At 34.1% G+C, this 72,089-nt stretch overlaps 4 protein-coding genes across 5 annotated transcripts; 3 read left to right on the plus strand and 1 right to left on the minus strand.

Annotated features, from left to right (window-relative positions):
- Positions 1-7,218: 7,218 nt before the first annotated feature.
- LOC107961538 (uncharacterized) lies at positions 7,219-9,510 on the minus strand. The gene is made up of 2 exons (XM_016897650.2): positions 9,084-9,510; positions 7,219-8,995 (listed from the first exon to the last, which is right to left on the minus strand). Exon 2 carries the CDS (start codon positions 8,985-8,987, stop codon positions 7,476-7,478), a length of 1,512 nt encoding a protein of 503 aa, XP_016753139.1. The 5' UTR covers positions 8,988-8,995; positions 9,084-9,510; the 3' UTR covers positions 7,219-7,475.
- Positions 9,511-16,719: 7,209 nt separating this feature from the next.
- Positions 16,720-22,300, plus strand: LOC107960323 (triose phosphate/phosphate translocator, chloroplastic). The gene is made up of 12 exons (XM_016896645.2): positions 16,720-17,479; positions 17,564-17,635; positions 17,986-18,051; positions 18,321-18,399; positions 18,493-18,613; positions 19,241-19,336; positions 19,421-19,533; positions 19,676-19,753; positions 19,859-19,975; positions 20,307-20,406; positions 21,807-21,907; positions 22,052-22,300. The coding sequence occupies exons 1-12, from the start codon at positions 17,151-17,153 to the stop codon at positions 22,076-22,078; spliced, it is 1,299 nt and encodes a 432-aa protein (XP_016752134.2). The 5' UTR covers positions 16,720-17,150; the 3' UTR covers positions 22,079-22,300.
- A 127-nt stretch (positions 22,301-22,427) lies between these two features.
- On the plus strand, positions 22,428-24,276 carry LOC107960325 (NAD(P)H-quinone oxidoreductase subunit T, chloroplastic). Its single transcript, XM_016896646.2, has 2 exons — positions 22,428-22,952; positions 23,697-24,276. The coding sequence occupies exons 1-2, from the start codon at positions 22,603-22,605 to the stop codon at positions 24,118-24,120; spliced, it is 774 nt and encodes a 257-aa protein (XP_016752135.2). The 5' UTR covers positions 22,428-22,602; the 3' UTR covers positions 24,121-24,276.
- Positions 24,277-35,161: 10,885 nt separating this feature from the next.
- LOC107961537 (PLASMODESMATA CALLOSE-BINDING PROTEIN 3) lies at positions 35,162-36,660 on the plus strand. 2 transcript variants are annotated; one of them, XM_016897648.2, is made up of 4 exons: positions 35,162-35,547; positions 35,700-35,942; positions 36,036-36,066; positions 36,204-36,660. In XM_016897648.2, the coding sequence occupies exons 1-4, from the start codon at positions 35,496-35,498 to the stop codon at positions 36,406-36,408; spliced, it is 531 nt and encodes a 176-aa protein (XP_016753137.1). In that variant the 5' UTR covers positions 35,162-35,495; the 3' UTR covers positions 36,409-36,660. The 2 variants fall into 2 exon arrangements, with proteins under 2 accessions (XP_016753137.1, XP_016753138.1); XM_016897649.2 differs by having other exon boundaries at positions 35,174-35,547; positions 36,209-36,660.
- The last annotated feature ends 35,429 nt before the right edge of the window (positions 36,661-72,089 follow it).

The raw sequence follows: 72,089 nt of genomic DNA on the forward strand, positions 1-72,089 counted from the left end.
AGGCTTTGTGACGTTGTTATTTATCGGGCTTTGTTCTTAGCAAGCCTTGTGTCAGTGTTGTCTATGAGGCCTTGAGCCCGTGATTATTTAGTAGGATATGTACTTATGATACAGATTGTAACGATGGCTTGATATCTTGTATATGTTGCGGATTCTCTACATCTTCTGTGAGCAACATCGTGGGCTGGGGATGAATTAGTAGGTACTATGTATTGGTGATACAGACTATAACGATGGCTTAAGATCCTGCATATGTTGTGGATTCTTTATAGCTTGTGTAAGCAACATCGTGAGCCAAGGATTAATTAGTAGGTACTATGTACCGATGATACAGACTGTAACGATGACTTGAGATTTTGCATGTGTTGCGAATTCTCTACAGCTTGTGTGAGCAGCATCGTGAGCCGGTCAAAGTTCTAAAGTTAACTCAAATATGTTATATCCTTTAGATTACCTGAAATGAGATATAATTAGAATGATGACTTGGTTTATAATCGTTTATCATGTGTCATTTTTACTGATATGAATTATCCAAGTATAAGTGTTTTTGGAAAGTTGAAATGGTAGTAATATGGAATATGATTTGAATTATTGTGCTGCACAATACTCACCTATTGTGAGCTGTGATTGACAGGAATTCTTATAATAATATTGTGACAAGAACTCTATTCTTTAATTTTACTATTTGATTTGTTGTGATTAAATTTGGTAAGATTTATCGTTCAATTGACGAACTTACTATGCTTTATGAAAACTTACTTGTGTTATTTGTCTTATTTCTTGTAGATACATTTTGTGGATCGAGAGTCAGACCAACTCGTAGAATCACACTATCCGGGGATCATTTGATAGCTTTTGAATACATCTGTAAAACCCCTAGCCCGTGTCCGATTTCCGGTATAGGCTATGAGGTATTACCAAGCTAAACATTTAATTTCAAACACATAATCTACCCACACAAGTATAAATCAAACTGAATACATACAGATTTATAAGTCATAAGTGCCATTTTCATACGGCCAAGATATTTACAATTTCAAAACATATTTTTGTCAACAGTCTAACCTATACATGCCATATCGAGTCCAAAATATAACTGTACCAAAAAGATCGATAGTATGAAGAACTGCTGACGATCCCCGAGTTGATAGCCAAAATCAACAATCTATAAAACAAAGAAATAAGAAACAGAGTAAGCTTTCGAGGCTTAGTAAGTTTTAAGCAATTCATACTATTAAGGCTTATCATTAAAATTGAACATTGAGTATCACAAAACTTGTATTCTAATTGTAATTCACTTGACCAAATATACACCCGTACATTAGTTACAAAACCCATTGGCCGAATATGTGTGTATGAATACACAAGACTTCTTGCACATATTTCACTATTTACATAGATTATACTAATACCTTTAATCACATTCTTTCATATGGTGACTTACATTAACCAATTATATTATTGTCTTATCCTCAGATACCGAATTCATTCACACATATATATATTTTGTGCCGTGATGCTATTAAATCACTAAAAAAATCAATTCAAATATAAGCACATAACACGAACCTTAACATGTAAAACATATAATACTTACGCAATGATGTTTACCACTGATATTCAAAGTTGAAATCTTATTTAACTTACTGGTATCGGTTCTGTCAAATCTTAGAGCTCGGAATACATTACTAGCGTAAGCCTGCGGGTCTTTAACCCGGATATTTTTCCAGCACGTAGCCTGCGGACCTCAAGTCCGGATATATTTCTAGCATATAGCCTGCGGATCTCATGTCCGGATATATTTCTAGCCTATAGCCTGTGGATCTCATGTCCGCATATTTTTCCAGCATATAGCCTACGGACCTCATGTCCGGATATTTTTCCAGCATATAGCCTGCGGACCTCATGTCCGGATATTTTTAATCTCATATACATTTGATCATAACACATGTCAGTCACCTTATCACTTAATAGTCGTATATTACATTCGAATATAAACTCGATACGCACATCATCATTCACATTTCAGCTCAATGGTTATATCTCATATCACTCATTCTATTCATCATTTAATCCTAAATTCAAAGTGGCCATCAAACTATAAGTCATATACATGCATTATCTATTTTACATCTTAATTTAAGTGCAAGCCAAAGATCACAATTTACCTACTATACTCTTATAGTGGCATCGTCAATTATATACTAAATGAAACTACTTGAAACTTACCTCGGATATATTTGAACGGTTGCGAAATGGTTACTCGGTTACTTTCGCTTTTCCCTTATTCGAAATTGCCCCCTATGCTCTTCAGCTTTAATTCAACAAATAAATTTGTTTAATCATTTCGAACATCAAAGGCAATTTAAAGCTCTTATCCCTTATACTCAATATTGAAACCCAACTATATAACTAATTATATTAACACATCACCTTAAGTATATATTTTTAACTAACATACACCCATTTCACATACCAATTAACCATGAATAGAAATACATATATATCACCAATATTCTAATTACTTATTCGATCATATAGGGTAACTTCAATGCATTCTATATATACAATTTGCCATACACATACTGCATACTTAACAAACCGAAATTACTCTGACATATATTCCATTATAAACATCTCATATATATTGTATCATAATTGAATATTCCTTAGCATAAATCCATGTATTAACACTTTCGTAAAATATAACAACTATTTCCATATATAAATTTTTTTACTCATGCCAAGACCATAATCGAAACAACCATAAGAATCACCCAATCATCAACTATTTTAACACACCTAATTACTCAAAACCAACCTTTCATACACTCATATCTAATATCATAGGTAATGCCGAATGTTCAAATTCAACTAAATTTAAAGATTTACCCTTCATCATTTTAATTAATCACTACCTGTTCTTCAAAACTTCAAATACAAGGTAATTAACACATATACTCATTTTATTCAAAATTATACCCTTAATTCATATACAATGCCGAACCTTTTATTACTTAATTCTCTATTTATTTATTCAATCATCCAAACGGCATTTGCTCCCCATTTGACATTTAAAAACAACATCACTCAAGGATATTCTTAACTCAAATTCGGTAATTACACTAGTACGCAAAATGGTTAAATTATTATTCTTCATTCATCCAAACTACTTACAAGTACCTTAACTAGAAGACAACCATGTATTCTATTTTATTCCCACCATGACCGAAAGCTCAAATTCTCCCAAAACTCAAAATTTTAACATGGGTTGAAATAAGAACTTGATAACTAACTTAAAAACAACTAAAATTTTAAAAACTAATAAAAATTCTTACCTTGATTTAAGCCTATGGTAACCGAATGAAGTTTTCTCCCATTTCCTCTCTTACATTTCGGCCAAGAAAAACAAAGGTGAAGCTTTGTTTTCATCACCCATTTTCTTTTTATTAATTCATTACTAAATTAAAATTATAAAGCCATTATAATTAAATGATACATATATTCTATATAACATATCATCATGGCCGGCCACTACCTAAATAAAATGAATATTTGACATGCAAGTCCATCCTCTTTGTCACATGCATTAATAGGCCACTTAAGATTAACCTATCACATTTCAGAATTTTCTCACATAAGTCCTATTTAATAATTTCACATACAATTGACCAAATTAAAACATGAAACTTTCACACGTGCATGTACACATACAGTAAGCATAGATTATAACGGTTAATTATTTTTATGACTCGGTTTTGTGGTCCCGAAACCACTTTCCGACTAGGGCCAAATTAGGGCTGTCACAACATCTTTGCTTATATGGCATGTAATAGGAGAAATTGATTATGTTTGTAATGGTTCATAAGTACTTATTGATGTTGTTGTTAATGTGCATATGATGATGTGGTATAAATAACTAAGTGAGGTGCATATTTGATTTTATGGTATAGCATTTTGAGATAGAAAATAAGTTATTTGAATGTGCTTGTAGCTTGTGTACTTAATTAAGGAAATGAAGTAAAAGTACTTGAAATATGGTGTCATGGCTGACATATTGGTTAGACCTTAAAATGTTTGTTTTGGCATGTTTTGGGTGTCATTGAAATGCATTTTGAAGTCTTATAATATTGTATTGAGAATTGATTTAGGTACCTAAGCATTTGGATGTGAATTAAGTATGTTTGGGTCATTTTTGGATATATACAGCCTGGAACATGGGTAGTCACACCGCTGTATGTCACAAACGAACAACCCATACGGGCGTGTGCCCTGAACTTTGTTAGATACAATTTTCATATGGGTTGGCACACGACTTGTGACATGACCATGTGACCTAACATCGAATTGAACACAGTCTAGCACACGGCCCGCAACACGGCCATGTGAGGGTATTTTGAATGCTACACGGGCTAGCACATAACTTGCGATACGGTCTTGTGGATTTATTTTGAAAGGTACACGATCTGTCACACGGTTTGCCACATGGCCATGTTCCTGCACCACACGGCCTGGGTTGTGTCACATGGCTTGGCCACACAACCGTGTGACCCCTATTTTGAAAAGTTTCAATTTTTTCTCCAACTTTCTGGTTTGTTTCGAATTGGTCTCTGATTATTTCTAAATTAATTTTAAGGCCTCATAGGCTCGATTTAATGTTTGTAAATGTATGTATTACTCCAATTTGAATTATGATAAAATTCTGTTAATTAATTTGACAACTCGATACTATCTGTTTTCGATTGTTCTATAAAGTACGGTAATACATCGTAATCTTAAATCCGATGACAAAATCGAGTTATGGGTGTTACAACGAGCTGACCAAAGTTGTGAAGTCACTAAAGGTGTGAGCTTTGTTAGGCGAGCCCTCACTCTGCAAGTTGCCAACTTGTTATGAAACGATAAAATTTTGACAATATGTTTTGGTTGCTGATTAGACTAAAATCAACCAATGGAGAGGCAAGTTGTACTGTACAAGTTCCAAGACTTGCCAAGTTGTAATTATTTAATATTATTTTAAGCATTGTTGTACATGTAAATTTGGTGTGTAGTAATGAAATTGAAGATCATAACTTGATTACTTCATTTTGATATATCTTTTACTTTCTATCTCAATTCATTCTTCATAAAATAACCAACATTAAATATGCTTTTTTTCTCATTGTTTTTCTCAATTTGCTTCAATAAAAGATGTTTTTAAATTGGAATTGAAGATAGCTCAAACCTAAAATGCTAACAAATCAACTCAAAATTTCAACCAAATTTATACATAGATTCTTTTTTAAAAAGAAGAAGAAGAAGAAGAAGAATACATAGATAGTTTCGATTTAGAGTTTCTCTTAATAGTTGCAAGAATGTAAGAAAATGAACAAAAAAAACCCAGAAATCATTTTAACAAATGAAGAACAAAATTTTCCTTGAAAGTTATCGACCGTGGGGCAAGTGGAACAAGTAACACTGACCAACCTAGTTTGGTCCAATGAACTCATGTCCTCTCAAATCATAAACTTGCTTAAGTACTTTCTCGGTAAATATGCCGACGATCGACATAGGACAATTAAGAAACCCAAGATAGAGGTAAAATAGACAGTTTTTTTTAAACAATACTAACATTAAAGACAAAAAGATGTTAGTGTTGAAATAATTTAATACACGCGAGAAGAAATAAACAAAAAGGCACAAATAGAGACACACATGAATTTTTGTTCATTATATATGCTTTTCTTTTGGCATTTCAATAATTTATTACACTTTTTATTGTAATGTCACACACATTTATGAGTTTCTGAAATAACACTTTTGTTAGAGATAGTTTGGCAACTCCCATGAAATTTTCAGGGCCTCAAAGGGTTAAATTCTTTATTTGGCTTGCCCTTCAGCAATGTTAGCTTACTAATATGGAAAGAGTGAAGAGGCGTATTAGTATGGATAGTTTTTGTGGGTTTTGTCACTATGCGTTTGAAGATGTGGCTCATATTTTAAGAGATTGTCATGCAGCTAGAGATATTTGGAAGCTCGTCGTCTCGGTTGATAAGTTGCCCCTATTCTTCTAAGGAGGTCTACTTGAGTGGCTAGTAAAAAACCTACAAAACCATCACCAAATACATTTTGGAGATGTTGATAGGCAATATTTTTTTGGTCTCACTGTGTGGCATATATGTTGTAATTTTCTTTTATTTTTGGGTATTTCATGCAGCGCAAATGTAATTATTAAAGTCTTTTATAATTGGGCTAAACATTATACCCTTTCTAATAATAAGGCTACAAAGGAGGCTTTGCAAATCTCTCCATCACTTTCGTCCATGGACAACAATGGGGTTTACTTAAGATCATATGGCACAGTCAAAGAGGGAATCGATTTTGCTACGACTGGAGGAGTACTGAGAGATCAAAATGAAGAATAGATCTTAGGTTATAACAAATATTTGGGATTTTTTTTTATGGAGGCTGAAATGTGGAGCATCTTGGATGGTTTAACAATTCTTTTGGAGCGGAGTTATGATAGCCTGATAATTCAATATGATAACATGGAGACAGTCTTAACAATTCAAGTCCAAGCTGGTAACCTTGATCAAAAAAATCCATCAAGTTTTGTCTAAAGATAGGACATTGGGTCATTCGACATATTCCTAAGGAAGACAATGAAGAAACCAATAAAGTAAATAAACTAGTTAAAGAAAGGAGAGAAGGTCTTCAAGTATTTGAAGTTCCCCTTAGAGATTTAGTTTTACTTTTATGTAATCTTTTTAGGTTTTCTCTTTTAAGCAAAATAATAATAATAATAATAACACTGATTGCACTTTTCTAACATAACTTTTTCTAAATCAAATATTATTCAAAAACAAATGCTGATCTAACCCAATATCAAGTTCAAAGCAAGATTTCTTTACATCAAATGAAAAGTTTGGATTAAATTTTATTTACAGTACTCAAATTTGGATTGAAAATTCCTACTCTCATATTATGTTCAAACTGGTATCAAGTATGTGTTTGATAATATAAAGAAGCTTTCGTTATTTGATTCCTAGAAAATGCTATACGATTGATTTGAAGAAAACGAGATAGCCTCTTTTCTTTTCTTTTTTTTTGTAAGGGTAAAAGAAAGACGAACTCAACACAAAAATTTAATTAACACTAATCATTTGTCATTTCATCGGTTCCTAGTTGACAAGTAAACCAGATAATATTGTTTATATATATATATAAAACACAGACATATAATCTGAAGTTATAATGAAGATTTAATCCAAGAACATAGACAGAATCAAAAGAAATCCAAGTTCTAAATGCAAGATCTGCACATTTACCTTAGAAAAAAAACCCAACTTTGAATTTGAAGCCAAACATAAAAAGTTCAATTTTCTTTACACTATAAAATCTCTTGCACCATAATGAAATAACCTATGCCCAAAATTTCGCTCATTTAAGAGACTAAACTCATCATTCCCCCCTGCATGAGCCATGGTTTTGGACCTTTAAATCTCCCATGGCATGAACCCAACATTACCCATTGCATCATCCTCAACAGGAGCTGGAAGGTTAAGATCAATTATAGTGGCAGTGGGCATCTCTGGTGAGTTTTGCTTGATCACCAATGTTCTATCTTCTGAACCCCCAACAAAATGGGACCTTTTATGACCACCCAAAGCTTGGCCTGACTTGAAAACCCTGAAGCAAAATGGGCACTGATGCCCCTTGTTTTTCTTTGATCCCAATCTTTTCTCAGCATTACCAGAGGAAGAGCCACGATGAGTATTTAGGGTTTTGCCATGTGATGACTTGGTTACTTTGTTATCAGTCGTTGGAACAATGAAACCATCATTCGCTAAGCTATCTTCGTTGTAGTCATTGACCTTTGTATGGTTAGCTCGATGTCCCCCAAGTGCCCGGTGGGAATCAAAGGCCTTGTTGCAAGTCAAACACTCATATTTGCTTGCTTTTGGAGCATTGTTGCAGAGAACTTCATGGTTGTAATAATCATTCCTGGGGTTTGGTCTTCTCAAATCATACTTGTTCAAAGCTCTATTTGTTGCTTGGTTATTATCCTTCGGGAATTCAGTGTTCAAACTCTTGAATTTATTCAAACCCTTCCCATATTTTGAATCGAAGTCCTCAAAACCAGATGCATAAGTATCTGGTTCCACTTTCTTGGGGCCATCCCTGAAATACAAAGAACCTGAACTCTCAGAAGAAGGACCAGACTCAGCAGGTTGCAACTTGTTGTCCCTTTGTTTCTTCATCTTCAAGAACTCACCATTGTTAATAGTAATCCTCACATCAATGGAGGATGATTTGGCTTGCAAAATGACAGAATTGTTATCTGAAGAGTCAGCAATTGAATTCAATCCTTTCTTATAACAGCCTGAAGAATCCCTTGAAAGCATCATCAAGCACATTGCCACCTCTTCCTGTTCTTGCTCAATCTCTGACACAGATGAAGAACCATTTGCCATTGAAACTGAGTTGTTAGAATAAACACCATTTGCTTTGTACCTTATTCTTTTGGATCTCCTCCTTTTACTTGGAGTTGATGATGTCTCAGTGTCTGACTGACTATCCATTATTAGCTTTTGTTTCTCACAAAAAACCCTCTCTTTCTCTGAATGGCAAGCCATGTGGCCACAAAGAGCTTTCAATGAATGGAAACACTTACCACATTCTTTGCAAATCATCTCCTTAAGCAATGAAGCACTGCCTGAATCAGAAAACCTCTTGGTCTTCTTGGGGTTCTCTCTCAGACCATAAGCTGCAGATTGGCCATCAACTTCAGTTGATTCAACTTCTGCAACTCTCTTGACGATTCTTCCATTGGAGAGAAGCTTGTTTATTGAGACCAGTTCAGCTGGTGATGATGTTGCTGCTGCCTCTGATTCACCACGATTATCATTGTTCATATGAGTCCTTATGTGACCACCTAAGGACTTCCCACAGGGATACCTCTTGTGGCAAAACTTGCAAACAAACTTCTTCTCTTGAGTTTGTTCCATTTAAGATTCTAAATTTTCAAAAGGAAGATCACTGAAGAAAATAGAAAAAAAAAGAATACCCAGTAAATGAAACGAGATTAGTAGCTTATTTCTTACCTCCAATATTCAAACAATTTTCATGATGTTTGATATGACCAAAAACACATCTTTCAATGGTGAAGAAGCAAAATCCAGATCAAGGAGGCAATGAAAACAGATCACAAAGTTTCTTGCTTTTGAACTTGAGATGTGACAGTTCCTTGGTTCAAGAATAACAAAAAACAAACCAATCAAAAGTTCTAATGATTATTGAATTTTTTTTTTAAAAAAAAAATCAAAAGTAAATCAGAAAAGGAAAAAGATTAAACGAGATGGGTCGCTAACGGTGGCGATGAAGAGGCCTATAAGATGAACAATGAAATAAAAAAAGCCATGACTGTTTCTTTTCTCCTTTGTTTTTGTGTTGTAGTTGAAGGAGAATTCCATGCATGAAAGCAAAAAGATTCAAAAAAGTAAAGAAAAGATAAAAGCAGCACGTGTAGTCAAGTGAGAAGCATTCGGTGATGGATTGAATGGTTAAGATTTCTGGGGTTTAATTTATTATAATGTAATTTCATTTTTTGAGGATCTGATCTGAAGATCCCAACGAATGAGGAGTGTTAAAAGTAGCTGCAGCAACATCCAAATTATATATGCCTTTTACTTTGTCTTGCTTACAAGCTCACACAACTTAACTTGCTTGCTATTATTCTATTTTGGGTATTTATCCAATCTCATTAACATTGGATAAATATTTGGGTATAAACTTAATATAGGAGAGTCATTAATTAGACAATATAAATCATGCCATCATGTGCAATAGCTAATAATATGAGCCAAAACCCAAAAAAAATCTTTAATCCTTCCATTAAAAGGGTATTTGCTAGATAATCAAATGGTTATGTTTGGCATCTCATGTGAATGTGATTTCGCATTCCTTTTCATCTTTTCTTTTATGAATGTCTCAAATATTTTTCATCCAATTTTCACTTCTTTTTATATTATTTTTATACTTCAACTTTTCAATCCTACTCGTTACCAATATTTAAAAACATGATTGGTGCGCTCTCAACATATAATTTTGTATTTTATGTATTTTTTCAAATAAAAGGAAATGTTTTTTTAATTTCTAGAAATTTTGTTTACTTTTTTTTATATTTTTCCGCTTTTTTAAATTGAGATTTTTTTACTTTTTTTTTTCTTTCCGTTTTCTCAATTTTTTAAATTTATTTCAAAAAATTAGAAAGTAGATGATGCGGCACGCTGGGACCGCACCATTTCATCTTTTTTTAACGTTATTAATGGCTGGGGTAAAGTGGCATTCAGTTGGAAACTTCAAATATTAAATTGATATAAAAATTCTTTAAATATTAAAATGATAATTGGGTGCAACTTTGGAAGATAAATAATATATTAATCTTATATAATAAAATTTTGACTTATAAAGGTAAAAAGTCCTTAAATTTTTTCAAAAATAACAATTAAGTCTTTTTTTTGTACTCATTTAAATACTTCAACTTTTATATTGTATCAAAAAGATTCTTAAACTTTTTAAAAAAATAAATTAAGCCCCTGTCTTTTTTTTTGCACTCAATTGGGTACTTAAACTTTTAAAAAGCATCAAAAAGGCCCTCAGCCTTTTTCACAAAAGTAATTAAGCTCATACTTTTTTTTCACTCAATTGGGTACTTGAACCACCCATAATTTTCAGTTAAAGCCACTACGTGTCACAACTACAGAGTAACATGTGGAAAAAATGATAAAAAATAAAAATCAATAAAAATTATAAAGTTGAATAAATTTTAATAAAAAAATTTAAAATTTATTAAAAATTAAAAAAAATTATAAAAATCATAAAGAATTGTAAAATTTTATAAAAATCATAATTTTTTTATAAAATATATAGAAATACAGAAAAAAATTATAATTTTTTATAAAGTCGTAAGAAAATTATAAAAATATAAAGAAATATAAAATTCATAAAAAAAATTATAAAAAATTATCGTTCTAAAAGAAGCATTTTATAATTTTTCTATAACTTTTATTGATTTTTTATTTTTTTATCATTTTTACCACATGTCACGCTGAGGTTGTAACACATGGTGGCTTTAACTTGAAAAAAAATTGGGGGTCATTAACTTTAACGGTAAATGATTAAAGTTAATTATTAAAGGGACTTTTTGATGTATTTTATAATTTTTTATGATTTTTATAAAATTTAAAAATATTTTATAATTTTTTTAAGATTTCATATTTTTTCTATTTTTAATAAATTTTAAATATTTTTGTATTTTTATTAAAATTTAATAATTTTTATAACTTTTATTGATTTTTTTAATATTTTTTGCCACATGTTATGCCGTGGCTGTGACACGAGGTAGCTTTAAATGAAAAAAATTAGGGGTAGTTAACTTTAACGGTCAACTGTTAAAGTTAACGATCAATGAGTATTTTTACAGTTCAAATACCTAATTGAGTGCAAAAAAAAAATCAGGGGCTTAATTGTTTTTTATAAGTTTGAAGGCCTTTTTAATGCATTTTGAAAGTTCAAGTACCCAATTGAGTGCAAAAAACAAAAAGGCTTAATTGTCTTCTTTTTTTTTAAAGTTTGAGGGCCTTTTTGATGCATTTAAAAAATTCAAGTACCCAATTAACTGCAAAAAAAAGGATGGGACTTAATTGCTTTTTTTTGAAAAAGTTTGAGAGCTTTTAACACCCTTAAGCCTAAAATTTTCATTCAATGCATTAAAAATAGTACACATTAAGAATATTACCACAAGGTAGAACTAATGCAAAAGTTGATCATGTAACTAGGTAATTTGTGTACTTTATTGTATTTGTGTATTTTGTCATGATACAATCGACTATTTTATTTTATTGTAGTAGAGCTCTTTCCTATAATAATAGTTTGTGCTGGATTTAAAGAAATCAAGAGATCTTGTTTATTTTTGTTTTATCCTTTGGAGTTGACTCAAAATTAGTTGAAGACTTAGGCTAGACCTGTGGCACATTCAAGAGACTCCACGTGGACAACAAAGAGTAACCCACACCCTCTGTTCACCTAGTAGTCTTCAGCTAATCGGCCTCTTGGTTTAACCATCTATTATAAACAACTTCCTCCTTCTACTTAGATTGACAACTTGCTTCTTAGTGTGAACACACCTTTCAATAAATAGGACCCACTAAGGCATAATAATTGTATTGTATAAAGGAATAACAAAATAGGGCCTACTGTGCACATCCAATAAATACATTCTTAAACGATGAAAAAAAATAAGAGGACCTCTTCTTCGTACTCCATAATGGCGACCTCTTTTGTAACAACCAACCAATCACAGTAGCAAATAAGAGGGCCTCTCCCATAAATACCCTCTTAAACGATGAAAAAATGATTTTTTTAGCACCTTGAGCAACCTTTGAGCATTTACACTTTGCAACCTAGCCTCTAAAGCCTTCTACATGTCCTCTTGCCTTTTTTGGTTCTCCACTTGTTACGATGAACCGACCTCTTTCAAACTACCACAACCTCCTACTTGTTCTCCTCCTTGTTGTACTTTGTATCAACAATTAGTGAGGTGAGCATAGACTGAACCATGACTTTCTCTAAGAACAATGCTCCTCTCAACCCAAAAAACCCAACTAACTCCACCAACCCAGCAAACTCCTTTGCATCAATGAACCCCATCAACTCCATCACCCTTGAGCTCTCTTTAAACTAAAACCATGTTGTCTCAACTTAACGCTTTACTTATTCCTTCTAATCCTCATTCCTGTTCTCTCGACCATCTTCTACGATCATATCAATTTCTCAACCTTTACCACCACTTTCCCAACTCCTCACATTGTCCCCATTACCACCTACCTACAACAAAACCCCTCCTACCTCCTCTCAATTTCAGCCAATGTAACACCTCTAGCTGCTAGAAAAAATTCGATTTGAAAATGGTTTTCTTGCACAATAAAAAATTAAAAATTTGAAAATAGACCCGGTTTGTGATATTTATAGTAATAAACCTAACCGATTGATACTTGTGTTTTCAGCTTAGCGGATGCTCGTTGTTCTCGGCTTTCAACCAAACGATCTTCTCTGCTATTCTTGTACCATGAACTGCTTCGAGCATGGGCTCGAACCAATTAAAACGAAACATAAAATTAGAAAAAGTTTTCTCTTTTTTATTTAGGGTGAAAATAGAAATTCTCTCTTCTTAATAGAAACCGATAGAATTCTAGAAAAATATATGTAACAGTTGAGAACAAATTCTCTCTATTTTTTCGACAAAGTAACAATCTCTCAAAGTTGTGCTTTATGCCCTACTGGTGCTATCTATTTATAAAAAGAGAAGGTAGAACCCTTGTTGAGTTGTAGTGGTTTATTTCAAATAAAAAAAATAACTTTCTACTTAGAGTAAGAGTGAGGTGGATGACATACCCTAGTATTTCTACTAGGGTTGCCGCCCCCTTCATGTTATATAAGGGGTTTTGGGTCTCTTTCACATTGGATCCAATTACAAGTACTTCCTAGACCTTTTGACCCAGTACTCTGTTATGTGATCCAACCCTGATTTGATTTTTATATTTCCCCAAATAAACTTTAATATTCTATATTAAACAATTTTCTCATCCCTATTTTACCCCTAGTAAAATTTTGACGATCTTACCCCTAATAAATTTTTTGATGATTTTACCGTGGTAAAATTTCGAGAAAATATGTTTAATATTTCATAACTTAACGTGTTCATTGTGACCAAATGGTTTGTTTTCATTTTCAAGCTTCAAAACAACTTAAAAACATAAACTCATTCTTCTGATCACTTTTAAGTAATCCATCTAAAATTGCAAATGGATCATTTCCATTTCCATTTCCATTTCTGGAAACCTACATTCATTTTCAAATGATTCAATTTTTCCATTTCAGAAAAAAAAAACCATAATCATTCCTGAATGTTTTCTATTTATCTTTTCCTATTCATTTTGTTCATTTCTATTCAAACTCGCAATTCATTTCTGATTTCAACGAGATAGTGGAAGGATTGATTGGATATATGTAATTAGGGCTCAAATGATTTATAATTAAGTTTTGGGTTTTCGCCTATTAATTATAAACTCATTTAGTCACGAAGTCATTCTACTATAGTATTGTGACTGAGCTCTCCCTAACGACATACTATTACGAAAGCAACTACTTAGTGCTCGTCCAGTGACCTTATCATAATTGTGTTACCTTCATAGGATATTCTTGATCTCTTTGGGATAATATTCGCTCTCCCAGTGTGATCCTATTTTATCTCATGGAAACTATTACATCTTTCTTCATGAAAAGTCAATCACTATCAAATAGCAATCAAGTCGTTCATCATAAAGATGAACAACCCATTGCCACGTTTACTTTTCATCAACCATGTAATGCTAATGATAGGATATCATTTACCCATGTCTCCGGCTATGAATTTCACTATTGTGAATGATGCTACATACTATAGAAGTCGTACGTCCAACGCACCAACTTTTGGTTCCTTATCTACATGAACTCGGGTTTTTACTTACATCAAAGTGTATGAGTCACATATACATAGTCTACCATCCACTCAAGATTTAGGTAGGTCACACTATGAACGTCGCAAGTGAATAAATCCATAAACGGATTCAAAATCTATTCTGCTTGAATCTTGCCTGATGTACTGTCAACACATCTATGTCTCTATCTTATGGGAGTCATCTACTTCAATGTCCAAGATAAAACATCTCCCCAATTGGACTTGATAGATGACATATTAGCCTTTCAATTGTTTTTTTCATTTCTGATTAGACTAAGGACATGTTTAGGTTTGTCTACTAATAGAAGTTGTCTTTTCTATCACAATTCTACCACGTGATACCGCTTATTATTAGTTTAAACGTTAGATAACCAATGAGCAATATTTACTTTCATTTTGCTTTGCGTGCAAAACCCATTTGAGGACAATATACAAAGTATTAATGTAATTCTTGAATAATTTTATTAACCAATATGTTCGAAAAAATTATAAGTGTAATTAGATGAAAATACTATACTTAGGGCATCAGATCTAACACTAGCCAGTCCAGATCGCCGGAATTGAGCTATAGAATGCTACAGTACAAAACGAAATAGTTACCGACCTTTAACGGATAATTCACGTCGAAAATCATTATCTACCATTGTATTAATCATTCAAAACAAATTTAAACATTTCCCAAACTTAATACGAGCTTACATGAGCTCTAAAGTCAACTCGAGATCGGAAAATGACCAAATTGCAAAGTTTGAAAAATATAGGGCTGACATCGTGACAATATTTTCTCTACATCGTAATGTCGCCAAAATAGTATGTCACGTCACGACATCGAACCACTTGATGTCTGGATGTCACAATATATTGGCTGACATTGCGGTGAGGGAAGATTGATGTCGGGATGCCACAATCTATTTTTGACAAAATTTGACCATTTGATACTTGTTTCAATTCAGATCATGAAATTGACATTTTTTCTAATTTGACACTTAAGCTTTTTTTTTTTAAATCTCATTTTTGTATTTGAATTTGACAGTTTTTTCTTAATTTGGTATCTAAATTTTTTATTCAATTTGGTACCTAAACTTGTCAAATATTATACAAATTACTCTAATATACTAATAATGTTTTTTTATGAGTTAGCAAAAAAATTTAATGTATGACCAACAAGTGGCAGGTAACATAATTTTTTTTTGTATTTTAAATGTTCAATTAATTTTAGTTTTATTTATTTTAATATAATGAATTTATTTTATTTTGGGTTTTTAAAATTCCTGTTTTCTTATTTGATATCCAATAGCTCAAAGCGCAATTTTTTAACACCAATTTTTTTTATTTGACAATGTTTTTGTTGAATTGAGGACTTTGTGAAAACCATGTTATGCTTTAAGCATGCAGATGTTGTTCCTCCTGAATCATCTCTATAATTAACAATCAAAGTAATATCAATCCCAATCAAAAAAGTGATTTGGTGAAATAAAAGAAACTCTAAATAAATGTAATCATTCTTACAATTAATTCCATCTCATTTGCCGATTATACATTATCTATTTCTATCCCATCATAAAAGATTAACACTACTAGTGTTTTGAAATATAATTTGTATAAACTTGGACAAAAAAAATCTTAAATATCAAATTAATAAAAAAAATATCAAGTTTAAATACCAAATTAAATAAAGAAAAAGCTTAAATATCAAATTAGAAAAAACATTCAAATTTACTGACAAAATATATATTAAGTCTTTCTTTTTCAATAGAATGAAAATTTTTAAAAAGAAAATAAGGAAGAATTCAACAAAATATTACATTAAAATATTAAAATTATTATTATATGAAGTTAAATCTCATGTCATTGTGCATGTTTAGTTTCTCAATTATTTTTCTTTTTCAGTCAGCAGAAGCCTCCTCCTTGACATAATTTCTGTCGGAAATCAAAATCTGAAAAAAAAGTCGACGTAATTCCTCTGCAAATTGACCTTAACTATCTCAAAAATATCAAGGGAATCTCCTAATTACATTACGAATAATAATTTTTTTGTTGAACTTTTCATAGTAAATAGTTAATGGACGTCAACAAAGATGAAGAATTTGTTTAAGAAAAAAACGAAAGAAAGAGATTGAAAGTGCAGAGAAAAAAGCAGTATTTGATCTTTTGGAGAAGTAAAAGACAAAACGAATCAAAAACGTCACTGATACTTGTTCTTGCTAATGGAACCTCTCTTTTTATCTTTTTTTCGCCAACTATGCTCTATTATTGTTGTTCTTGACGTATACCGTTGTTGACTCATTTCTTTCATCATTTTCCCAATCGCATAATCATTTTTCTTTTTCTTTTTTTTCCATTTTGTTTCTGCTTTGGGTGTTTTCCAGTTGTTAATCGAACCCCAAAATGACTCCATTTTAGCTTTTAAACAATTTCCATATAAGCTTACTCGCCATATTTTTATATATATAAAGTGAAAACTGTCTCTCCCTTTGTTTCCTCCGCTCCCTTTACGTTTTTGATCTTGTTTTCAACGTCCGCGCTTCTTTGTCCCTGTTTGTACTACAATAATAACACCCTTTTTTCGATACCCTTTGATTCATAATTGTTTTTTTTTTGTGAATTTTCAATGGCTTCAACAACTAGCCCGGTTCAGTCTTTGATCACGAATTCTCGGTTTTCTTCTCTATACCTGTCCACAAACAAGGTCTTTTTGCCCAGTTGCCAGCTGCTCAAGAATCGGTTTTCACCATTTTCGAGATCCTCATGTCTGGCGTTTTCATCTTTAGGGGACAAAAAGGAAGCTTGGGTTCCTATGGGAATGTTGTCAGCGAAGCCGTTGACATTTACCGGTTGGAATCAAAACATGAGGCGGCGTTGCCAAGTTGAGTTCCCGGTAGTTTCTGCTGCTGCTGCAGATGCTGATAGTGATGGCCTTGAAACTGAGATTTCTGAAGGGTTAGTCACTTGTTTTTGTTGTTTGGTTTCCAAGAAATTCTTTTGGCCGATGACTTATTTTCTTGTTGAGACATAAAACTGCAGCCATGCAAAGCCTTCAAAGAGCTTTGCCGAGAGATTTCCTGCTCTAGTCACTGGTTTCTTCTTCTTTATGTGGTAAGCTATCCTAGAAAATCCATCCTTGTTCTTTGAAAAGCGGAAATTGTATGTATGTGCGTATGTATCTAAATGTAATTAAAATTCAGAAACCAAAATCTGGGATTTGATTAATTTTGAGTTCATACTAGGATGAATGAACCATAATTTTTGCTTTTGCTCCCCATGAATTATCTGGTATTTCATGGTGGGTTCTTGACTGAAAGAGTTAAGCTCCTTCCCCTGCCTCTTATGTCCCAAAGAAATATGATAAAATGCTTCAACAAATTAAAATTGACACCCTTTATATGTGGCTAAAATGGTGCCCTTCGTATTGATTTTCATGGTTCTCTCTCAATCTATGTATGCAGGTACTTTTTAAATGTAATCTTCAACATTCTCAACAAGAAGGTCTACAACTATTTCCCATATCCATAGTATGTATAAATGATGCGAGTTTATTGCAGTTTTTTTACGTTATGTTGTTCGGACTCTTCACTTTTTTCTAAGTATCTGTATTATACACATTTTCGGATATGTGTATGGGGATGTGACCATCCAACTACATGGACAAACTAAGAAAAAATTGAATGAATCCTCGTCAGATACATATCCATATGACACTCAACTGAGCACGAGTAACATAGCTAATTATATATGGCTTTTCAGAATTGTGAAGAGTTATTTCATATTCTCCCTTCTGCAGTTTTGTTTCAGTTATACATCTGGTAGTTGGAGTGGGTTACTGTCTGGTTTCTTGGTCTGTTGGCCTGCCAAAAAGAGCAGTAAGCTTAGTTTTCTCAGTTCTTTGCTGTTTGATATTAGATTATATGGTTGATTTCCTCTAAAACAAACACAATTTCTTCCTATTTTACCAGCCAATAGATAAGGAGCTCTTGATTGTACTGACTCCAGTATCTTTCTGCCATGCCCTTGGACATGTCATGTCCAATGTATCATTTGCAGCTGTTGCGGTGTCCTTCACTCACACTATTAAAGGTAAAATCCTCTTTGAAAATGGCAAAGACATCAGTTATCAACCTAATTTTTCTTTAGGATTAAACGTGTCTTTGCACTCAAAAGAGTTGTACTTGTGGATAAACTCAAACTTGACAAGTCTCAAAGTTTATATTGGTTTAATTCTTGAAATGTTTCTACTATCAATGTTCAACAATATTGATATAGGTATGATGATATAACCCTTCAAATACATGGAGTAACTTAATTGGTTGAACTCGAGACATACTTGTAACTAACACTCACATTTGAGATCAATTAACACTGCAGATAGACATAACTAGTGACAATTTTTTCTTTGATGCTGTTACAGTTAGTTTAGTTGCTATTGAAGCAGGAGTGTAGCTAAGAGGGGGCAGGAAGGGGATTGGCCCCCCAAAACTGAATTTTTGGTTTCGCCCCTGTATCTAAGTCTTACTCAGTGTGAGTGTCGAGTAAGGATATATGTTCAGTAAGATTATAATCAATCCATGTTTGAATATGTGCTGCTAACATACTGTTGTTTCTAATATTTGAAATTGTTTATAAGTAGCCCAACATCTTCAACTGTAATCTAAATTCATAATCCATACTTCCTAACTTCAATCTCATGTTCTTTTTTTCCCACAGCCTTGGAGCCATTCTTCAATGCTGCTGCTTCTCAGTTTGTTTTGGGCCATCAGATTCCACTTTCTCTTTGGCTTTCATTAGCTCCAGTTGTTATTGGTAAAGATTCTTTTTTTTCATGTGAAATAGCCTTACCTGTTATTTATCTTTGCTATCTGATATTATATCCTGCTTCAACTTTAGGTGTATCAATGGCTTCACTCACTGAACTTTCTTTCAATTGGACCGGTTTCATTAGTGCAATGATTTCAAACATTGCATTTACATACAGAAGCATATACTCAAAGAAAGCAATGGTAAGAGAAGGAGCTTTCACTTCATCTTTATACATATAACCCCGGATTCCTCGTTTTTCTTAAAATTACATATTCGTAGTCAGGATGCACCTGTATTTGACGTTCGCCCCAGTTAACATAGCTTTGCCTTTATATTTGACAGACAGGGATGGATAGCACAAATGTTTATGCATATATTTCTATAATTGCCCTCTTCTTCTGTCTCCCACCTGCAATATTTGTAAGTAAATCAAAGATGAAAAAGGGTCTTCACCATGTTTTCCGCTTTGATTAAACTAATCTTATCACTAATGATTTTGGTAACATGGAGCTGATTTGAATCCAGATTGAGGGCCCTCAGCTGATGCAATATGGTTTCAGAGATGCTATTGCCAAAGTTGGCTTAATCAAGTTCTTGTGTGATTTATTTTGGATTGGAATGTTTTATCATCTCTACAATCAGGTATGTATTGCATAAAAAAATTGTTATAGTATGAGAATGAAGGAAATAGCTGAAAGCATCGGAATTCACACCGTAAATTCGTCGAATTGTTGGAAACTAATGTCGGGTTTCGAACCGAAAATTGGTTGAATGTCATCAGGTTCATTCCTTCCTTTAGTCAGAATTTGAACCCCATAACTTACTCAATCACATCTCTTTAAAATGATTATACGAATCAACTAAATTAAATTCCGAGTTTGATTAGTCAACTTGTAGTTACTACTTTTGTTATATTCCAACAAAAGAAACAAAGGGTTGATATAGTGAAGTAACACAATGAGGTGAAATGCAGCTGGCTACTAATACCTTGGAAAGGGTTGCACCACTTACACATGCAGTTGGGAACGTACTGAAGCGAGTTTTTGTAATTGGCTTCTCCATCGTCGTTTTTGGTAAGTTTTTTCCTCACATATGTTTATGTTCTCTGATATACAGGTTTTCGCCACGACTATAATTGAATATTTTGGAGTATCATATTTTGTATTTGTTAAAGACACATATATAAAAGACGTACATAAATTTTAAAGTTAGACTGACCGAATCATGGAATCAATCAATCAATCTAATTGGTTCAACAACTAATTCATTCACACTTCAATCATATAGTTTAATAATTACAAAAAACGAATTTTTTGGCCTTTTAATTTTACAAAAAAAAATATTTTAACCTTCTATTAAACTTTTCACCTTTTCTAGCCATTGGACTTTCATCTTTTATCAAATCAACTCAAAATGAATGGAAAAATTAAAAGGTTTGTTAATTTTTTTGAGGTCATACACATTTTTTTTAATAATTTTAGTAAATTTTAATTTTAAAAAATTATTTTTATAGTTTTTTGAATTTTTAAAATTAACAATATTTTAATTAAATGCTGATATATTATTCACGTGGCAATCTACATGTATGCCACATTAGCAAAATTTAAGAACCTTATTTTTTTCTTCCATTTTAGGCTGATTTGATAAAAAAACATAAATTTTAAAACTAAAAAAAGCAAAAAAAATTAAATAAAAGGTTAAAATTAATTTTAAATTTAAAAAAATAATAATTATGTTTTGGTTCAATTTCATCTTTGGTTTTTTGTAAATGTAAATTTTCTATTTTTTTCTGATTTTTTTATTTGTTATGATTTTTGTTAATTATGATTAATTTATATTTTTGAATTTACAATATGGTTGGTTGAATTAGGCTTTGCTTCTTATTATTTTGGGTCAAAAGTGCTTTCAAAACTATAACCAAAAGTTTTAAGGTTGGATAAACAACTTTTGAATTAAAAATTGCTTTTGAAAAATGTTTTCATTTAGAAAAGCATTTTTAGAGTCAAATAATTTTTTTAACTCTTATTTATAATTCAATGTATTTTATGTAATATTTATATGGGATATAAAATCATTTTCCTATTGAATATTATTTCAAATAAATTTGTAATGGTTATATTTTAATATTTAAAATATAATTTATATATTTAAATTAAAATTTAAAAAAATTAATAATAATTACTTTAAAATATTGAAAATTTATAATTTATATATTAAACTATTAATAATGAGTTATAATATTTCACACAAAAAATGAGTTATAATAAATTTGTTTATATTTTTACTAAAATGTAGTAATATTAATAAATTAAAAATTATTTAAATGGATATTTTTAAGATGTACATTTTATTTCTCAAATTTTTTTTTTAAAAATAATACCAAACACTTAAATTATAAATAAAATTTTACAAAAACACATTTCAAAAACAATAAGATGTGATTGAATTCTTTACTGATATTGATGGAATGCAGGCAATAAGATCTCCACCCAAACTGGGATTGGAACTGCAATAGCAATTGCAGGAGTGGCCATCTATTCCCTCATTAAAGCTAATATGGAAGAACAAAAAAGAGTAAGCTCTTCCCCAACCATTTTTCCTTTTTACTTCTCTGATAAAATGCGGATTTAATGGCGCTGATTTAAATTGATGATAGCCATTAATTTTACCCCTTTTGCTTATGGACCGCTGATTATTATTTTTATTGTCACATTTCAGAAGGCTGCTTTAAGTGCTGCATCGTGAGAAGCTTGGATGGTAGGCTTGGGAAATGGGAAAGAATAAGACCCCAAATTTTCACTTGCATTTATCCCGTAACATTTTACGGACTTGACTGATTTTAATTCATTGTTACGGACATTATAACAATAATCACATTTTATGATACGATCCTCATTACAACTTGTCTGTAATAATTTTATTTTTTATTTTTAATAAAAAGAGAGAAGTGATTTTAAATTTAAAAAATAGAGGGACTCAATTTCTAGAAATGAAAGTATAAGGATTAAATTTCAAATTTCTGAAAAAGTATAGGGAGTTATAATAAATTTTAACCATAAAAGTAACCAATCCAAACATAGCCTACCACTAGCAGCCCAACCATGTAAACCTCTACAAGTAAATGCCAAATCCCTAAAGAGCTCTGGGAATTCTAAGCCACAGAAAACTTGAGGGCCTGAGGCAATGGCCAATGGCAAACAAAGCTTCGCTTCTTTCATTCTCTCAAATTCTGAAAACTCCTGCAATCCGAGTTACAGAGTTCCCCACCAATGGCGTCCACCTCTACTCTCCAAGCTCCATATTCTCTCTCCCTCAAACCCCAAAACGTGACCCACCTTCTACATGGCTCGAGAGCCGCCACGACGAGAGCCAGGAGCCGAAGGAGAACGTACAGTGGGGCGGCCGTTTTTGCAGCAACAACGGGTCCAAGCAAACCCCAAAGACCTCCTCCAGGAGTCGATACCAGAATCCACTGGGATAATGAAGATGAAGGCTGGATTGGGGAGTCATCCAATTCCCGGCAAACCAAGGAGAAACTGAATCCTGAAGAAGAACAAAAGAGTCTCCTGGGTGAAAAGTTTGCTGATTTCCTCAATGACTCCTCTGATTCTCATTACCAGTGAGTCTTTTCTTCCCATTTTTCCTCCCACAAGTAGCTAAGATTCCCAGGCTTAGTATAATTGAACATATCAGAAAAATAATATGAATTCAAGAATCCAAACGCTCAAGTGTGATTGATGGAATCTAATTCGATTTAATTTGAGTTCAACCAGAACTCAAAAATATCTAAATCACAAGTTATTCGAATTTAAAATATCTAAAATCTAAATTCGAAATAACATAAGCGAGTAGTTCGAAAAGACCCTAACTCAAGATAACTCGATCCAAATATAATTTTAACTTAAATATCCCAGAAATTTTAAAAATTGAGTCTGAGTTTACGAGCAAATCCCCATTGGAATTAATAAAGGTCTAATTTTGTCACCAAGCCCTATATTCTTTTGACTTTTGAAATGTAATCCTCTACTTTAAATTACATGAATTTAGTTTCTTTGATTTGAAAATTAAATCTGAATTGATAACATTGGTAATTAACTTCTCGTAAAAATGAAGATGTTTCAGATGGACTTTAATTTCCAAATCTAACAAGTATGGCTAGAGGGATGGGACTAAATTCTTGAAAATAAAAAGTAGAGGGACAAAATATCAAAATCTTGAAAAGTACAGAAACTGGGCATAATTAAACCTAATTATGAGCTAGCAAGTTATATAATGCAGCCATTGATGGAAATCTGGAACTTAAGATTATTCTTTGGATGCTATATGTCTTAAGTCCAATAAAACAATGATCATTAATGAACAGGTTCTTAGGAGTCTCAGCAGAAGCCGATTTGGAGGACATAAAAGCAGCTTACAGAAGGCTGTCAAAAGAGTATCATCCAGACACAACTTCGCTACCATTGAAAGCAGCTTCAGAGAAATTCGTAAAGTTAAGGGAGGTTTACAACGTTTTGAGCGACGGAGAGAGCCGCAGTTTCTACGACTGGACGCTCGCACAAGAGGCCGCCAGCCGTAAAGCCGAGAAACTGAGGATGAGATTGGATGATCCGTACCAGCAAGACGTGAGGAACTATGTACCGAAACCGGATAAGGTCGACCGCCTGGGCGGAAGGAACATGGAGCTGAACGATCAGGCTTTGTCGGCCCTCACCTTCGATGCTTTCGTCATAATCTTTGCGATTTGTTGCATCGTTTATGTGCTTGTGTTCAAAGAACCATATTACTAGATTGACTGATTCTATACGTATATGTTGGCATATGTAGCTGAGGAGTTTGGAATGGAAGATTCTGAGAATTTGTACATAATGTTCATTGAAATGAACCTATAGTTGTTAAAAGAAGTGTTTTCGTAACTGAATTTATCACAGTACTTGTTTTTGTCATGAATGATCAATGGATACAAAATTCTGTAATGTGCGGACCAAGGCAAAGTCAAAATAATTTTTTAAGGGGCTGAATGAAATTTTAATTTTTTATAGTTTATATATTTATAATTTTTAAATAAATAAACTAAATTTTTAAAATTTTAAGAGGTCAAAGTGTAATTTTTCTTTTACTAATTTAAATTTTTAAAAAATTTAGAGGCTTAAATAACAATTTTACATTTTTTTGGGGGGGGGGGGGCTGGGGCCCTTACCAATCCCCTTAGATTCGCCATTGGTGCGAACCTTCTATAACACTCCGAATCTGTATCCGTCGTCAGAATAGAGTTTCGGAGTATTATCGAGTAACCGTAATCTAAATAATTCATTTTCAAACATTTAAAAAAATCATAATATAATTCATCATTAACATGCATATATCAAGCATTGCTTCATTTCACCATATCATACTATGACTCGGGCTTGGACGGATACACAGATCCAACCAACACACTAGTTTGTCACCTAGTGCCTTATCAGATAAATCCGAAATAATAACTGCGCTCAGCGCTATATACATTGACACTCAGTGTCTTATTGGTTAAACTGAAGCAAATTGGCACCTAGTGCCTCATTGACTCGAAGTCGAAGAAATCCCTAAACTCTTCCTATCCTATGGCATGCCATCTATATCCGACTTAGCCCGATACAGTTAATAGGGTTTAATTTTACATTTCAAAAACAACCAATAATCCAACATAAATTTTTCATATAATCACATATACACATTGTAATAGCCCGTTTTTCAGTGGTGTCAGAAACAGTGGTTTCGGGGCCACCAAATCCAACAAGTAAGTTCGTAAATATTATTATTTAATATTTACGAGTTAAATGTGATTTTTTTAAAAAGGTTTTTGATTTGATAATTTATGTTATATAAGTGATTTATTAAGTTTAAGTGGTTTTAGAAAATGAGGTATTGGAACCTTATTTTTATAAACCGAGCCATAAATATTTTTATAAATATTTACGGAGTGTCATTAAGGTGGTATTAAAGTTTCATTGAAAAATTTTAACGTTTCGATAGTTAATTAATTAAAAAAGACCAAATTGAAAAAAAAAGTACATTTTTGGGACTCCATTCCCGTAAATCGGACTTGTAAATATTTTTAATAAATATATACAAAGCTAGTTGTGTAGTTAATTAGGTTTCAGTTAAGTGAATTTGCTTGAATTAAAAGTAATTAGGTATAATAACTAAATTGCATATAGGGTGAAAGTTGAATCATAGATTAAAAAATAATTAAAGAGACTAATGTAATGCTCCTTACCCGTATTCGTCGCTGGAATAGAGTATGAGGCATTACCAGAGTTTACTAAATTAATTTTCCGTTATTACAAGTTGAATACTATTCATTTACTGAAACATGTCATGACATCCTTTAGATGGGCCTCCAAAGCCCAAAACATACTTTGGGACCAAACCGGAATTAAATCGAAACCATAGGGAATTTTTTTGCAAAATCTCAAAGTTTTTTTTTATAAGTTCAATATAACCCTTTTATAAATATCCAACATTCCCTGCAATTTTAAAATCGAGACTAATCCAAACCAACCAATCCATTTCAACCAATTTGATACCAAATCATATTTCTATTATAATTATACCATTTAGCATATTCATCACTCTTTCCTTTAATACCTATTCATTAAACAAGTCTTAACATTTATATAATCATCAAACCATATACATGCCATATAAATCAAAAAGGAAATTTGTAAAAGCTACTGGAGATTAACTGGATAGTGTGATCCTAAGTGTTGATCCGATCCTCCGTATATTTTCACGTCAATCTACAAGAGACATTGAATACACTCAAGTAAGCTTATAGAAGCTTAGTAAGTTCATAGGCATAAAACATAAATCTTACCAAATATTCATACACTTATACAATATACACAATTATTAAGTTCACGTGTCAACCACAATCATTGGTGAGTTCCCTTTTATAAACTCACTACTACTTATCCATTTACTTTAATTCTTTTGGGTCCATTTGTCACATGCCATTCTTAATCAAATTAGGGAACAGTTACAGAAAATTGAGTACTTCACTTCCACTTTGCCATAGTATAACTACAATCTTGCGTATGATTGCTTATCATTTTCCGAAGCCATAGCCCTGCCACGGTCTTACATAGATCACATTTATCACTTGTCACTTGTAACTGATCAGATAAGTGTAGCTAAAGCTACAACTTATCACTTGTCACTTGTCATTGATCAGATAAGTGTAGCTGAGGCTACCACTTATCACTTGTCATTGATCAAAAGTACTCAAATCCGACGTTCTGCTCAATTTGATCATTTATTCGGTTTTCGCATTGTTATTTTATTCTCAATTCATCAATAAATATATCTCATCATATATTATATAATTCATAAAATTAACATTTAATCATTAAATTTCAACCATATGAACTTACCTGGGTCGATTGGCAAAATTTGTGAAAGTTCAGGGACTAATCAGCTACTTTTTCTTTTCCTCGACTTTTTTCAGATTCTCGATCTATCATTAAAAAATCATTTATTTATCAGTATTGACTTCACCTTCATTCTATTTCACATCCTTAATGTTTATAACCCGCTTATAAGTAACATTATCTATAATTTCACTATTTACTTATGTATATTCAATACTGTCTATCCATGTCACAGTCACTAAATTATTTTTATCTTGAGCTACAGAACTCCAAATTAGGATCCACTAATTTTTCCTGAAATTAGGCTCATATATCTTCTTATCATAAAATTTTCAGAATTTTTGGTTTAGCCAATAAGTACAGTTTATTCTTTAAAGTCACCCATGTTCTGCTGCTTGACAGTTCTGACCCTTCTTCACTAAAAATTAATTATCTCATCGTAGGAATTCGGATGATGTTCCTGTTTGTTTCTCTTGAAAATAGACTCATTCAAGATTTTAAATTTAAGCACCTAATTATTTTTCTCCAATTTTTTATGATTTTCCAAATTTAGAACAGGGGGAACCCGAAATTATTCTGACATTGTCTCACAAAATTTATTATATCTCATGATTTATAATTCCGTTGCTTACACATTTCTTCTATAAAAAACTAGACTTAATAAGATTTAACTTCATATTTTATTCATCCTCTAATTAAATTTATAAATTTTTTAGTGATTTTTCAAAGTTGGACTATTACTACTATCCAAAACTATTTTCGTGCAAAATGTTGATTTCCATTTTGCCCCAAATTTCATAGTTCATATAATTCAGTCCTTGCTCAACTAACCCCTCAATTAAGCTAATTTTTCTCAATTAATACTTTACCTAGACATTATAAGTTATTTCACAACTATTGAAATTTATAATTTCCACATAAAAACCTAACTTCAAACTCTTTTACAATTAGGTCCCAAACATTCACTTTCTATTCAATTCTTTCAATCAAATCAGCATATAAACAATTTAAAGCTCTAATTCCATACTAAATCATCATATACTTCCATCACATACTCATAGAAATTTTCAATTTCTTTCATAGAATCAAAAACTAATGAATTCAACAAGTGGACCTAGTTGTAAAAGTCACAAAAACACAAAAATTTCAAAAATAATCAAGAATTGAACTTACTTGCAATAAAAATATGAAAAACCAATTTAAGTAAACCCTTCTGTGGTTTTTTTTATGAGAATGCAGAAAAATAAAGAGAAATCTAGATAATTCCACTTTAGTCCTAGCTTTATTAAGTAAATTTTGCAATATTCCAATTTTCCCTTAATTCTCCTTATTTTCTTGCTGATTTCATGCCCTTGCCATCCAACCCAAATATACCTTGGGTCTAATTTCCTTTTAAACCCTCTTTCTTTTATCATTTAAGCTATTTAATCATTTCTCATAATTTTACATTTGTTACAATTTAGTCCTTTTTGTTCAATTAACTATCGGAACTTTAAAATTTCTTGATGAAACTTTAATACTAATTTATTAACACTCCATAAATATTTATAAATATTTAGGGCTCGGTTTAAACTTTTTGAGGTCTCGATACCTCGTTTTCGATTCTAATTATTTTAATATTTATTTCTAGTATACTATTCACTATTTTAAAAATTTTCCTAACTTGACATTTAACTTATACTCACTAAATTAATAATATTTTCTACTTATTTTTCGGATTTAGTGATCTCGAATCACTGTTCCGACACCACTGAAAATTCAGGCTATTACAACTAAAGAAGCAATTTTACCATTGTTCTTTAAGTGGGACGGTTAGTGATATATATATTATATGTAAATTTAATTTATATATTATATTATAATATGAAATCTTAATTGTTAAGTATATGTATTATATTATATAATAATAATTTAATGTATAGTAAAACAAAAGTATTAAAAGAATGAATAATAAATAATAATAATAAAAAGAAAGAAAGAAAGCCATACGAACTAGAAAGAAAAGAAAGAAAAATAGGAGAAAGACGCAAGACTAGGGTTTCAAATTGTTCAAAGTTCAATTGGTTAGTCAATTTAGTCAACTTTCATGTAATTTTTATGTTTTTGGAATCCCAGTGTTAAGTATTACCCGACTCATGTCAAAATTTTAGTATTAATTGAGTTTTTAAATAATTTTAATGTTGAATAATTTTAGTAATAGAGATTAAATTGATAGATTTTTAAGCTAGAAGTGAAAAAGGATTAAATTGTAGAATAAAATGTAAATTTTGAGTTATAGGGACTAAATTGTCAAAAATTTGAAATTTAGGTGTTTAAGTGAAAATAGAGAGATAAATTTATTTTAAAATGGAATTTGTATGAAAATATAAGATTAATTGTGAAGAATAAAAATTAGTTTCAGTTTAGGGACTAAATTGAAATTTAGGCAAATATTGAGTCAAAATTGAAATATTTAATATGAAATTGAATTGTGTTATATTGATGAATTTTAATTGTTTTAATTCTATAGCTAACGTCATACCGGAATCCTCGACTATAAAGGGGAAAGATAAAGTCGATGTCGAATAGCTCGAAATTCCTGGTTTGTATTTCTATAATCCGAACTAAATTGTAAAATTATTGCATTTTGATTTATTGTATATGGTAAGTATTGGACGTAAGAACTATTGTGTTTTACAATTGAAATGGACTGATTTGGTATGTGATGAATTTATTGAATTTATATGAATTGAATTGAATTCATATGTATATATGTGATAATGTGATTATATGAAAATTTGATATTGGATATTGGTTATATTTGAAAAATAAAATGTAACCCTATTAAATATATCAGGCTGAGTCGAATATAGATGGTGATACATGCACGGGAACGATTGAAGTGTATTTGAGTCCATTAAGTGGACCAAACTCCAAGTTGCCCATTTCAAGAGAAGATTCAACTGAAATTCTGATTGGGTTTATAACACGTGCTAGATCAAAGAAGTTTAAAGAGGCGATGATGGGCATGATTCAGCAAGTTTGGCCTAAACTTGAGATATCTAACCCTTATTGGACCCAAAATAACGTTCCAAGTCCACACAATGTTTTGCATGTGGCTGCTTGTTTAGTTTAATTAATTTTACAACTTTTAATTATGTCTTATTTATTATATGCATCTTTAATTAATGTCTTGCATTATTGATCTACATCTTTTAATTGTGACATGCACTATGTGTTCTGCATTTAATAAAGTCATGCATTATGTAACTCTCATGTTAGTTAAGTTTGCATCATAAATTATGACATGTATTATGTAACTCTCATGTTAGTTAAAGTTTGCATCATTAAATTAAGTCATGCATTAAGTTATCATTTGTTCATTTAGTTTATATCTTAAACCATGCATTTAAGCATTTTAGTTGTTTAATATGTTTGAGTTTGTTTATATAAGTATGTTATATAATTTGGCTATTACTTTTTAATGAATAAGTTATAATGTGTTTAATTTTTCTTAAATAAATTAATTGTGTGTTCAGTAGTTTATTGTAGGAAAGTCCAAAAGGCTGGTCATATATTTTAAAGCTACAATAGGGCTGTTCGTTTGCTAGGAAGAATCAAATGCTGTTACATTCAAATGGCTGTTCAATTTTGGCATAAAAGAGTGTGCATTTGGTAACTTAATTGTTAGTGCATAAAGAGAATGTTTTTGGTGGATATTGAAGCATTCAAAGCTCATTATGGTGGCTGTTCAAAAGGACCAAGAGTGACTCTTCAAGTCTGATTGGTTTCATGCACTCAAAGCTAGTTATAGTGCCAATTAAAGGGATGAATACACAAGCATTAAGGCATTTGGTTAAGGGGAAAATGAAGGGACATCAAGAAACACATTTAAAGGACCATTAAGCCTTCATCAAGTGAAGAGGCATGACTTTTCAACTATGCATTAATCAAGTATAAAGACATGACTCTTTGGCTGGCTATCAAGAGTTATAACCGAATTTGAATATTTTGTTAATAGCTGGTATGAATGTCGAATTTGAATAGTCATATTAGTGCCTATAAATAGCTTGTAAAAGGACAATGTTAGGTAAGATTATGTTGAATGAATATTTTTAAGTTATTGTGAGAATTCTATCTCATTGTTCTTGAAAGAACTTACTTAGACTTATCAAGGTATTCCTCGTGGCGTCAAACCTTTTTTCTTTTGAACTTATCACTTCCTTTCTTTCTTTGTTCTGAAGTGTGGCATTCTAACATACAGCTGGTTCCTCTTGTACTAAATAGTGGGTCATAGTTTATTTATTCTTCTTCGAAGACTTGTTTGTTATTTTGCTTTATAGAAATCGGTTCACAATCTTTCATATCGTTGGTTCATTTCTAAGTTTTCATTTTGTGCAAGTTATCTATCCAACTCATTTCCATCGTTTCCATCGAATCAATAACCATTAATCCTATTTCGACCTTAAAGTATATTTCGAAATGATACAACATTAGACGATCGAGTAACTCAACTAACCAAATTCACGATTACGAGCACGCATCAGATGGCATGCCATAGGATAGGAAGAGTTTAGGGAATTCTTCGACTTTTACAATGAGGCATTAGCTGCCAATTTACTTCGATTTAACCGATGAGACACTGGGTGTCAATTTATATAGCACCGGGTGCAATTACTACTTCGGATTTATCTGATGAGCCACTGCGTGCCGAACTGGTGTGTTTGTTTGTTCCGTGTATTCGTCCGAGTCCGAGTCGTATTAATAGGGGTAAATAAATAATAAAGTTTTATAATTGATATTGATATTGTATGGTATAAGAAATGGAATTGATATAGTGAATTGAAAATAGAATGTGAAATATGTTGTAAATATATGGAATACATGAGTTATATACTCATGAATTAAATATGGAATGGATAGTGCCATTGTGTAAATGATATATGGAACAAATTATGGAAAGCTATTATATAACAAGTGATGAAAATCGAGTATGTATATAATGATGTATTCATGAATTAGTATTGCATAGCTAATGTCATTGTATGAATAAATGTGGTTTTTAAGTATTCAATTGTGCTTATAATTAATATGTGCATATTATATTATCTTATCTTTAATTATTCGGATTATAGAAATACCATTGAATTTTACTCAGCGTATGGTTTTATTTTCCGTGCGCAGGTTAGATACTTAACTTTTGATCGCCGATTCAACATCCAACAACGATTCTGAACTCAAATGTGGTGATGTCTATCTTTTGTGTCGGCATGTACCTAGGGTGTCTAAATAATAGTTATTTTGTGGATTGATTGTAAATGAGGTTATAAGTTTAATGTTGGTTTGGTATATATATATATATAAACATGTGTTTGTTTTTGAAGCCATATTATGGCAAGATAAATTGAACCAAATTTAGATATATGCATGTGAAATTAAGTTGATGCTTAGGTGTTTATGAACTAGGCAAAATGGATTGAATTTGGTATGTTTATAATTTGGATTAGAATGATACTTTGATAATATGAATTTGATTGGTTTTTGACCTGAATATTATATGTTGTGAAATATTTGAATTTTTTGTCTGTTGATCTGTAAATTCCAGTGATACTCCAAAACTCTATTCCAACGACGAATACGGGTTAGAAGTGTTACACACATGAATTCAATTCAATTTATAATAATCAATATCCAACTTTCACATTAGCACATATATTCCTTTCAATTCAATAATCAATACATTCATAATTTTATATACCATTTCAATCCATTTCAATCAACTATCAAAATGTTAAATACTCACTTTAAACACTTACCATATGCATTAAATAGAATTACAACAATTAACAACTAGGTTCGGATTATAGAAATACAAACCATGAATTCCGTCCTTTCCCTTTTTAGTCAAGAATTCTAGTACGACGTTAGCTACAGAATTAAATCAATTAAAATTTATCAATACAACACAATTCAATTTCATATTAAATATTTCAATTTTTACTCAATATTAGCCTAAATTCCAATTTAGTTTCCAAACCGAGACTAATTTTTATTCTTTACATTTAATTCTATATTTTCATACAAATTTCACTTTAAAATAAATTTAACTATCTATTTTCACTTAAACTCTTAAATTTTAAAATTTTCACAATTTAGTCCTTATTACTCAAAATTTACAATTTGTTCTACAATTTAATCCTTTTCTATTTCTAGCTTAAAAATATATCAATTTAATCCCTAATACTAAAACTATTCAACATTAACAACATTTAAAATCTTAACAATTGCTAAAATTTCAACATGGGTCGGGTAGCCCTAGGTACCAGGATTCAAAAAATATAAAAATTATAAGAAAATAGACTAAATTCACTAACCAATTTAACTTTAAACCTTAGAAACCCTAAGGCTCGTGCATTCTCTTTTTTTCTTCTTTCTTTTCTTTCTTCTTTTTATATTCTAATTATTATTATATAATACATATATACATTTAACTTAATAATTAAGATTTCTTAATACTATAACATATTTTTATAATATATGCTGTCCACTATATATGTATAGGTATAATTACTATATATATAGGTATAATTACTACATTGGCCCTTTAATTAATTTTTAATCTATAATTCAACTTTTAACTCAAATGCGATTTAATCCTTATACCTTATTATTTTTAATTCAAGTAAATTCGCTTAACCGAAACCTAATTAACTACACAACTAACTTTGTAAATATTTATTTAAAATATTTACGAATCCGATTTAGGGAAACAGAGTCCCGGGAGTATACTTTCCGACACCCTTGACTATCAGGTCGTTACACCTTCTCTCCCCATGCTTCACTCGCTTATTCAAACATACATCTATTGTTAAGTTACTTGTTTATACATGAAGGCTATATTGAAATTCGAAAAAGCTTAGATAAAAGTTCTAGGACAAAAATAGATTTCAATAATAAAAATAAACCCATATAGATTTGTTCAAGGATAGGTTATCTATTCAAATTTGAAGGCGGGCTCGAAGTTTGAGAGAGTTTAAATAAAAATATTAAAATAAAAAATAGACTTAGGGTAGATTTGGATGGGCGGTGTGGGGTGGTGCGGTTAGTTTATTTTTTGTCTCACCCTATAGTATCTAATCTCACTGCTGTCGTTGTTTTTACACTAACCATAGGTCAAAGGCGAATCTAGGGGGGCTAGTAAGGGCCCCAGCCCCCTTTAAATATAAAATTGCTATTTAGGCCCTTAAAATTTTTTAAAAATTTTAAATTAATAAAGTTAAAATTGCACTTTGGCCCCTTAAAAAATTATTCTAGCTTTGCCCTGCCACAGGTAAACGCTTCTTCATTCAAACCCACCTTTTAATTAAAAAAAATTAAACCTATTTAAAATATTTGTTGGGTTTGGACTCTAATATTCAAAGCTTGAACTTAGCTCAACTTAAAAGTTTAAATAATCAAGATTTCCTTTATGTCCTTTTTACGATTCATAAAAACTAATCTTTTTGGGAATTTTTGGTTCCTAACAATGTATCTCCAAGATTCAAACTTTTATTATCCCATTAGAGCATCGACGAAGCTAGAAAATTATTTATGGGGGCGGAATTAAATTATATATTTTGTATGATAGTAAAAATATAATTTCACCATTTTAATAATTTATATATTTATAATTTTTAAAGGATTAAATAAAAAATTTATCATTTGGGGACTAAAGTGTAATTATAAAAGAGCTTAAATAGAAAATTTTTTATTTTAGGAGGGTCGAAACCCTTACCACCCCCTAACTCTACCTCTGCATGAAAGTACAATGTGCCTTTGCTACAATAACCAATATATATCAGTTATAATACATTTATTCCGTTTATATTATATGAAAAGTTAAATGTATTATAATATAATGTAAATTATTTGTGTTGAAAAGTTTAATATATGAAAAATATACGTGACGAAAGGAAGCATCATTAAATCAAAACAATACATAATTATATGTAAAAGCGTCCAATATAAACATGATTTAGCACGCCAGATCATAAGATACTTGTGTCAGCTTGAGTTATAAATTAATGGCCCAAGTCCATGCATGTGGCATTTAGCTGTATACTTGTGCGATAGGTCTTAATTTGGCCAAACATGTAATTTTGATTACGATAATGAAACCGACACCAAATTAATATAATACATTCAAAAGATAATGTAATAGAAAATAAAAACAATATATATTATAGTTTTGCGTATGTTTTGATGTCCCTTTCTCCAAGCAACCACAAAATTTCAAATTTCATTCCCTTACCAAAGTCTTGTGCTGCCCCTTGGCTCACAGCCTCACACCAATCACCTAACCACATCTCCCACTTTGCGTCCATAAAATGATTAAATTATGATATTCATTTTAAGTATAATACCAGAAAGTAAAACAAGCAACACCCACGGACACGGTGGAAGCTGCGACAGCGCATCTAGAAAAAGATCTAAAAGAACAAAAAGGGTCCTGAACCCAATGATAGGACAAGTTTGGGCTAAACAAAAAAAGGGCTTTTGCTCAGTTTCCCAGAAAATAAAAACATACATGCAATGAAATAGACTTTTTGTCTAGGGTGTTTTTTAAGACATAGTATATTTGCCGTAATAAAGAAACCTCGATTCCCTTGAATTTGAATATCATCTGTCAGCACCACCCACCGTCATCCTTTTGTTTCTTCTTATTGTTTTCTGAAATCTACATCTCTTTTTCCTTCTTTCTTCTGATCTGCTCTCTTTGATTTCAATCAATTTCAGCCATGGTTCCTTTAGTTTGTCTGTTGCTTTTCTTAGCCATGACTGGCCATTCAAGTAAGTTCCTTGCTCACTCTCTCTCTCTTTTTCTCTTCTTTGGTTTGAATGCAAAGAAAAAGAAAAGCCCTTTTTTTTTCAATAGGAAATCTTTATATCTTCATTGTAATTTTTTTTTTACAAAAAAAGGTTTTTTTTTTTTTTTGGTTTAGGTGCGACATATTGTTTATGTAATGATGGAGTGGGTGATCAAGCTCTTCAAACGACCCTGGATTATGCATGTGGAAATGGAGCTGATTGTTCTGCAATTCAACAAAATGGTGCTTGCTATAATCCCAACACTGTTAAAGATCACTGCAATTATGCTGTCAATAGTTATTTTCAAAACAAAGGTCAAGTTACAGGAAGCTGTGATTTTGCTGGCACTGCTTCAGTTAGTGCCAACCCTCCTACAAGTAAAACTCCCTTTCTTCTACCAAAATTTTCTTTCTTTCTTTTTTTTCCCAAGTTAATTGTTTTTAAAAATAATTTCTTTGTTGTTTTTGTAGATATTCCCTCCACTTGCACCTATCCATCAAGGTATGGTTATTAGATCTTAACATTTTCAACTTGTTGACCATGCACTGAGATCTCAAAATACATGGTTTCATTATTTTTTAAGCACCCATTATGTTCAATATATTAAAAGTTTTTTGTTGCTAAATGTTATGCGGTAGCACAGGCACAACCCCGACCACCACTCCAACAGCTGCCGGGACTCCAACGAGTTTAGGCGGTGGCACAGGTACCGCCTTTAGCCCAACAGGAACAACAACAGGCATCAACGAGCCAAATCATGCTGTTGCTCTCTTCACAAGCATTAACAACATTTTGTTCACGTTTTTCATCACCCTTTGGATTGTAATGCAGGGTTGTCTTTGATGTAAATGAGAGTTGTATATTAGATTTTGGCATATAAATCAAATATAATTGACATTGTTGGGTTTAGAGATATATGAGCTAGAGTCAAACCCTTCTCTAGGTCCCTTTCTCTTAGAGAAAAAGCTTTGGACTTTGATTCCCTTTTGATTAGATAAACTTGGGTGGCTACTTTTTAGATCTTCTGTCTGTATATGCTGTTTTGGTGGAATTGGTGGATACCGATATATATCATGTCTTAAGCTCGGGGTTGAATTACATAACTTCGAATTACAAGTGAATATTGAATGTGGTTAATAAAAAGAAAAAAAAATGAATTTCGTTGGTTCATCGGCGGTAAATGAACCGAGTTTAAACCAGCGGATTTGTTCATGTAAATTTAAAATTTTATTTGATTTCGTTTGTCTATTTAAAATTATGTGTTTATATTTATTTATTTATGGTACACGAATAATGTTCATAAATAATAAATAAATAAACAATAAATATATATTATTTTTTTATGTATAAAATAATTAAATATAAATATTAATAATTATATTATAAATTAAAAAAAATACAAGTCATAATATTTTTAGTCATATATATTAATAGAACAATAAGTAAACTTTATATAAATATAAATAAATTCATTCATGAAGATAAATAAATTAAATAAACTTTTTCTGTATTCAACTCGTTTAAATAAAATTGAAAACGAGAAAATTGAATTATTCATAAACTATTCATCCCAAACACTTTTGATTTACAGTTTTATGGTTTAGTTTCGCAAGCAATGTCTGACGAACTACATTATCAGTTACAAGTGCATTGAGAAAAGTGAGAGGAAAATAAGCATTAGAAAAATAATTTATGCATCAGCTGTTTGTACTCCCATCTTTTAATTATTTTATGTTATATAAAATTTGAAATACTCATATTTTATAAATTTTTAATAGAAATGGGTTTTAATTTTTTTAAGGTTTAATTCACATATCACCTTTGAGGTATATCTACTTTTTCAATTTTGATATTTAAATTTTTTAGCTTAAATATGAATTTAAAATATCATTCTTTGGAAAATTACATTAGTTGTCATTTAATTATTAGTAAAATTTTTTTGTCACCCTATTATAAAAAGTTACAAAAGCATCGTCCAACTATTTAATTTTTTTTTTGGTCACCAACTGTTAAATGACTAACGGAAAGATGACATGGTGGCTTTTTAAATTTGATATAATAGTAACTTTAACCCTAAAATTTATTCATTGTGCAATTTAGTCTTGATTCTGAAAAAATTAATCCTCAACGTTTACACATTATGTAATTTAGTCCTTTTTGTAGTTTTGTTTTTCTTTGTGACCTTTTCACCTAAAAAGCTAAAAAAAATTTTAGCTAAATTTGATAAAAAAAATATACTGAAAATAGAAACACCAAAAAATCCATGATAATGATTTTCATATATTCTCATTCTTTTAAAATTAACCCTTAATGTCATAAAGAAAAGTAAAATTATAAAAAAAGACCAAATTACACGATGTGTAAATGTTAAGTGTTAAAGTTACTAAACTGTTGGAAAATATAGTTATCAAACAAAAAAAACCGAAGTAAAAGAGAGAAGATTTACTTAAAGTAACAGTAGAGACAACGTTGTTGTGATTGTCAGTGACGGTAGGGTGGTCTGTGGTGTTATGCTGGTTGGTAAGCTCATTAAAAATGATGAAGTCATGGTCATGGTTTGTTATCGTCGTCATTGGATTCCCTCTTCTAAAAAAAAGATTCAAATGTTGATGATGTCACCATTAAAATCTTCATGTTGCAAATAAACCAAAAAAAAAAAATATTTTGGACTAATTATAAATAGGTCCCTAGCTTTTGTAAAAAGTTAAAAGATGTCATGTCAACAATCTATTAGTGGATTAATGGAATTTTTAACGATAGTGACCAATTCAAACAATTATTTTAATTAAAGTGACCAAAATAAACTTTATTTTATATTATATAAAATTTGAAATACTCATATATTCTATATTGTAATAATGACTTATTTAACCCTCAAACTTTACAAAAAAAAAAGCTATTTTAGCCTTTTATTTAATTTTTTTCTTTTTTGACTTTTAAACTTGCATTGGTTATCAAATCACCGTAAAATGAATAAAAAATTTATATTTGTTAATTTTGTTGACGTTAGCAAACAAGGGCCAAAAGCTAGTTTTATAAAATTGGGAAAAAAACCTCTCTATCCTCTTTTAAATTTGAAATTAAGTAAATTGATTCTGTAAAAAAATTAAAATAATTTAATCGTTATTAATTTTGAAAATGAGGAAGAAAATAAATAAGGATAATCATCTTCCCTTAAAAAATTTTAGCAGGAAAAAGGGAAACAGATTAAACTTTATTTCCAGATGTTGAGTTCCTCTTCGTCCACGTAATTTTAATTTAAAATCTTATTTCCAACCTAATAAAAAATACACCTAAAATTACATTCTTACCCCACTAGCCCCTTTACCTGCCACCTACACCCATTTAATTAAATCAACATCAAGATTAATTAACTAAACAGTATCGAAAAAAAAAACGCCAATTTTAAAAAAAAAAAAAGAGAGAGGAAAAGAACGAAACTAAGAACCCTCATTGTGAAATAGTTCAGTCTCTACCATTGGAACCCCAAAGACAAATATCCAGGATGAGATAATCTACAAAGCTAAACCTTTGGTTAGACAGCCTTAAAAATGAAAATTTCCTACCAACTGGTTGCAACTAAGGATTGACGTTAATTATTTTTTACTCTCATCCTCAGTATGACGCAGTTGGGTATTCCTTGAGTCTCCTCTGAGCAGCTATAGCAGTAGCAATGGAAGGAGGTAGATGTCTTAGGCTTCTTTTGAATCACCAATTAATATCAGTGCAATGAAATTTTAAGGAATAACGTAGGCACGTTTGTAAAACTTTACTAGAACGAAACTTCAATTTTCAATTAAAAAAAAGCAACCCCAATTAAACTGATTTTTTTTTTTTTACATTTTTAACATTTTATCTAATGTATATTTGTATTGCTGTGTTTTTTTAAATAGTAGTTATATATTATCATTATAAAATTAATATTAATTAATTAAAAATAAACATTTTAATAAACATATTTTATTAAATAAATTATAAATTCACATATTTTTAATAATTTCGTAAAAATAAAATGATTTAAAAAATTTCTATTATATATCATTTCTAATCTAATGTTCTTAATAGTCATTTTTTATTTTCAGCTCATCGCTATAGTTGCGTTTAAATCCAAATATATACCTCACAGTTGTTTCTAATCTCACTGCTACAATATCCAATCTCACCACTACAGTAACTAAGCTCACTACCACCGCTATTTTTAACCTCACCAAAAGTAAACATACCGCCTATCCAAATTAAGCCTTAGACTTTCAGTTTTGATCCTATCTTCATCAGTTTTTTGATACCCTGGATGGTGATGTGGCCAACGTCTAGGCTCTGCTTAACTGTGATTTTGAAAAACAAATTTTAACTAAAAAGCACTTTTGACTTTAAAGTTATGTTAAATAAATTCCATTTGTTTAAAAATTGTAACTTAATAAGAAACATTTTTGTTCATATGGAAAAATTAAAAATTTTAATTTTTGAGCCAAAAGCACTTTTGATTGGTAATTTTCATTTTTATCTTCCATTTTTCTTCTCCCAACAACACAAGGTACATTTCTAATTTCTTCTTCATTTTTTCTTTCAAAGCTCATTCTCTAGTTCTCCTTCTATTTTATTTTTATTTTTTCATTTTTTTCAAGGTTTTTGCTTCTCTCTCTCTTTTCCTACTCTCTTAATCCCATCTTCTCATTTTAACTCACTATTTAATTTTTTAATTTTTCCCATTTTAAGTTAAGCTAATTTTGGTTGCTCCTCATAGGTTAACTTTCTCGCTTCACCTTTAATTTTCTTGGGTTTTCTATTTGGTTGCTGTGTTTGATATATAGATTTTTGTTTACTGGATTTTTTTATTTACAAATTCTTAGCTCATCAGTTTTCTTATCTACAAATCTCAGGTTAGCTTTTTTTTGTGTTATAGTTTGTTGGGTTTATACATATACCATTTTTAATTGTAATTTTGTTAGAAAACAAACCGGTTTTTCAAAGTCAAAAATTGCAGCTAAAGAATTTCTATCAAAATAGGCCTGTAGAAATGATAAAGCTTATCAAGTTGAAAATTTCATGAAAAGTCAAGGATGATGGCAACAGCTTTAAAAGTTTTAAACAACAAAGAAATTAGCTTGCAAGGTGGATAGCAAGCTGTCAAGAAATTGGTTTGCAACTTGGCTTATTGGCCTATACAATGGATAAGTATTATCATTTATGATATACTTAAGGGATAAAGCAATCATTAAGGCGGTAAACTATGTATATATATATGTATGTGTAGGTCATGTGTGAGTGCTAGAAAATGTTAGTAAGTTTGAGAAAAAAAAGTGTTGTGAGTTATAGAAGGAAAAACTAGCAACAGCTAGTATAAGGAGAGAAAAAAAGAGAGAGTTTGTGTTGTGTTTATTTGTGTATAATAAAAAATTAGTATTTGATTTATTTTATTACGCTTCCAACAAGTGGTCTCCGAGCTAGGTTTGTATTGACGTCACAATGCCAAACATGATTCAACAGTAGATCCCGAAATTAACAAAGACAAATTACGGCAATTAAAGCATCTAGATGAGGGCTTTGCTTAGTTCTCAAGATTGTTGAGACGTTGTCGAAGAAGGATATGTTGAGCCCGAAAATGAAGTTACCGAAGTGGCTTTGACAAATGAAGAAAAAAGAATATTGAAAGAAACTCATAAAAAGGATAAGAGGGTGCTGTTCTTTATTTTTCAAGGTATTGATGAATCAACCTTTGACAAAATTTTAGATGTGAAGATATCAAAGGAAGTGTAACACCCCAAGAAAATCTTTGATATTTATTTTTGTATGTTGTGTTACACAAATGCATGTCTGCTTCAGTGGTTAGGTGTCCTGGGAAGAGTTTGGGAAGTCTTGAGTGTGACAGCCCTAATTTGACCCTAGTCGGAAAGTGGTTTCGGGACCACAAAATCGAGTTATAAAAATAATTAAACGTTATATTCTATGCTTATTATATGTGTAAATGCATTTGTGAAAGTCTCATGCTTTGATTTTGTCATTTGTATGTGAAATTTTTAAATAGGACTTATGTGAAACATTGTGAAATATGATAGGTAAATTTTAAAGTGATCTATTAACGCATGATGTCAAAAAGGTGGACTTGTATGTCAAATTACCCATTTTTGGATAGTGGCCGGCCATGATATTGATTAATATATATTATATGTATTTTTATATTAACATTTTTATTTACAAAATGAATTAAAGAATAAAGAGTAATAAAATATTGGGTTAGTGGGAGGAGAAACCAAAGTTGGTTCATCTTTGCTCCTCCATTGCCGTAACTTGAAGTAAGGAAGAAGAAGAATTCTTGTTTAATTTTTGGCTTAGATGATGGCTAGAATGAGGTATGTACTATGCCATTCTTGAAAATTTATGCATAATTGAGATGATTAGTTTGAATTCTACCTATTCCATGGTTTAAATTTAGGTTATTAGGAGGTTTGAAATTCGGCCAAGAAGCTTGAAACTCTTAGTAGATATTTTAATGTCATTAAAAGGGATAGTAATGTAGGATATGATGAGTTGTTAATTGTTTTTAACTTGAAAGTTGAGGTTAGTAGTGTTTTTAGGGAGGTGCCGAATGTGGTAATTGAAGGTGTCTTAATGAATAATATTTGTGGCTTGAATTGATAACATTCGGTCAAGAACTATGTGGGTTAACAAATTCGGTATGATGTATAGGTGTTAATTACTTTGCATACGATGTGTTGAAGAATAGGTAATGGTTTATTAAGGTGATGTAGGGTAAATTTTTAGTTTAGTTAAGTTTAAGCATTCGGCATTGATTATAATATTGGATATGAGAGTGCGAAAGATTAGAGATTATTTTAAGTGAGTTATGACCTTAATATGAGCAAGATAGAATCGGCTATAAATGTGATTGAGTAATTCGGTCATTGTTTGGCATAGGTGAAACCTATGTGCAATTTGCTACTTTTGGTCATGAAATGGAAATTGAATATGAAGGCTAAGTTTGAGTAGTTAGGGCCAAATGGGGCATATATGATATTAAGGCATGCAATATATATATGTGTGTATATGTGGTTGTTCATAAAATGAGTAATCGATTAAATTGTGAGAGTCACACATAGGTATATATATATATTCCTTATGTATGTACCTTGTGACATAGAATATTCGGATATACATATATATTATATATAGTAAAATTCGTGTATATGAAAGCATGGTAAGTTATGTGAATCTTTGTTTGTGTATGCGAATTAGATATTGATATAATAAGCATAAAATCGAGTTATGGCATATTTTATAAAACATAATATGCATTGAAGTTATGTATAATTGTCAAATGTGACTATTAAAGAATTAAAGTTGAGTAAGTAATTAAACAAATTCATTTGTTTAAATTAAGCTCAAGAGCAAAGAGGAACTAAATCAAATAGGGGAAAGGAGAAAGCAATCGAGTAGCCTATCCGCAACTGTTCAAAATATCCGAGGTAAGTTTTGAGTAATCACCTTTAGTATAAAATTTATGATGCCTTGATATGTGTATATTAGATGAATTATGAACTTTTGAGTCTACTTGAACTAAGTTGTGTGATAAGTAATCTAAGTATATGAACTATGGTCAAATGGTCAATACGGGTTAAGCTTGATTAATGAAATGTATATGAGATATTTTTGTATAAATTTTAAACCGAAATGTAATTGATGGTGTTCATATGGAGCTTATATTCGCATGTAACAAATGGCTTCTAATGTGACATGTTAAATGAGATGTGTTAATATATGATTAAATATGCATGATACTTGAGGAATGTTATCCGGGCTTAAAGAACCGCAGGCTTAGTGCTGGAATTGTATCCGGGCTTAAAGACCTGCAGGCTATATGTTGGAATGTTATCCGGGCTTAAAGACCCGCAGGCTTCATGCTGAAATTGTATCCGGGCATTGAATATCCGCGGAAAAACTACGGTCGAGTAAGTACTATATATTTAACATGTTAAGGTACGTATTATGTACTCATATGTGAATTAATTTTAAAGTGAATTATTAGTATCAAAGAACGATATATATATACGTGTGGATGAATACAGTATCTAAGAATAAGGGAATGACCTATTCGGTCAATGTATGTCATTATATGAAAGTATGTGACTTAAAGTAATTTATGAGCCATATAGTATAATCAAATATGTGTTGGAAATTTCTTGTGTATTCATATATATTCGGCCAATAGGCTTTATAACTAGTGTACTTGTGTATATTCGGTCAAGTGATTTACAATTAGAATACGAGTTTTGTGATACTTAATGTTCGATTTAAATAACAAGTTTTTAATTGTTTTAAATGCTTAAAACTTACTAAGCCTCGAAAGCTTACTCTGTTCCTTATTTCTTTGTTTTATAGATTGTTGCTTTTGGCCACCTACTCGGGGATCAACAGTAGTTCACCATAGTATCGATCTTTTTGGTACAGTTATATTTTTGGCCTTGATATGGCATGTATAGGTTAGGCCGGTGATAGTTATGTTTTGTATTGTAAATATTTTGGCCATATGAAAATGGCATTTATAACTTATAAATCATTATGTATTCATCTCGATTTCTGTTTATGTCGATTGGTAATATGAATGAAAAATTTAATGTTTAGCTCGGTAATACCTCTTAGCCTAAAATCGACGATCGGATTTGGGCTAGGGGTGTTACATTTTATTGGTATCAGAGCTACAGTTTAGTCGATTCTAGGACTAACGTAGAGTGTTTGAGTCTAGCTATACATGCCCTATAGTATTAATACGATAGTATGATGAATTCTGACAGTTAAAAATGTGTTTTCGTTTAGTAATGGATCCCGATCCCAATCGAGTGGTAGCTAATTATGTAGAGAGTGTAGCGCCTGCTCCCGCGCATGGGATAGCGCCGATGGACTCTCAACCTATCGCAAGCAATCAGAACGATGAGGCCAGACAGGCTTTTTATAGTGTGATGAATGATTGGTTCAACCAATACATTCGAACTAATACGGCTGTTCCACAACCCCCACTTCCGAATAATACACCCCCTGCACCTATGATACCTCTGATAATTGATCAGATGAGGTTGAATAAGCCCCCGGTTGATAGAATCCGAAAGCACGGGGCTACTGAATTTAAGGCTACCGATAGTGATGATGCTGAGCAAGCTGAATTTTGGTTGGACAATACTATCTGAGTGTTCGATGAACTGTCTTGCACACCTGATGAATGCCTAAAATGTGCTATATCTTTGCTACGTGATTCTACCTACTATTGGTGGAATACGTTGGTTTCTGTTGTGCCCAGAGAGCGAGTGACTTGGGAGTTCTTCCAAACTGAGTTCTAGAAAAAGTATATCAGCCTGAGATTCATCGATCAGAAACGGAAGGAATTTCTTAAACTTAAACAGGGTTCCATGTCAGTTACTGATTATGAACGAAAATTTGTGAGGCTTAGCCGGTATGCCCGAGAATGTGTTTCTTCAGAAGCTATAATGTGTAAACGTTTCGAAGATGGATTGAATGGAGATATAAAACTGTTTGTTGGCATTCTTGAAATTAGAGAGTTTGTAGTACTTGTCGAGTGAGCTTGTAAAGCCGAAGAGCTCAGTAAAGAAAAAAGAAAAGCTAAAGATGGAGCTAGAGAATTCCGTAAAAGATCTTTGGGAAAGCCCTTTCGGCAGTCACTGAAGAAATTTTGAGATGATTCGGACCGATCTAAGAACACTTCGGGCTTTTCTAGACAAGACCGCGATCGACCCCCTGTGAGTACGCGAGCCACTTCGGTTGCCAGTGTTGGAAATGATCGTCGGGACAGGACTGAGTGCAAGTATTTGGGAAATGGCATTCAGGGAGTTGTAGATTTCATGACCGCTCCTGTTATAAGTGTGGATCAGCCGACCACTTTATCAAGGACTGCCCGAGATTGTCTGAACAGAATGTGAATCAGAGTGGGAAACCGGGTGCTACTACAGCTCGAGGTAGACCATCTAGGAATGCGGGGAATGCTAGTGGCGGTCAGAGAAGGTCTAGAGATGCTACAACCAAATCTGAGGCTTGTGCTCCTACTAGAGCTTATGCTATACGGGCACGCGAGGATGTTTCTTCGCCTGATGTCATTACCGGTACTTTCACTCTCTTTGATACTATTGTGATTGCATTGATTGATCCTGGTTCTACTCATTCATATGTATGTGAGACTTTAGCATCCAGTAAGAATCTACCTGTTGAGTCTACTGAGTTTGTAATTCGAGTGTCGAATCCCTTGGGTCGATATGTGCTAGTTGACAAAGTGTGCAGGAAATGTCCCCTAATAATCCGAGGTTCCTATTTTTCGACTGATTTGATGCTTTTACCGTTTGATGAATTTGATGTTATTCTCGGTATGGATTGGTTGATTGTGCACGATGCAATTGTGAATTGCAAAAGAAAGACTATTGATTTGAGATGTGCAAATGATGAGATAATACGAGTTGAGTCTGCTGGCGTGAACGGGTTACCCGCAATAATATCCTCGATGTTGGCTCAGAAATATGTAAAAATGGGGTGTGAAGCATATCTTGCGTACGTACTTGATAGTAAAGAATCAGAAATGAAACTTGAATCAGTGCTGGTGGTTTGTGAGTATCCGGATGTTTTTCCTGAGGAATTACCAGGGTTACCACCTGTTCGGGAGGTAGAGTTTGGCATTGAGCTTGTACCTGGGACTACTCCAATTTCGATAACTCCATATCGTATGGCACCAACGGAATTGAAGGAATTGAAAACTCAGTTGCAAGAGTTGACGGATAGAGGTTTCGCTCGACCGAGTTTCTCACCTTGGGGTGCACCAGTATTGTTTGTGAAAAAGAAAGACGGAACCATGAGAATGTGCATTGACTATCGTCAATTAAATAAAGTGGCAATAAAGAACAAATATCCGTTACTGCGTATTGATGATTTGTTTGATCAGTTGAAGGGAGCCTCAGTGTTTTCAAAGATAGATTTGAGATTGGGTTATTATCAGTTGCGAGTTCGAGACTCAGATATACCTAAAACTACTTTCAAAACGAGATACGGTCACTACGAGTTCTTAGTGATGCCGTTTGGGCTCACTAATGCCCCTGCAGTATTTATGGACTTGATGAATCGAATTTTCAGGCAGTATTTGGACCGGTTTGTAGTTGTGTTTATAGATGACATCTTGATTTATTCACGCGATGAAACTGAACATGCCGAGCACCTGAGATTGGTATTACAGATTTTACGAGACAAGCAGTTATACGCGAAATTCAGTAAATGTGAATTCTGGTTGAGAGAAGTTAGTTTTGTGGGGCATGTGGTATCTGCATCCGATATTCGAGTTGATCCGAGCAAAATTTCAGCCATACTTGATTAGAAGCCTCCGAGAAATGTTACTGAAGTTTGGAGCTTCTTGGGACTTGCCGGTTACTACAAACGGTTTATAAAGGGTTTCTTGATGATAGCCACACCAATGACGAAACTACTTCAGAAAGATGTTAAGTTTGATTGGTCAGAAAAATGTCAGAAAAGTTTCGATCAATTGAAAACTTATTTGACTGAAACTCCAATGTTAGTGCAGCCCAAATTCGGTAGAGAGTTTGTCATTTACAGTGATGCGTCCTTACTTGGGCTGGGTTGTGTATTGATGCAAGAGGGTCGAGTTGTAGCTTACGCATCGAGGCAATTGAAGCCACATGAGAAAAACTATCTGACCCATGATCTCGAATTAGCTGCCATCGTATTCGCTTTGAAAATATGGCGACATTACTTGTTTGGATAGAGGTGTCATGTATATTCGGATCACAAAAGTCTCAAATATTTGATGACTCAAAGAGATTTGAATCTGCGACAAAGACGTTGGCTTGAGTTGTTGAAAGATTATGAGCTCGTCATTGAGTATCACCCGGGAAAGGCTAACGTGGTTGTCGATGCTTTAAGTCGCAAGTCACTGTTTACTTTGCGAGTGATGAATGTACACCTGTCCGTTTCATCCGATAATGTGTTAGTAGCAGAATTAAAGGCCAAACCATTATTGCTTCTTCAAATACGTGAATCTCAGAAAGTAAACGATGAATTGGTTGCTAAACGAGCTGAATGTGTCTCAAATGTGGAATCAGAGTTTCAAATTGACGACAACGATTGTTTAAAGTTCAGAAGTCGATTGTGTGTTCCAAGAAATTCGAAACTTATTTCGGTGATTTTGAGCAAGGCTCATAGTAGCCGAATGTCAGTCCACCCAGGTAGTACGAAAATGTACAACGATCTGAAACGTTAGTTTTGGTGGCTTGGTATGAAACGAGACATTTCTAAATTTTTTTCGAAGTGTTTGATATGTCAACAAGTGAAAGCGGAACATCAAGTGCCTTCGGTATTACTTTAGCTGATCATGATACCCGAATGGAAATGGGATCGAGTCATGATGGATTTTGTATCTGGGTTGCCATTGTCGGCAAGTAAGAAAGATACGATCTGGGTTGTTATTGATAGATTGACAAAGTTGGCTCATTTTATTCCCGTACGTACGGATTATTCACTTGACAAGCTAGCCGAATTGTATGTTTCTCAGATTGTAAGGTTACACGGGGTACCTATTTCTATTGTGTCAGATAGAGATCCGAGATTCACATCGCGATTTTGGAAGAAATTGCAAGAAGCATTGGGTACTAAGTTGCATTTTAGCACCGCTTTTCATCCCCAGACTGATGGTCAATCCGAGAGGATAATTCAGATACTCGAGGATATGTTGAGATGTTGCATCCTTGAGTTTAGTGGTTCATGGGAACGTTATTTTCCTTTGATTGAATTTGCTTACAATAATAGTTTTCAATCAAGCATTAAGATGGCACCTTACGAGGCTTTGTACGATCGTAAATGCCGTACACCGTTGTTTTGGACCAAGCTTAGTGAAAGTAAAATCTTCGGGGTTGATTTGATTAAAGATGTGAGCAGAAAGTAAAAGTAATCCGTGAAAGTCTGAAAGCAGCTTCAGATCGTCAGAAGTCGTATGCGGATTTAAAACATAAAGACATTGAATATCAGGTCGAAGACAAAGTGTTTCTTAAAGTTTCACCTTGGAAAAAGGTGCTCAGATTTGGCCGAAAGGGCAAATTGAGTCTGAGGTTCATCGGGCCATATGAAATATCCGAACGAGTTGGGCTGGTCGCATACAAATTGATTTTACCCCCTGAGCTTGAAAAGATTCACAACGTTTTTCATGTTTCGATGCTTCGACGTTATAGATCCAATCCATCGCATATAATTAATCCATCTGAGGTTGAGATTAAATTTGATTTGAGCTATGAAGAGGAACCGGTTCATATTTTGGCTCGTGAAGTAAAAGAACTACGAAATAAGAAAATCTCATTAGTGAAGGTATTGTGGCTTAAGCATGGGGTTGAAGAAGCTACATGGGAACTTGAAGACTCTATGAAAGATCGATATCCTAACTTATTCACTGGTAAGATTTTTGGGGACAAAAATTCCTTATGTGGGGGAGAGTTGTGACAGCCCTAATTTGACCCTAGTCAGAAAGTGGTTTCGGGACCACAAAACCGAGTTATAAAAATAATTAACAGTTATATTCTATGTTATTATATGTGTAAATGCATTTGTGAAAGTCTCAAGCTTTGATTTTTTCATTTGTATGTGAAATTTTTAAATAGAACTTATGTGAGACATTGTGAAATGTGATAGGTAAATTTTAAAGTGATCTATTAATGCATGATGTCAAGAAGGTGGACTTGCATGTAAAAGTACCCATTTTTGGATAGTGGCCGACCATGATATTGATTAATATATATATTATATGTATTTTTATATTAACATTTTTATTTACAAAATGAATTAAAGAATAAAGAGTAATAAAATATTGGGTTGGTGGAAGGAGAAACCAAAGTTGGTTCATCTTTGCTCCTCCATTGCCGTAACTTGAAGTAAGGAAGAAGAAGAATTCTTGTTTAATTTTCGGCTTAGATGATGGCTAGAATGAGGTATGTACTATGCCATTCTTGAAAATTTATGCATAATTGAGATGATTAGTTTGAATTCTACCTATTCCATGGTTTAAATTTAGGTTATTAGGAGGTTTGAAATTCGGCCAAGAAGCTTGAAACTCTTAGTAGATATTTTAATGTCATTAAAATGGATAGTAACGTGGGTTAGCAAATTCGGTATAATGTATAGGTGTTAATTACTTTGCATACGATGTGTTGAAGAATAGGTAATGGTTTATTAAGGTGATGTAGGGTAAATTTTTAGTTTAGTTAAGTTTAAGCATTCGGCATTGATTATAATATTGGATATGAGAGTACGAAAGATAAGAGATTATTTTAAGTGAGTTATAACCTTAATATGAGCAAGATAGAATCGGCTATAAATGTGATTGAGTAATTCGATCATTGTTTGGCATAGGTGAAACCTATGTGCAATTTGCTACATTTGGTCATGAAATGGAAATTGAATATGAAGGCTAAGTTTGAGTAGTTAGGGCCAAATGGGGTATATATGATATTAAGGCATGCAATATATATATGTGTGTGTATACGTGGTTGTGCATAAAATGAGTAATCGATTAAATTGTGAGAGTCACACATAGGTATATATATATGCCTTATGTATGTGCCTTGTGACATAGAGATATTCAGATATACATATATATATTATATAGTTAAATTCGTGTATATGAAAGCATGGTAAGTTATGTGAATCTTTGTTTGTGTATGCGAATTAGATATTGATATAATAAGCATGAAATCGAGTCATGGCATATATTATAAAACATAATATGCATTGAAGTTATATATAATTGTCAAATGTGACTATTAAAGAATTAAAGTTGAGTAAGTAATTAAACAAATTCATTTGTTTAAATTAAGCTCAAGAGCAAAGAGGAACTAAATTAGATAGGGGAAAGGAGAAAGCAATTGAGTAGCCTATCCGCAACTGTTCAAAATATCTGAGGTAAGTTTTGAGTAAGCACCTTTAGTGTGTATAGTAGATGAATTATGAACTTTTGAGTCTACTTGAACTAAGTTGTGTGGTAAGTAATCTACGTTTATGAACTATGGTCGAATGGTCAATACGGGTTAAGCTTGATTAATGAAATGTATATGAGATATTTTTGTATAAATTTTAAACCGAAATGTAATTGATGGTGTTCATATAGAGCTTATATTCGCATGTAGCAAATGACTACTAATGCGACATGTTAAATGAGATGTGTTAATATATGATTAAACATGCATGATACTTGAGGAATGTTATCCGGGCTTAAAGACCCGCAGGCTTCCTGCTGGAATTGTATCCGGGCTTAAAGACCCACAGGCTATATGCTGGAATGTTATCTGGGCTTAAAGACCCGCAGGCTTCGTGCTGAAATTGTATCCGGGCTTAAAGACCCGCAGGCTACGAGCTGGTATTAACCGGGTTTAAATTCCCGTAGGCTGGTGCTAGAAATTTGTTTCAAGTTCTAAGACTTGACAGGATTGATGCCAGTAAATTAAGTAAGATTACGACATTGAATATCCACGGAAAAACCACCGTCGAGTAAGTACTATATATTTAACATGTTAAGGTACGTATTTTGTACTCATATGTGAATTAATTTTAAAGTGAATTATTAGTATCAAATAACGATATATATATACGTGTGGATGAATACGGTATCTAAGAATAAGAGAATGACCTATTCGGTCAATGTATGTCATTATATGAAAGTATGTGACTTAAAGTAATTGTATGAACCATATAGTATAATGAAATATGTGCTGGAAATTTCTTGTGTATTTATATATATATTCGGCCAATAGGCTTTATAACTAGTGTACTTGTGTATATTCAGTCAAGTGATTTACAATTAGAATACGAGTTTTGTGATACTTAATGTTCGATTTAAATAACAAGTTTTTAATTGTTTGAAATGCTTAAAACATACTAAGCCTCGAAAGCTTACTCTGTTCCTTATTTCTTTGTTTTATAGATTGTTGATTTTGGCCACCCACTCGGGGATCAACAGTAGTTCACCATACTATCGATCTTTTTGGTACAATTATATTTTTGGCCTTGATATGGCATGTATAGGTTAGGCCGGTGATAGTTATGTTTTGTATTGTAAATATTTTGGCCATATGAAAATGGCATTTATAACTTATAAATCATTATGTATTTAGCTCGATTTCTGTTTATGTCGATTGGTAATGTGAATGAAAAATTTAATGTTTAGCTCGGTAATACCTCTTAGCCTAAAACTGGCGATCGGATTCGGGCTAGGGGTGTTACATTAGGTTCAAGCCTTAGCTTGTGCAAATGTTTTGTTTTAAATGAATAAACCCTTGTCTTTAGTCAGTAGGTTTATAAATAAATATGGGTATAACATGACAGAATAGGCCTGCTGGTCTGGTGGTTAAGTAACGTGGTAAAGGGTTGGGGGACTTGAGTTCGAGTCTTGGTGGGTGCAGTGGAGTGTTTTATTTTGTTGCTAGTGCCGTGTGGGTGTTTTAGTCAAACTGAACTATTGAAGAGTTGCAGTAGAATTTGAATTAGGCAGTTGAGGGAGGAGTGGACGGTTTTGAGGGATTTGACGAGAAAAATGTGGGAGTTTGAGGATAGTGGGAAAATTGGTGCCAACTTTGAACTTATGTCTCTCAAGATTTCAGCTTTGGATGGTATTTTCTCTCCATTTCGGTTTCTATCAACGTTTTTCACTTCTTATATGTCGACTATTGCTAAGGGTTCATTTGGCTAACTTTCTTTTTCCTTCTTTTCTGACGTTGTTTTCTTCTACTTCTCTAGCAAACTTTCCTTTCTTGTTTTCTTTAGCCGAACGCTCTTCCACTCAATCTCACAATTCTTTCAGTTTTGGTTACTGTCTTGCTTTTCATCTTGATTATTTTCCTGTCGATTTTCACCCTTCTAGTTCTCCCTGCCGAATTAGACTGTTTCCCAAAATTTCCTTCCTTTGCTGCCATTTGCTTCCCCAAATACTTCCCTTTTTTACTGACTTTCTACTTTCCACCCACAGTGTTTTACTTGTATTTTGTTAATCCTGAAAACCTCTGTCAAATATTGCTAGTTGTGTGGTTGCTATATCTTTTTAGACTGAATAACGAAAGGGTACTCTGTTTCCATTGGAGAATCTGTTTATTGAAGGATACTAATTTGAGATAGTCTATACTGCGAGAGGCGCATAGTAGCCCTTATGCTATGCATCTTGGTGGAAATAAGATATACCGAGACCTTCGTGAGTTATATTGGTGGTCGGGTCTTAAGCTTGAAGTTATCGACTTCGTGGGTAAATGTCTGACTTGCCAGTAGGTTCAGGAGGTTAAGGCTGAACATCAGCTACCTTCAGGGTTGCTTCAGCCAGTTAAGATTCCACTTTGGAAGTGGGAGAGAGTAACTATGGACTTTATTAGTGGGTTGTTTCTAACGCCTACTAAGAAAGACTCAGTATGGGTTATCGTTGATACAGTGACCAAGTCCGCTCATTTTATACCAGTTCGTACAGATTACTCTTTGCAAAAGCTGGCTAAACTGTATGTGTCTAAGATAGTAAGACTGCATAAGGTACCGATTTCGATAATATCTAATAGGGATCCTTGCTTCACGTCTCGATTCTGGAAGAAGTTACATGAAGCTCTGGGTACAAGATTGGACTTCAGTACTACATTCCATCCTCAGACAGATGGTTAGTCAGAGAAGGTGATTTAGATACTAGAGGATATGTTAAGGAGTTGCGTGATTGATTTTCGAGGCAGTTGGGAGGATTACTTACCACTAGTAAAGTTTGCTTATAACAATAGCTATCAGTCTAGCATACAGATGGCATCTTACGAGGTATTATATAGTCGTAGGTGTCGCACTCCTTCGTATTGGACTAAGTTGGGCAAGTGGCGTGTTTTGGGCTTTGAACTAGTTTCTGATATCGAGGATAAAGTTAGACTGATTCGGGATAGGCTGAAAGCAGCATTAGACAAACAAAAGTCCTATACGGACCTGAAGCGTAGAGAGATTGAGTATTCTGTCGGGGACTTTGTTTTTCTTAAGGTCTTGCCATGGAAGAAGGTATTGAGGTTTGGACGTAAGGGCAAGTAGAGCCCTAGGTTTATTGGGCCTTACCGCATACTGAAACGTGTGGGATCGGTTGCCTATCAGTTAGAGTTACCTCCAGAGTTAGATTAGATTCAAACATATTCCACATTTCTATGTTGAGACGCATATTATTTCGGTTGAGGAGATTGAGCTTAGGCCATATTTGACTTTTGAGGAAGAACCGGTTCAGATATTAGATCGTGATGTAAAGGTTTTAAGGAGGAAGTCTATCCCAGTGGTTAAGGTTCTTTGACGTAATCATAGCTTTGAGAAGGCCACGTAGAAGCTTGAAGAGGTGATGCAATAACAGTATCCTCATCTGTTCTGATCAGGTAAAATTTCGAGGCCGAAATTTTCTATTAGGGGGTAGATTTGTAACGCCCCAAGAAAATCTTTGATATTTATTTTTGTATGTTGTGTTACACAAATGCATGTCTGCTTCAATGGTTAGGTGTCTTGGGAAGAGTCTGGGAAGTCTTGGGTTCAAGCCTTGGCTTGTGTAAAAGTTTTGTTTCAAATGAATAAACCCCTGTTTCTAGTCAGTAGGTTTATAAATAAATATGGGCATAACATGACAGAATAGGACTGCTGGTCTGGTGGCTAAGTAGTGTGACAAAGTGCTGGGGGACTTGAGTTTGAGTCCTGGTGGGCATAATAGAGTGTTTTATTTTGCTGCTAGTGTCGTGTAGGTGTTTTAGTCAAACCTAACTACTGAAGAGTTGTAGTAGAATTTGAATTATGTGGTTGCGGGAGGAGTGGACGATTTTAAGGGATTTGAAGAGGAAAATGTGGGAGTTTGAGGATAGTGGGAGAGATGGTGCCGGACTTGAACTCTTGTCTCTCAAGATTTCAGATTTGGATGGTATTTTCTCTCTATTTCAGTTTCTATCAACGTTTTTCACTTCTTGGAGGCCGAATATTGCCAAGGGTTCTTTTGGGTATCTTTCTTTTTCATTCTTTTCTGACATTGTTTCCTTCTACTTCTCTAACAAATGACCCGTTTTTGTTTTCTTTGGCCAAACACTTTTCCACTCAATCTCACAATTCTTTCGATTTTGTTCATTGTCTTGCTTTTCATCTTGATTAGTTTCCTTCTGATTTTCACCCTTCTAGTTCTCTCTGCCAAATTGGATTGTTTCCCAAAATTTTCTTCCTTTGCTGCCATTTTCTTCCCCAAATAATTTCCTTTTTCGTCGACTTTCTGCTTTCCACCCCCAGTGTTTTGTTTGTATTTTGTTAATCCCCAAAACCTCTGTCAAATATTGGTAGTTATGTGGTTGCTATATCTTTTGTTCCCTTCGGCCTTGTCACTTCCCACGACAGACGTTCTTTCCCCCTCTTTTGCCGATTTTTTTCTTCTTTTGCTTCTCTCGTTGTGCATCTCTTTCTTTCTTCGTTGCCACTGATCTCAGGGTTTTGCTCTCTGTTGAATTGTGGTTACCTTGGTCTTGTTCCTTTTTTATTTTACTTTTGAATTGACCCATTTTCTTTACATGGTTCTATTTTTCGGTAAGTTTGATGTTCATTTAGTTCAAACTATTTGTGTGAGTAATGGTTAATATGATTCGGTTGGAATGCAGGTAATCATTAAGGAGATAGTGATCAGTCTTTTACAACGGTTGAAGTGTGCAAAGCCTCAGTCGTTCAATCAAGGCAAGTGACAATCAATTTTTGAAGAAGTGTTGTTGAGGGGTCTTTTTAATCCAGTTTTTATGTGATTAATTGTGTGTTATGGTTGAATATAGGTTTGGAATGCTCAAGAACGGTGTGCGCACTTTTTGTATTCAAGTGTGTGTAAGCACAACCTCGCAAACTGAAATTGGCAAAAAGTCAAAAATGAGAATCGTCGATGCCACACGGGCATGCGACTACCGATTTGGTAGGCCGTGTGTTCGAACATGGGCGTGTAATCGATGAGGCAGGCCATGTGCGATTCATGAGCCAGTCCGAATTAGGCCAAGTGGGTCTCACATGGGGAAACCACATGGGCGTGTGGCATTATTGGGCCAGGCTGTGTGATCCACACGGCTACGACCATTTTTGGGCCTTGTAGGTCACACGAGCATGTGGGCCTACATGGGCAAATGACACGGGCTTGTAGGCCCATATTCACTGATAAGCTGTTAAGGTTGCACGGGTCACACGAGACGACTGTGAACCTACTGTAGGGTCGGTAAGTGTATTTAGACCCCTGATTGACTAAAATGACGGTTATACCCTTATATAATATAAACACCTGTATGGCTGTAAATGAGGTATGCTGCTTAAACTGTACTAAGTGCACGTATAATACTATGATTTGACATGACATGTTGTATATTGTATTGTATTAGGTTGGGGTTATATTATGTGGAGGAAGTGTACGAATAGGCCTCGAGCCTGACTTACTGGCAGCTCAGCTACATAATACTGTATGGTACCGCATTCAGTATTACTTGGAGTGTAGGGTTGGGTGGATTGATTATATCCCCAAATGGAGTGTAGGGTTAGACAGAGATGGTGTGTAGAGGTTGGTTGGGTAGGAATCTTATGATTGCATATATGTGACTATTACAGTACTGAGATGGGCTAAGGCCCAAACTGGATTGACACTGTTACTAAAAAGGGCTTATGCCAGACTGTAATTATCTGTATGTTATTTGTTTTTGTTCATGCGGATTACACACTTAGTTTTCGTAAACTCACCCCTTTTGTTTCATTGCACAGGTAATCCCCAGACATAGGTGGATCGGAGCTGCGAGGGACTTAATGGTGGTCACACAACCGTATATATTTTCATATTTGATTTTGATTATAAGTATTATTATTTCGGGTAATTTTTCACTATAATAAGGCCTTTATGGATTTTTACCTTAATTTGGGATTTGTTTTTCGTTGCTTATGATTCATAATCACTAATTGTAGGAAAACATGGGTTTTGAAAGATTACAAATGTTTTCTTTCAAAACACTCACCGCTACGTAAATCATTTTAAAAGCTTCCGCTAATTATAACGACTTGTAATGTTTTGGAAAAAAAATAACTTGATTTAGAGATTATATAAGAGAACAAAAAATGGTTTAACAATGACTTAGTTTTCGAAAATACTTTCATGTGACATCGCCAGATTCGGCCATAACATTTGGGCCGAGTTTAGGGTGTTACATTTAGTGGTATCAGAGTCAGGTTACAAAACTCTGCTGTGAATTTGGGTTTTAAAACTTGATTTTTTACTTCCAAATGATTTGAAATGTTTTGAAAAGTTTTACTGAATGCTTGGTACACCGAGTCTCCGGTGCCGATCCTGTAAGTTTTCTGTAACTATTGTGCGTTTTTGATTAAAATGCTATAGATAGTAAATACTGATCCTATTATAGGGAGCATACTATACTAAAAATACTTTTATAGTGTACACTGAAATGGTAGTAAAACTATAGTGTGATTGCGATCTACGAAAACGAACTTTGAATTACTAATATTGTTTTCCATAAAATATTTGTTAATAAACATTGGAACTGTAATTGATACATGAAATTGTTAATACAGAGAAAACACAATACGATAATGAGCATTAGAGGTACTCGCAGAAAAGGTACAAGAGGCCGTATCGGAGGCCGTGGAGGTGCTCGAGTTGGGTCTTCGTCATCTGGCCACATGCCTAATTTGGAAACTAGAGAGACTCTAACTTCACCTGTGACTGAGACTGGGTCTCATGATCTTGCGGTTGGAGACGACGCATTGTCCCAAGCTATGTTACGGATTCTAGAGAGGGTCGTCGAGCCCAATACTGGTACTGCAAGCCAAGGGTTGGTTACGAAACAACTCCGGTCTAATGGAGATGAGATTTTCTGGGGTATTGCTAGAGTTTCCCATAATGTGGCTGAGTATTGGATTGAGGCCACAGAGAGGATCATGGACGATCTGGGCAACACCCCCGAGCAAAAACTCAAAGGTGCAGTGTCAGTATTGAGAGATGAGGCTTACTAGTGGTGGTTTACGATTAAAGAGGGCACTCAGTCCGATCGACTATCCTGGGAGTTCTTTAAGACTACTTTTCAGGGAAAGTATGTAAGTGCTAGTTATGTGGATGCCTAGGGGAGAGAATTTTTAAATCTGACTTAGAGGGATAGATCAGTGGCCGAATATGAGGCTGAATTTTTGCGAATAAGCCGCTATGCGCGAGGAATAGTGGCGATTGGGTACAAGCAATGTGTTCGCTTTAAAGATGGCCTCAGGGATAGTTTACGGGTTCTGATAGCTCCACAGAGGGAGCGAGATTTTACTGCATTGATTGATAAGGCAAAGATCGCCAAGAAAGTGAAACTCGCTGAGTGCCAGAATCGTGAGAAAGAGAGAGGTAGGAACAAGAGGGATTCAGAGCCCTCGAGTTCCTTTCTGAGGCCTAAGAAAAAAGCCAAAATTGATGGGCCGGTCAGAGTTGGGGACCCTGTTGCTGTTACTGGACCATAGCCCTGTGCTGATTGTGGGAGACGCCATTAGGGTGAGTGCTGGAAAAGGACTAGGGTGCGTTTGAGGTGTAGATCATTGGAGCACCATATCAGAGAGTGTCCACGGAGGCCTGATCAGATGCAAGCTCCAGGTTCAGGTGCTGCACAGTCGCTGAAGGGTGTTCAGCAGCCATTGAGAGGCCGTGGTTAGGCCAGAGGTAGTAATGATTTGGGCCGTAATCAGAGAGCATCGAACGGAGGTGCTAGGCATACTAAGGTGAGGCAACCAGCTCTAGTTTATACTGCACGTTGTTGAGAGGATGGAGATACTTCGGATGTTATCAAGGGTACGTTCTTTATCTATGATTCACCTTATATTGCACTAATAGATACAGGATCTACTCACTCATATATAGCTTGTACTGTGTCTGAGACTTTGGGTATCTTAGTTGAGAGCACTACAAGTGAGGTTACTGTATTGAGTCCATTGGGGTAGTCGGTGAGGGTAAATAAATTGTTTAGAGATGTTCCTTTGGAGGTTCAAGGGGTTGTCTGTATGGCGAATTTGATGGAACTTCCTTTTGGAGAGTTTGATTTAATACTGGGAATGGACTAGCTAGTTAAACATTGAGTGAGCTTAGATTGTGCTACTAAACAGTTGGTACTGAGAACTGTGAAGGACGACGAGGTAGTTGTAATTGGGGAACGTCGAAACTATTTGTCGAATGTGATTTCTACATTAAGTGCCGAAAAGTTGGTTCGTAAGGGATGTGAGGCGTATCTGGCCTACATTAGTGTTTTAAATTTTGGGGTTTCTTCTGTTAGAGATATCAGAATTGTTAAAGATTTTCCAGACGTCTTTCCTAAGGAGCTACCTAAGTTACCTCAAAATTGTGTAGTTGAGTTTGGGATTGAGCTCTTGCCTGGTATAGCTCCGGTGTCCATTGTCCCTTATAGAATAGCACCGAAGGAGCTTGTGGAGCTTAAGGCTCAGATTCAAGAGTTATTAGATCGTGGGTTCATCTTCCCTAGTGTGTCTCCGTAGAGAGCACCAGTTTTGTTTATCAAAAAGAAGGATGGATCCATGCGTATGTGCATCAATTATCGGCAACTGAATAAATTGACCATTAAGAATAAGTACCCCCTATCGAGGATAGATGATCTATTAGACCAATTCTAAGAAGCTTCAATTTTTTCTAAGATTGATCTCCGATCTGGGTATAATCAACTGAAGGTCAAAGAAGCTGATGCATACAAGACAACGTTTAGGACTCGTTATGGGCAGTAGAGTTTTTATGATGCCATTTGTACTGGCGAATGCAGTAGCGACTTTATGGATATGATGAATTGAGTGTTCCACCCTATTTAGGTCAGTTCGAGAATTGAAGATGATCATGATGAACATTTTCGAGTGGTTTTACAGATTCTGAGGGAGAAACAACTGTACGCCAAGTTCAGTAAATGTGAGTACTGGTTACGAGAGGTAACATTTCTGGGCCATCTGGTATCTGCTGAAGGGATTAGGGTTGATCCTCGAAAGATTGAGGCTGTTTTTGATTTGAAACTGCCTAAGACTATATCTGAGATCCGCAGTTTGTAGAGGGGTTTTCACTGATTGCAACACCTTTGACTAAGCTGTTATTTTAGGGTGTGCCATTTAACTAGACTGATGCGTAGCAGGAGAGCTTCGAGAAGCTCAAGAAGGTATTGACTGAGGCCCCTATCTTGATATAGCCAGCGTTTGAGAAAGAGTTCATTGTCTACAGTGATGCATCACATGTTGGTTTGGATTGTGTGTTGATGCAAGAGGGTAAGGTAGTAGCGTATGAGTTTCGTCAGCTAAAGATTCATGAAGCGAATTATCCGACGCATGACTTGGAGTTGGCTGTGGTGGTATTTGCACTGAAAATTTGGAGGCATTTTCTGTACAGTGAAAAGTGTATCATCTATACTGATCACAAGAGCCTCAATTATCTCCTCATACAGAAAGAGCTAAATCTTAGGCAGCGTAGATGGATTGATCTGCTTAAAGACTATGACTGTATGATCAAATACCATCCTGGTAAGGTCAATGTGGTGGCAGATACACTGAGTCGTAGAGCTATGACTGATCTGAGGGCGATGTTTGCTTGCCTCAGTTTATTTGATGATGGTAGTTTGTTAGCTGAGCTTTAAGTTAAACCGATGTGGATAGATCAAATTAAGGGTAAGCAGATGGAAGACGAGTTGTTGGGTTTTCATTTCTGTCTGGTTGAGAATGGGGATACTGTGGATTTTGGATTGAATAGCGAAGGGGTACTCTGTTTTCGTGGCAGAATCTGTGTACCGAAGGATACTGATTTGAGGCAGTCTATACTGCAAGAGGTACCAAGAACTTCATGAGTTATATTGATGGCTGGGTCTTAAGTTTGAAGTTACCGACTTCGTGGGTAAATGTCTGACTTGCCAGCAGATTCATGAGGTTAAGGCTGAACAGCAGTTACCTTCAGGGTTGCTTCAGCCAATTAAGATTCCATTTTGGAAGTAGGAGAGAGTAACTATGGATTTTGTTAGTGGGTTGACTCTAACGCCTACTAAGAAGGACTCAGTATGGGTTATCATGGATCGAGTGACCAAGTCCGCTCATTTTATACCAGTTCGTACATATTACTCTTTGCAGAAGCTGGCTAAACTGTATATGTCTGAGATAGTGAGACTGCATGAGGTACCAATTTTGATAATATCTAATAGGGATCCTTGCTTTACGTCTTAGTTCTGGAAGAAGTTACATGGAGCTCTGGGTACAATCTACATTCCTTTCGCAGATAGATGGTCAGTCAGAGAGGGTGATTCAGATATTCGAGGACATGTTAAAGAGTTGCGTGATTGATTTTCGAGGCAGTTGGGGGGATTACTTGCCCCTAGCAGAGTTTGCTTATAACTATAACTATCAGTCTAGCATACAAATGGCACCTTATGAGGCATTATATGGTCGTAGGTGTCGCACTCATTCTTGTTGGACTGAGTTGGGCGAGCGACGTGTTCTGGGCCCTGAACTAGTTTCTAATACCGAGGATAAAGCTAGACTGATTCAGAAATGGTACATTGATAATTTTTAATTGTTTAATTTTTCGTAGCTAATGTAGTACTAGAAATGTCAACAAAGAAATGAAAAGAGAGAGTGGACGAAGAGATATTCGAGAAAACTACGGTTTGTATTTCTATAAACTAAGCTTTTAAGTTAATGTTTTATGTATTGCTTTATTATGTATGATAAGTAAATTAAAGGTAAGCATTTTTAAATTTGAAATGTATTAATTGTTATACGAAAATTTGAAAGTGAAAACCCTATTAACAGCGTCGGGCTAGTCGGATATAGTTGGCATGCCATAGGATTGGAAGTGTTCAGGGATATTCTGACTGTGTGTCGATGAGGCACTATAAGTGTCTACTACTGTTACTGTTCCAGATTCATTCCGATAAGGTACTCTGTGTACCGTTACTGTTACTGTTACGGTGTATTCCAGCTTCGGCCGATGAAACACTGTATACTATCCCAGTGTGTGGGTTGGATTAGTGTATCTATTCAGGTCCGAGTTATGTTAATAGGGGTAATTTAATGTACTGAACTATTGAATGATTGTGCCATTGTACTAAAAATCGACTGTTTCTAACTGATATCATTGAAGTAAACGTTTCATTGAAAAAGAACTTTAAATATAACTAGTGCCAATAGATTTGAATTAAGTAACTTAAATGCATTTTGTTGTTAATATTTGTTTAAGTGTTAGTTTATAGAAATACCACTAAGTGCATAGCCAGCGTACGGTTTGTTTTCCGTACGCAGAACTAGGTACGAAAGAAAGCTAAGGACTCAACATCTAAGCCAATCCCGGACTCAAAGTGGTGAAATACTTTTCTTTTGGTAAAATGGCATGTACCTAAGTTGTTAAGATGTTATTTTGTAAATGATAGTGAATGAACATGAAAGATGTTGGAGCATGGTACTAAATATACATATTTTGGAAGTTAAATTTACATGAATTTGATCAGTCTGATAATGTAGTATAATTTTGATATGAATTAGGGTACCAATAAGGGTACATTGGTTGGATGATTTATTGTTTAATTAGACATGTCTTAAGTGTGTTTAGTCGAGTTTTGGTTGAGTTAAAAGTTGAGGAAATTATTAGCTTGAAGCTTAAGTTATGCAGGGTTGTAAAACTTGAAACAAAAGGCTCATTTTGAGTCCACACGGCCTGGTATACGGACGTGTGATCAGACAGTGTGTGACACACGGTAAGCCCACGGGCATATGATATGACCATGTGTCCCCTGCATCCTTAAATGTGGTCAAGATAGTACACGAGCAAAAGACAAGGCCGTGTGTCTTGTTCGTGTGAAGGACAAGGGTTTCAAGCATGGTCGTGTGTCAAAATCGTGTGAAAATGGCTTAGAAATAGTGAAAAATTAGTTTACCACACGGCCTAGTCACATGGGCGTGTGCCCAGGCATATGCCCCTTTGATGCTTAAGAAATTGCAAGTCAGAATTGCCCACGGGCTGGCCACACGGCCATGGGAGCCACATAGGTTGGCCACACGGGCATGTGCCCCTAACTTCAATAAATTTTTTTAAAGTTTTCCAAAGTTACCGTTTAGTTCCAAATCACTTCTGAAGCATGTATTGGGCCTCGTAGGCCTATATTAGGTCTTTATGGTGAAATTTGAAAAGTTTTGATTTGGAATGAAAATTTATGACTCGGTTTTGAACAAATGCTAGTATATAAGTCCGGTAGTGCCTCGTAACCCTATTTCGATGATGAATACGGGTTAGGGGTGTTGCAGTCTATCCCACTGGTTAAGGTTCTTTGGCGTAATCATAGCTCCGAGGAAGCTACGTGGGAGCCTGAGGAGGCGATGCAACAACAGTATCTTCATCTGTTCTGATCAGGTAAAATTTTGAGGCTGAAATTTTCTTTTAGTGGGTAAAATTGTAACGCCCCAAGAAAATCTTTGATATTTATTTTTGTATGTTGTGTTACACAAATGCATGTCTGCTTCAGTGGTTAGGTGTTTTAGGAAGAGTTTGAGAAGTCTTGGGTTCAAGCCTTGGCTTGTGCAAGAGTTTTGTTTTAAATAAATAAACCCCTATCTCTAGTCAGTAGGTTTAAAAATAAATATTGGTATAACATGGCAGAATAGGCCTGCTAGTCTGGTGGTTAAGTAGTGTGGCAAAGTGCTGGGGGACTTGAGTTCGAGTCTTGGTGGGCATAGTGGAGAGTTTTTGTAACATCCTGAAATAGGGCTTAGTCGGAGTAGTGGTTTTGGAACCATAAATCCAAGGTCGAGAAATTATTTTGATATTATTTTGGGTTTATAGCATGATTATATGAGTGCATGAAAATTTTGGTGAATTAATTTTAGCGATTGTGAGCTTAATTACGAAAAAAGACTAAATCGCATAAAGGGTAAAAGTTTTATTTTACTACCCAAATGTGTTAAATAGCTAGAGAACCATAATTAAGGGTCTTTAATGAGCAATTAGACCCTTAAAAATGGGATGGCCGACCATAGGGGACAAGAAATAGAGAATAGTCAAAGTTAGGTGGCATTAGATGACTTATTTGGTCATAAAATAAAATAAGGAAAAAATTTGTCATTTTTTCTCATCCTTCTTCTTCTTCCACTGAAAATGGCAGCAAACAAGAGGGTTTTAAGAGCCTAAACTTTCAACCACTGAGTTCTCTTGCAAGTAACTGATTTTGATGACTTTCTTGATGATTTTTACACTTTTGGGACCCTTGTAGCATGAGCTAGCTAATAGGGGGACTATTTTACAAAATGGTTGAAAGTATAGGGTTCTGCCATGAGAACATTTATGTTGTTTGCTGAATTTTTATGGAAGAAAATGAGTCTTGGTTGTGTAATAAACAACTTTTGTGAAAGAAGTTTGCATGAAAACACATAAAAAAAAGGCTATTTTGTAAAGTTGTAAAATAAGTTGTAAATATGTGAAATAATTGAAATTGTGAGTTGCTATAGTTATAAAAAGAATTCGCCTAGGCTTGGTAAAGGAGGAAATTCGATAAAAATCGATTTATGAGCCTAAGGGAAAAATCATAATTTTTGTAAAGTCTAAGGGTAGAACGGTCATTTTGCCAAATTGTGAATTATAGAATGTTTTAATTAATGTAATGATTAAATGATTTAATTTCATCATGTTAGATCATAAATCGAGATTTGGGCTTAAATTGAAAAGTACGAGGTTATAGACTAAAATGGAGTAATTAGTCGAAATTGCATTCGAGGTAAGTCCGTGTGACTTCATAAATATGTTATCCATGTTATTGTTAATATACTTGAAAGCTATTTTGTTATGATTGTATTTAATTGTATGTTGATGGGGTTATGTATGAGAAAGTGATGCCAAATGTTAATAACATTTTTGTGATGATTGAATACATTGGAAATTTGATGGAATATGACATCGCATTGAAACAAGTAAGTGGTACGTAAATAATGCAAATTAAATGTTATCATGTATTATACAATTAGTTTGGCATGAATTTTTGAATTGTGTTGGGAATGTGAATTATGAGAATTAATATAATGAAGACTTCTGGTTGAACATTAGGAATAGATTTGGATATTTATGCCATGACATTAGGTGATATGTGTGCTAGTGTAAGACATGTCTGGGACATGCATTGGCCACATATTGAGAGCCAGTGTAAGACATATCTGGGACATGCATCAGCCTCGAGATATTCCAGCCAGTATAAGACATGTTTGGGACATGCATCAACATTGAGATGAGAACTAGTGTAAGACATGTCTGGGACATTCATCAACCTCGAGGTATACAAGTTAGTGTAAGACCTGTCTGAGACATGGCATCAGCTTGTTGTGTGTTAGTGTAAGACCTGTCTGGGACATGACATAGACACCGATAGGTGAGAGCCAGTGTAAGACCTGTCTGGGACACGGCATCGGCCTCGATATATGAAAGTCAATGTAAGGCCTGTCTGGGACATGTCATCGGCTTAATGTGCTAGCCAATGTAAGACCATGTTTGGGACATGGCGTCGGTATCTTATCCCATGTTTGGGGGTAATGAATATCTTGTAGTATTCCAAATGGTTCAACGAAATATTTATGATTTGTATCGAAATGAAAGAACTTATGACCGTGTGGTGAGTGGTACAGGTACTTAAATGAGAATTATGAAATACGAGCTTCATTTAGGTTGTATGTTTAGTAAGGAAGGAAAATGAGTAAATTATACTTATGACCATCTATGTATTTTACATGAAAGTGATGAGATGTGAATTCAATTCATGTTGTATGACTAATAAGGAATGAATATGAGTAATTAAAGTATATGAGCATGTTGAGTAACACATGTATGTATGCCAAACTCATGAGAAATGATTTCGGTTTATGATGTACATTTGATGAGGATGTAAATAGGTAAGTCATACCTATGAGAATGATTTTGTGATGACCTTATGGTTATAGGTCTATACTTATGATGTATAAACATGTATTTTTCCCAATGTGGTGAAAATGAATTAATAAGGTGTGATAAACTTAGTATCATTAATTTACACTAAAATAGTTTTGAATAGCAACAGCAATCTGACTTTGAAAATCCACTAAAAGTTGTGAAAATTGATTTAAAGGCTGAATAAAATATGAAATTAAAGATTAATGAGTCTAGTTTCACATAGAAGAAACGCTGTAAGCAAAGCAGTTTCATATTTTGAGATATTTAAATTGTTTTAAGATAGAGTCAGAATGATTTCGAAATCCTCTATCCTGATTTTTGAAAATCATTAAAAATTGTAAAAAAAATAATTATGGGTTACAATTTATATGATTAGAATCCTTAATTAGTCTATTTTTTACAAGAAACAAATGGGAACATCATTCGAATCCTGTGTGAGGAGATAAATAATTTATAGTAAAGAAAGGTTGAAGTTGTCAAACAGCAGAACAGGGGTGAATTTGAAGAATAAAATGTACTAATTGGCTAAACCAAAAATTTTGAAACTTTTATGGTAAGAATATATGTGAGTCTAGTTTCTAGAAAAATTAGTGGATCTTAATTTTGAGTTCCATAACTCCAGATATAAATAATTTAGTGACTGTGAGTCGAGAAAATAGCTTGACCTAAACATAGGTAAAAAGGCAATTATGATAGTATTACCTTGAGATCATGTTGTAAGAATTGGTGGAAGCATATTGATAAATTGCTTATTATTTTCGCATGGACTTACTAAGCGTGAATCTTATTCCCTCCTTTCCATTTCTTTTAGCTTGTCAGGTTAGCTCGGGGTTGGAGATCATCGGAGGCAGCATCACACTATCAAGTCATTACGTTTGGAATAATGAAGCATATATTAGAAATTTCAAGTAAGCGGCATGTATAGGAATGACATGTGTTATTACGCTTTGGCCAAATGTATTGGCTTATATTGAGTTGTATGTATATGGCCTGAGATGTGGCTCATATTGTTTATGGCTTGTAAACTTAACTATTCATGTCATGCCTAATGTTTATGATGTGATTATGTTGGTTTGCCATGCATGGTTAGTAAAATGACATGTGTGTTGGATGTATTCTTTATGACCAATTGAGGTGGTCATAGCCATGTAGTAATTGCATGTTATAAAAACAACGTGATAATGGTTGAACATGAGTGCTTAATGGATAAGTTGGTACAAGTGATCATCAAAATTACAAGGCTTATGAATGTGAATTAAGGAATCTAGACTTGGTATTGCATAAGTAGATGCATTGCTTGTAAGATGACATGTTAATGTTATGATTATGTCTTAATAAAGGTTGTTTAATCATTAAAATGATGCCATGATTTGTGGTTTTCATATGTATAAGGTTGTAAGGGTTTATGGGTAACACGAAGGCCTAGAAAATAGCCTAAGTGTTGACTACACGGCCCGAGACACAGTCATGTGTCTCAACCGTGTGAGGGACACGGCCAGGAGACATGGGCGTGTGGCCTGGCCGTGTGGTTTGATTTGCATACTGATGCCATAAACAGAGAGTTACACGGCTTGAGAACACGGGTGTGTCAAAGACACACGGGTGCGACCCTAGGTCCACACGGGCGTGTGACCTTGTTTCATGGGAAAATTTTCTAAGTTTTCCTGAAACTTCTCAAAGTTCTCAGTTTAGTCCCGAATCATTCCTGATGTATGTTTTGGGCTTCGTACACCCAAATAAGGGACGACATGCATGTGTTTGAAAAGTTTTGAATTAAAATAAATTTGATGGCCTAGTTTTTGCATGTATGTGTATGTTTAAGTCTGGTAATGGCTCGTACCTTGTCCCGGCATCAGACACAGGTAAGGGGTGTTATAGTTTTATTTTGCTGCTAATGCCGTGTGGGTGTTTTAGTCAAACCGAACTACTAAAGAGTTATAGTGGAATTTGAATTAGGTGGTTGAGGGAGGATTGGATGGTTTTGAGGGATTTGAAGAGGAAAATATGGGAGTTTGAGGATAGTGGGAGAGTTGGTGTCGAACTTGAACTCTTGTCTCCCAAGATTTCGGCTTTGGATGGTATTTTCTCTCGATTTCGGTTTCTGTCAACGTTTTTCACTTCTTAGAGGCTGAATATTGCTAAGGGTTCATTTGGGTATCTTTCTTTTTTCTTATTTTCTGTCGTTGTTTTCTTTTACTTCTCTAGCAAACGTCCCTTTCTTGTTTTCTTTGGCCGAACATTCTTCCACTCAATCTCACAATTCTTTCAGTTTTGGTCATTGTCTTGCTTTTCATTTTGATTGCTTTCCTTTCGATTTTCACCCTTTTAGTTCTCTCTAACGAATTGGACTGTTTTCCAAAATTTCCTTCCTTTGCTGCCATTTGCTTCCCCAAATACTTCCCTTTTCCACTGACTTTCTGCTCTCCACCCTCAGTGTTTCGTTTGTATTTTGTTAATCCTGAAAACCTCTATCAAATATTGCTAGTTGTGTGGTTGCTATATCTTTTGTTCCCTTCGGCCTTGTCACTTCCCACGGCAGACGTTCTTTCCCCCTCTTTTGTCGACTCTTTTTCTTCTTTTTCTTCCCTCGTTGTGCATCTCTTTCTTTCTTCGTTTCTATTGATCTCGGAGTTTTGCTCTCTACCAAATTGTGGTTACCTTGGTCTCGTTCCTTTTTGGTTTTAGTTTTCAATTGACCCATCTTCTTTACACGGTTCTGCACTTTCGGTAAGTTTGATATTCTTTTGGCTCAAACTGTTTGTGTGAGTAATGGTTAATAGGATTCAGTTGGAATGTAGGTAATCACTAAGGAGCTATTGATCAGTCTTTTACAACAGTTGAAATATGCAAAGCCTCAGTTGTTCAATCAAGGCAAGGGACAATCGATTTTTGAACAAGTATTGTTGAGGGGTTGTTTGAATCAAGTTGTTATGTGATTAATTGTGTTATAGTTGAATATAGGTTTGGAGTGCTCAAGAATGGTGTGTGCACTTTTCGTAATCAAGTGTGTGTAAACACAACCTCGCAAACTGAAATCGGCAAAAAGCCAGAAATGATAATCATCGACGAGTGGCCGAATTGGGCCGAGTGGGCCTTACGGATGTGTGGGCCCTACACGGAGAAACCACACGGGCATGTGGGATTATTAGGCCAGGCTGTAATGCCCCAAATTTGAGCTCAGAAGTATTAGGCCTTGAGTATGGGTCCGTAAGGAGGTTGTAAGTAATTATTTAATTGTACAAGGAAATGACACAATTAAATGTCTGCTTTAGTGGTTAATGGCCCTGATAAGTGTTGGAGAAGTCTTGGGGTTCAAACCTAGGCTTTAGCAAAAAAATTGTATTATTAGTAAATCCCTAGCTTTGGGCCAATAGGCTTATAGTTAAATTTGGGTAGACCATGACACAAAAAGCCTAGTGGTCTATTGGTAAATGGCGTGTGGAGTGTACATGGGGTCTGAGGTTCAAGTCTTGGCGTAGGTAGAATTTTCTTTTTATTTATTTAAGTGAACTTAGACTTTGGCTTGTAGGCTTTATAAATAATTGTAGGAGGAAGGTGACATAAGTGAGCTTGTGGCCTAGTGGTGGTGGTGTGACATGGCTATTGTGAGAGCTTGGGTTTGAATCCCATGGAATGCAAAGGGATATTTCATTTTATTGCTTTGTTGTGAGAGAGGTAGAGTTTGATTGAAAATCTGCTAAGGGAAGTTTGAACTGGTCAAGGAGTGGATCATGGAGGAGATAAAGGAGGATTTTTAGAAGGAAAAAGTGGAGTTGGAGTTGGTGTGGTATTGTGCCGAATTTGCATAGGACGTACTCAGAATTTTGGCTGAGTGTTGTTCCTCAAGTTTCGGTTTTGTATGTCTTTCTTTTGGCATTTAGTTTTTGTGCTTTTTGGTGCCGAATTCTTCTGTTGCCTCCTCCTTCTTCTCGTTTTCTTTGTTTTTCCTTCCTTATTTCGAATTGCTACTTCCTTGGCCAATTAGACACTTAATTTTTGTGCCGAAATCAAACTTTGCTTCTTCCTCTTAATCTCTTTTTATTTGGTTGGCTGAACCACTGCTCTCTTCTCACCTCTACTACTTCTCAATTTTCTTGGACGAATACTCTTCCTCCCAATTCTTTCAATCAGTTTCTTCTTTGTAGATCAGTTGCTGTTTTTCTGTGGTGTTCTCAAGTGGTGTTACTTTGGCCGAATATCAGCACTCTCCCTCTCTACTTTGGTTTTCGACTTGTACGAATATTCTGTGATCAAGTGGTGAGTATCTCCTCCCTATTGGTAATCCTATGTTTAACCTTTTTCTTTATTGCCGTTCAATGGCTAGGGACGAGTGGTGCTAGCTCTGCTCCTCTGTTTTAGTGGGTTAGGACGATTGTCCCTTCTCCCTAATTAACCTTGCGGTTCGGTAAGTATTCCCTTTATCTTGCTCAAGTCATTCATTTGAGTAAGGGTTAATAAGGTTGGTTGTATTCCTATCGGCATACGATTGATTGTGCATTGGAATTGACGTAGGTTTGGTGCTCAAGGATTAGCCGTTCTTTTTGTTAACAAAGGTGTGTAACCGTATACCATGTTCGCTAATCGGCTGAAAAGCCGAAAATATGTGTGTTGTTTACTCTGCTATGACTGTAGATTGACAAAATGCTGAAAAGCCGAGAATATGGAGTATGGTGCCACACGAGCGTGCGATCGCTTGTGTGGTGAACTGAGCTCATAGAAAGTGGGCGTGATACGAGGAAGGCAACCATGAGCAAATTCGTGGGCTTAAGCCGTCGTGGGCCACTGGAGCCACGAAATGGGCCGAATAGGCCCAATGGGCCCATTGGCCCGCTTGTGTCAAATCAACTGTTAAGTGGAATATGGTTGGGCTTGTCATGTCGCGTACATGGAATAGGCCGTTTTGGGCCACCTTAGGCCGGACTGGGCCGTATGGGCCCAATGGGCTTGTGGGCCCGCATAGATAAAATATATGTTATGTGGTAAGTTTTGGACTGGGCTACGTTGTTCGTACAACCATGAATAGTTCTGGGTTAAATGGGCCCAATGGGCCCGTGGGCCCGCGTGGGTAAATTTTGCTGTTAAGCTAGAAGTAGATAGACTTGTCATGTTGCGCAGATGACCTAGGTTGTTTTGGGCTTCAATGGGCCGAAATAGGCCGTGTAGGCCCAATAGGCTCGTAGGTCCACATGGATAAAATCTGCTGTAAGTGACTATTAATGAATCGGGCTATGGTGTACACATAGCTGTATCTAAATTTAGGCTAAATGGGCCACACGAGCGTGTGGGCTCACTTGGGCTGAGTATGGGCCTTAGGCCCATTTGCACCGTTATGTCTGTTTAGATTACTTAAGTCGCTCGAGACGATGATGGACCTTTGATTGGGTTGTTAAGACCCCGATTTGTAAAATTACCGAAATAACCTTGATTTTTGAAATTACTAAAATACCCTTAGGTTGTAAAATTACGAAAATACCCCTGATTTGTAAAATTACTAAAATACCCCTAATTTGTAAAATTACCAAAATAATCTTGATTTGTAAAATTACCGAAATTCCCCTGATTTGTAAAATGACAGTAATACCCCTGTAGGGTAAAATAACTGTAATACCCCTGTAGGGTAAAATGACCGTAATGCCCCTTTAGGGTAAAATGACTGTAATGCACCTGTATGGTAAAATGAAGATTATGCCTTTATGTTTCGTATGATTGATGTGCTTATTGTAATAGCCCAAATTTACCTGGGCTTTAATACCAAAAAAGAAATGTTTAAACGGTCCATTAATAAAGTCCATTTACAAATAAATAGGCCTTAAGGCCTGATAAGCCCAAAACCGGTTACAACCCAGTAAACCTACCACTACCCTATACCCGACCCAACTACCAAAAGTCCTACACCCGGTTTTAGTCTAAACCCAGCAGACCCATTACACCCGGGGCCCAAGAGGCCCAAATGTTTAACAGATGAGGGAAGACCTAGGGTTTCTGGAACCCTAGACGCCGCAAACGGAAGGATCTAGAAGCAAGGCCAAGTGTCACGTCCCTTCAGTTTTCGTCGTTCTAGCTGCCCACCATCAAGGCCACGATTCCAGGCTCCAAGTCACGCCGTGAACAACGCAAGTAGATCTACGTCACCAGCACGATCATCGCTGGATTTTCCTTGATTACCTGCTAAAAGAGAAAGGAAACCGGAGCAGAAAGGGAAACTAAACAGACAAAAGATGACAAATAGCAGCAGATAAACTCGAACAAACTAGGAAAGAAATCAACGATTTATTTCCTAAATATGCATAGTTTAAAGGCTATAAAGCCCATTTTTAGACTTGTAATATGACAGAGAGAGATTCAATAAAAAAATGGAACTCATTTTTTATACTAAAATCGATAGTCAAGAAAGAATACTTAGTTTTAATTTAGTCCCTGCAATAGCCACTTTAAGTCCTGGATTAAAACGGTGCCGTTTTACGGGTAAGGGAATTTTCCCCCATGAGTCTCTGGGGTTTACATAGGCATTGCAATTGGGTCCAAACCCTTTCTTTTT

The sequence above is a fragment of the Gossypium hirsutum genome, chromosome A05 (assembly GCF_007990345.1).
Source record: "Gossypium hirsutum isolate 1008001.06 chromosome A05, Gossypium_hirsutum_v2.1, whole genome shotgun sequence".
In the NCBI taxonomy this organism is placed as follows: domain Eukaryota; kingdom Viridiplantae; phylum Streptophyta; class Magnoliopsida; order Malvales; family Malvaceae; genus Gossypium; species Gossypium hirsutum.

Coding starts and splice junctions, on each gene's coding strand:
- LOC107960325 (XM_016896646.2), top strand. CDS start 22,603: ATGGCGTCCACCTCTACTCTCCAAGCTCCATATTCTCTCTCCCTCAAA. Junction 22,953..23,696: donor TCCTCTGATTCTCATTACCA/GTGAGTCTTTTC, acceptor ATTAATGAACAG/GTTCTTAGGAGTCTCAGCAG.
- LOC107961537 (XM_016897648.2), top strand. CDS start 35,496: ATGGTTCCTTTAGTTTGTCTGTTGCTTTTCTTAGCCATGACTGGCCAT. Junction 35,943..36,035: donor TAGTGCCAACCCTCCTACAA/GTAAAACTCCCT, acceptor TTGTTTTTGTAG/ATATTCCCTCCACTTGCACC. Junction 36,067..36,203: donor ACTTGCACCTATCCATCAAG/GTATGGTTATTA, acceptor GTTATGCGGTAG/CACAGGCACAACCCCGACCA.
- LOC107960323 (XM_016896645.2), top strand. CDS start 17,151: ATGGCTTCAACAACTAGCCCGGTTCAGTCTTTGATCACGAATTCTCGG. Junction 18,400..18,492: donor TTGGCCTGCCAAAAAGAGCA/GTAAGCTTAGTT, acceptor CTATTTTACCAG/CCAATAGATAAGGAGCTCTT. Junction 18,614..19,240: donor CTTCACTCACACTATTAAAG/GTAAAATCCTCT, acceptor TTTTTCCCACAG/CCTTGGAGCCATTCTTCAAT.
- LOC107961538 (XM_016897650.2), bottom strand. CDS start 8,987: ATGGAACAAACTCAAGAGAAGAAGTTTGTTTGCAAGTTTTGCCACAAG.